This window comes from Procambarus clarkii, chromosome 78 (genome assembly GCF_040958095.1).
Source record: "Procambarus clarkii isolate CNS0578487 chromosome 78, FALCON_Pclarkii_2.0, whole genome shotgun sequence".
NCBI lineage: Eukaryota > Metazoa > Arthropoda > Malacostraca > Decapoda > Cambaridae > Procambarus > Procambarus clarkii.
In genome coordinates, this window is record NC_091227.1 from 14,755,549 (window position 1) to 14,827,637 (window position 72,089).

Genomic DNA, 72,089 nt, shown 5'->3' on the forward strand with positions numbered 1-72,089 from the left:
TTCTAACACAAGTGCTTGTGTATTTGCAAGAGAAATAAATGTCACAACTTTGGCAGACAGACTTCGCTGTGCACTTGGGCGGGCCATCACCACTGTGTGAAACAACTGCGTTAATGAATGAGACTCCTCACAGAATCTACGACTTCAAGACTCGCTGGATGATTGCACACCTCCCGATGAACTCTTCTCAGGGGACAAAGGCACTGGGATATATTGACTTGAGAATGGTCCAGGACGGACCGAAACGTCGTCGTCCCTTCACTTTCTAGTGTTTTTTTTTTATTATTATTATTTTCTACCACAAACGTGGCCACACATTTACAATGCTAACCAGCATATATATATTTTCTTCTGTCATCCATGGACAGGGTTAGAGATGTGTTAATCTAGTGTAAATCTAGTTAATCTAGCACTTAATCTAGTGTGTTATTTGGTCAACATATTTCAGCCACGTTATTGTGACTCCTCACCTGCACTAGGCGAGGAGTCACAATAGTATTCTACACTATGCATATATATAATATGCATAGTGTAGATTATTTGTGAGCAACAGTGCTCTAACAAAAAAAAATTCTCAGTGGTAGTCAAGCTAGATCATAAGGGACTGAATACAGTCCACTTTCCCCTAACCCTTCACTACCTAAGTCAAACAAGAATGAGAGCTGTTATTGTCTGAGAGCTTCACAGACCCCTGACATGTTAGAGAAGAGAGCAAAGCCACAGAAGGTACCACCTGTTCTCTTAAAAAGAACGTCGTATTTCGATCGTATGCGTTACATAAGGCAAAAAAATTGTCGTACTAGAAAATGGAAGCGGCTGGCGAAAGTGACGTACTGTCCCGTTTTCTATTTTGAGTCCTCTGTTAGGTTAGGAGAGACCACTTTAAACTGACCTTTTTCTTGACATTGGGGAACCTTAGGAGGATAGGCTGAGGTCCCATCGCTCTCAGATCCAGCACCTCCCAGCAAACACCGTCACACACTCACGTAGCACTTCCACAGCACTTGACACATGATGAGCTCAAGTTTGACACCACCGTAATGTTACTCATCTAACTGTAATCACATAATTGTACTCAGGTGTGCCAGATTCGACACAAAGTTTGAACCCCTGATTAGTTAAATAATAACAAAACATGTACAACAAGACCAGTAGCTGAGGCATATAGAGCTAAATCTCACCTCTATGTAGTCACTAATTGGCAAGAACTCATTTGTAAAAACTGACAGGTAAGTAAACACACACACACACACACACACACACACACACACGTTGAGAGCTGGGACCAATGAAACAAAGCTCAACCCCCGCAAGCACAACGAGGTGAGTACACCCCCCCCCCCACACACACACACCCACACACCGTTATATAATCATCCAAAGAAATTCCAAAGTTTTACCCAAGTTATAATCTCAGACCAGATTTGGACCCACAAAATGAGAAGAAAAGTTCAAAGAATTTTTTTCCCCTCATCCGGCAAAGTTTGAACCGATTTCTACGAGAACTTTTACCCAGCAACCAGGTAAATGTTTTTCTCCCCAGAGTGAAGCTAATACCATCTTGAAATATTTGATTTTACTATTAGATTCGTTGATTTTACTTTTTTTTCTGAATGCTATGTGGCACGATGTCCCCGTTGGCGCAGCTTATGGTAATTTGGTTAGCTATTTAGCCTACGTGCTGCAGTCTGACATAATAATATCGATAATCGTTGTTTTCAAATGATTTTGAGTAATGCGTCGTCTTAACATAATCTGATATCGATTCACTAATAAATGAAATTGCTTATCGTATAGCAATAAATACTCGGCGTTCTAAATCACATATATTCCTGTGTAATGTGATAATCGCACAACATAATAATATTAATATGATAATTGTGTACTAATTTTCATTAGTACAAAATATGTACTTCTTAAATGCTGCCTAAATACTTCCTAAATGCTCATTTTCAACTGTGAAAATAAATGCTCGGGAGTCCTGTGTTGTTTCCGTGTCCTCCTGACGCCTCCGTGTCCTCCTGACGCCTCCGTGTCCTCCTGACGCCTCCGTCAGGAACGTAAATGTTGCAATAAGAGGCAAATGGATCTGGCTCCGGGTTGTATGTCGTGGCCCGGAGCCTTGGGTAAGTTTGCTGGCCTCGACGGTCGCCTGCACTCAACCCTCCCCCTCCCCTCCCCCCCGTCTCACTCACGTGCGCGCGCGCACACACACACACACACACACACACACACACACACACACACACACACACACACACACACACACACACACACACACACACACACACACTAATATATATATATATATATATATATATATATATATATATATGTATATATATATATATATATATATATATATATATATATATATATATATATATATATATATATATATATATATATATATATATATATGTCGTACCTGTCGTACCATCTGCCATACTTAGATGAAATAAATTTTTTATGGATAACTCCTAAACCAATATTTCTATACATCACTTGGAAGGGATATGATAATGGATGCCCCAACCACTTGAATCCCTAAGGATCGATCGCCGGCCTTGCAAAAGGATGGACGCCTCAGAGACAAAAGGGAAATAAGGAAAACAGCATTATGTACAGGCGATGAGTCACAATAACGTGGCTGAAGTATGTTGACCAGACCACACACTAGAAATTGAAGGGACGACGACGTTTCGGTCCGTCCTGGACCATTCTCAGTCGACTTGAGAATGGTCCAGGACGGACCGAAACGTCGTCGTCCCTTCAATTTCTAGTGTGTGGTCTGGTCAGCATTATGTATATTCAATGCGGGTTCAATAAGAAGTGAAGTGTTACCTTGAAGAGAGGAGCAAGTAATCTTGCCCTACAATCTCATTGGTTGTTGCTGATAGTGTCTTACAGAACAAGATTCATTAGTATGTGAAACTACTGTCCTTTATAATTGTTCATTTACTCTTATATTCTTTGTACACACATTCTTTTGAATAAACATTAACTGAAAATTACCTGGTCTCTTCGACAGGGGCAACCACCTCATTTCACACTATACCAGGAATGGTATATGTGAAGCTGGTTTTGTTCATTGGTATTCGCTTTTCAGCCTCTGAGGATGGTAAGTGCGTCAGGCCCAATAGAAGTGCTACAACAGGTGCCAGAATGAGCCACAATATCAATCTGACAATTACTGGAACTATCGAGGATAGTTCTTCGATTTATCATTCCCATCATTCCCTTGATGGGAATTTTGAACAAGGAAAAAGACGTCGAGCAGGATCGACTACACCTCTCGCCCTAAGCCTCCACATCCAATTTCTAAAGCCTTCAAATCCCAATTGAAATACAGACATAGCGCTGATCCCAATCTAGAACACGTCCCACCAAAAATGGGAGACCGAATCCAATCCCATACCGGTTCCAGATCTCCAGATCTTCCAAACAATATAATCCTAAGCTTAATGCAAAATGTCCTGCACAAACATTACAATAATGTCAAACAGTCGAAGACGGTTTGACAGTCTCTTTGTTGTCTCGGCCAATATTGAAGCAGAGGATTGTAGCTCTCTCAGGGCCAGCACACTATAGCTGACTCGGAGAACTCATGGACCCGACTCTTATTTTTCTAAGCTGGAATCATGTTTGCATTAGACTTTAAAGGAAAATTGCGCAATAAAATATATAGCCGTATTTTTACGAGGTTATCAATCAAATTGAAGAGATAATATAGAACTGTATACTAATATTAAATGCCTGCATCATACAAATATAGTTATGCGATATATTAAGTAAACTCTGCGACTAAGTGATAACAAACATGCGACAAATGGTGACTGAAGCAACTGTCAAACACACAATGCTGCGTTCGATAAGATAGCAATCAAAACGGTACCTGATAGCAAGAGGACTATTGTGGTTTGCATCCTGGGAATGTTCAGTCGCTGACCTCGAAAAGGTCAACGACGCAGTAGGAAATTTTCAACTTTCTGCCTACTTCTGCTCATCGAGCCGACCATTTCGAGAGTTGGTAATAGACATATCATCTTCAACTGTCAAAAAATCGCATCCGGAGGTAGGAAGTACAGGCTATATTTCTTAAAGCATTTAACTTAGGCGCACCCTTACCAGCCTATGTCCGTCCCATACCTCAAACCATTTCCCCTACAAATTTGGGTGAGACTATCTCCAAGCGTCTGGCCTCTAACTTTGGACAGACAAACACATTCTTCCTTATAGTATAGACGTATTTGTCAGAAGTATATGATATACCGTTATAAGCAGCGTTCAAGAGAATAATCTAATAGACCAAATTCACTACAAGCTAACTCGAAAAGAGGTGGATGAAAGCCCAAATTCTGTTGCTGCTTTATTACATCTATAATAAATGTATCACTTTATATTTATCTATCCACTCCACAAAACTTGGAACAGCATACCCTCTCACCCTTCCACTCAGAACGTGGAAGGTTCCTCCATCAATATTCCTCACAAGTCTGTGACAGCACCTCTTTCTGGTCTTTCCTTTCTACAACAACTTTCTGGCTCTACAACACCTACAGCAGGTAACTCTAATATCGTTAACCTATGCTCCAGAGTCTAAGCAGGCGTGTTTTGTACTCGTGAGAAGGTGTGTGTGTGGATTTTAAGCTGCCAGCACTGTAATTCTTCATTATCTATGTTATCCTGTGGGGTTTAAAATGGGCCTATCTTGTCGCTAAGTGACTTAGCTTCAATCATATTGATTCTGTTGTCAAGAGCTAGTTTTACGCATTCGTTTTTGTTCGTTTATCTATTACCGAGTAATAGTCCATGTACCAGCACTTCCGTGGTCGTCTTGATGTTAGACTCAATTTCACTCGTATCACCATTGACCTAATGTTTCACTGGCTTGATTCCGTCAGCTAAGTCAAAATGCACTCTTGTACTCGGCACTTACTTTGTCAGACACATTTGTATATTCATTGTTCATTTAATTGGTAAGTCTTCGATCAGTTTTGCTAGCTAATAATTCTTCAGTACTTTGAGTTCAAAAAACATTTTTCTTTCTTTCTCTGTAATTTAACAAACCGTTTTTAACTTTGCTAATATTACTGAACCTACACAGAGTCAACTAAGCAACATAAAGTTGTCCCTTTATCTTGCAGCTTTGAGTTCAGCTTTCAGGTCTCAGCTATTATCTAAATTGGCCTGGAGTGCTTCAACCAATAGTTCCTTCAAAACGAATCATCTTTTTTCTTATACTTCCAAAAACTTCGTCTCTGCTCAGAGGGCGGTTTATCGACTGACGATACAGGCAAGGCAATTATTAGGAGAAAGCACCGAGCCATTACGACTATAGAACACTTGGAAGAGGTCAGGGTAAGGTCTTGGGATGGGACAGAGGGGGGAAAGGACATGTACACTTTACACTTTACAAAGAACACTTTAGTTCAGAAGAGGATAGCTTGATGCTCAGAACCAAAGATTTGTGAGTTGACAGCTAAGTATTTGCCGCTATTCATAGCATTGAATGACGTCATTTAAACCTCTTTAGGGTTTCATGAACCGGATTTGGAATGTCACTGCTCGCCGTCATAAAGCAACCCGTTCTCCCACTTGCTTTCTGTCAATATTGGCTTAATTAATAAGTGCTTATGTGACATACTAATTGATTGTAAATATTTTAGTTTGCCTTGAAAAGCTTCATAGAAAACACCGACCTCACCTAACCTTCTTAGTATGTTAAGATAAGCATCTTATTGCTTCTTATTTACAATTATTACCTAACCTATCAACGGTATAGGTTAAGTAATAATTGTAATTAAGAAGCAATAAGATGCTTATCTTAACTTACTAAGAAGGTTAGGTGAGGTCGATGTTTTCTATCAAGCTTTTCAAGGTAAACTAAAATATTTACAATCAATTAGTGTGTCACATATGCACTTATTAAATAAGCCAATATTGACAGTAAGCAAGTACGAGAACGGGTTGCATAAAGTGCAACATCTTCAAGCTTATCTTAAGCTTCAGCCTGTTGCACGCTGGTTTGAAACCCAGATTTCGAGTCCAACATTAGTGAGCTCCAAACATACCTCCTCGCTGAAGTAGTTTGTATCCGCCACCGCGTCTTCAGTTTATGTGGTGGTCTGCAGATGGGCTTGAATGGGTCCCAAGCCAATATGCAGCTGAAAACTCCACACCCCAGAAGGATTCGAACCCAGACAGCCAGGAGCACTATGCACCTTTGCGTACCTGGTACCTTAACTACTAAACTACAGGACTCTACAAAAATCTTGGTAGTCGTGAGACTATTTATCCAAGATTCGACAGCACTCGGTGGTCAACTTGGGCATAGATATTTCATCTAATCACCTTTGCTCACATAGCCCCACCAAGTGAGGTGATTTGGTGAAATCACCTCACGTCTCACGAAATCACCGAAAACGTGTTTAGCATTCTCTTTTTCACGTGGTTTTCCTCATATATATACAAGCCAATATATATATATATAATGCAGAATAACCACATGTGAAAAACTGAATGCTTAACGCGTTTTCGGCTAATTCGCCTTCATCAGAGCAAAGTAGAATGAGCTTCATTCTACTTTCGAAAACGCGTTAAACATTCCCTATTTTTCCCATGTGGTTATTCTGCATACTTGGATCAGTGTTTTTGTGATCATTGTTGAATGTTGAGAAGATCTTTGTTTTTCTGTATTAGATCTCAGATCTTTCTCTTTCTATATTACATGGAGTTGTCTTCCCTTTTCGGCATGTACCGTGCTTGAGAATTTATCTTTCACCTATTCGCGGCTATTTTATGGGTTAAAGTCAAGTAGTTATATGTACGGCCAGCGCTGGTGAGCGGGGGTATATCTCTGTCTTGCCTCCCAAAGCCATCTTCGTTTCTAATTAGCTATTTCCTCTGCCGGATTGTGTGTAAGTGTGTTACCTTCTGCATATCCAACTCCTTGGGTTGGACGGTAGAGCGATGGTCTCGCTTCATGCAGGTCGGCGTTCAGTCCCCCGACCGTCCAAGAGATTGGGCACCATTCCTTTCCAGCGTCCCATCCCAAATCATTATCCCGATCTGCTGTGCTATACAGTGGCAATGGTTTGGCAGTTTCTCCTGATACTTGTTGACCAGACCACACACTAGAAATTGAAGGGACGACGACGTTTCGGTCCGTCCTGGACCATTCTCAAGTCGATTGTCTTGAGAATGGTCCAGGACGGACCGAAACGTCGTCGTCCCTTCAATTTCTAGTGTGTGGTCTGGTCAACATACTTCAGCCACGTTATTGGGACTCATCGCCTGCTCCTGATACTTCTCGTCAATTCTGTATGGGAATATAAATGAGAGCTGTTAGCCATATTATGAGTGGGAAACTGCCCGACAAGATGAACGTATCAGACCTTGTAACGGCAAATGATGGACTCAAGGAAAAAGTAGCATAGATGCCGGACGCTAAATTAGAATCAAACCTCATATCGTGAATTGACCTAACACTAATAGAGGCCTCACAGTCACGTCACTGACTCCATACCTCGTTAGTTGAGAGAGAAGTTGCTTGACTATCTGCAGGAGGAAGGGAGGGAGATTGCAATTCAATTACCAGTTCATATGGTAAAAAATTCCGATACAAGGAGGGCAACACCCAAATATACAACAGAGGCTGGTGTAGTCGAGCAGTGTCCACACTGACAAGGATCAAGCGAGCGTTTGTGGCTTAGATACAAAGCGGTGACAAGGATCAAGCGAGCGTTTGTGGCTTAGATACGAAGCGGTGACAAGGATCAAGCGAGCGTTTGTGGCTTAGATACGAAGCGGTGACAAGGATCAAGCGAGCGTTTGTGGCTTAGATACAAAGCGGTGACAAGGATCAAGCGAGCGTTTGTGGCTTAGATACAAAGCGGTGACAAGGATCAAGCGAGCGTTTGTGGCTTAGATACAAAGCGGTGGCAAGGATCAAGCGAGCGTTTGTGGCTTAGATACAAAGCGGGGTCGGGAGCAACAGGCGATCGGAAGCTGGGAGTCAGAGCCCAAGAGTTAAAGCTCACCTGGTGACCTCCATGTAATCGTTTTTGGACATGCAAGTGTAATGTAATTTGTAATTCAGTTTTATTTATGAAATAAAAACGCATGATGGTCGTCAAGGAAAGTAAGCTCCAGACTTTGTTTTATTTGAAAATTAATTTTCCATTGCTTTACAAAGTCATTTAGGACTTCTACTGCCTATTTGGTTTTATTAACCAGTAACCTCTTTTTATTGTCCAGGTTGACATGATATGAGTGACACCATTTGCATAAGTCATGTATTGCTGCCTCACCTCCTTCCATAAGTCAACCCCCTCCCTCCCAACCCCCCAGTCAACACACCCACCCTCCCCTCCCCCCTCAACACTTCACACACCTGCTGCAACACCTGCGAGCTGACCACAATAACACCCCCTCCAACGACAACCAAAACCGCCATAAATAAGCCGCAGTGGACAGCCTGTCCTCTGAGCTCTGGAACGACGCTTGAGGTAACCAACCAAGTCTATTATTTAGGTCAGATGAGATGGTGAACTTCAGAGCTTTTAACAGTGTTTGTGTCTTGTCCTCGAGGCGGTAACTGATGTAAATGAGCTTTTGAGGTTATGTTTGTGACATACTAATTGATTGTAAATATTTTAGTTTGCCTTGAAAAGCGTCATAGAAAACACCGACCTCACCTAACCTTCTTAGTATGCGAAGGGGAGGGAGCATGGGGAAAACTATGGGGTTATAGAATGGGGGAGGGGCTGCCATTGCAAGGGGGAGTAGTTATAGAGGTGGTTGCCATGATGTGTTGGGTTATCTGAAGTCGCCATGGGAGTGGATATGGGTTATGGATGAAGGGGGCTTCCATGGGGTTAGTATGGGGAGCGGGCTACCATGCGGTAGGGAGAGGATTGCCATGGGGTGAGAAGGGGCTATGGAGGGGGATTCCATGGGGTGAGAAGGGGCTATGGAGGGGGATTCCATGGGGATGGGGAGGAGTTGTTGCCATGGGGTACGAAATGGTTATTGAGGAGGTTGTTGGGAAGAGGGTTACCATGGAGGGGAGGGGACAACTTTACCATATAGTGAGGGGTGGTGGATGGGGGAGAAAGGGTAGGGACGTAAGCGATTGGGGAGGTGTGTGTAGGGTGGAATGGACAGTGATGGATGTTGTGTTGGTGACGAGGGCCGCGGCGTCACGCTTCTCACCGAGTGGCTGAGTCTTGGATGATGGCACTCTGGCACAGATACACAGGAGCCCTGCCAGTGGATCTACACCTGGGGAAATTTAAGTGACATCAAGACAAATCCACAATGGCCGTGATGAAGATTCGAACCTATGCACGGGATATTCTCAGACGCGCCTTAGTCAACTGTACCACAACATGGTCAAAACAAGTGCAACCTGGAATGCTACTGCCCTCACTATAGCAGGGATATATTACGTTATTGTGATTTCTGTGTGTAGTGACATCAAGGCAAGTTTAGCTACAGCTGGGTGTCCAGCAGTAAGGGAGCCTCAAATGTGTAGACCTGAGAGTCACAAAACGCCTAGATGGAGTCACCCTGCAGCCATGGAACGATGTTAAATAGATTGTGTGGGACTACACGTATGCATCTATATTGGGAGACCTTCCTTAGGGAGACCTAATAAACTAGAAAGTATAGGGACTTAGGACCTTGTTACAGGTTCGTGACAATAAGTTCTGACGCCCTGAGCGCCTGGGGTAAATGTGCAGTTGCTAAAGGAGTTGTGAGAGAAACTTTAGGCAAACCAGAGACCTAAGGGCAGCCAGTTCCCTGTTCCAGCGCCTCGGTGTCACGATCTAGAGAGGAAACACCTGCTGCATCTTGGACAACCCCTCACCACTTCTGCAAAGCTGGAGGAGACTTTTGTAAGGTGATTGCCATATACGTGTGTGTGTGTGTATGTGTGTGTGTGTTCTATAAGCTATAATACAATATAATAAAATATATCATTATATATAATGTATACACACACACACACACACACACACACACACACACACACACACACACACACACACACACACACACACACACACACACACACACTCACCAGTTGATTGACAGTTGAGAGGCGGGACCAAAGAGCCAAAGCTCAACCCCCGCAAGCACAAATAGGTGAGTACACTCTCAATCACCAGCGAACTCCATAGTTTAACTGTTATTTTTTCTATTATAAACACAGTTATCATGTCAACGTTGGCGAAACCGTTCCACTCACAACTTAATGATTCACGAGTTACAAAACTCATTTAGCGAAGCAAATTACAGCATTAATGAGCTAATTACCGAATTTTTCAGTATGTAATTCAACAGACATTATATTGCATTAGCCAACTTAACCCAGTTAACTTGTAATCATCATATTATGTCCCTACGAAATTTATGTTTAGGGATGAGTGATGAGTGTGTTTAAAAAAATATATATATTCTAAAATGAATATTTCGTAAAAAAGTAAAAAAAAAAAAAAAAAGTCTTTGTATATTAAGATAAAAAAAAAGTCTTTACATTTTAGGATAAAAAAATCTTTGAATATTTAAGATAAAATCTTAATATTCAAAGATAATTTTTATCTTAAGATATAAAAGTATCAGAGAGAAAAAATATGATTATTGATCACTAATGTAATGTTAATTATTATTATTAACTGATTTAGGTAATCGCTTATACGTTGGATGAGGTAATCCTTCTTGCCCCTTTTGAGGTAATTTCTAAGGCGAAATATTTACCCGAATTTACCTTAAAGCCACCATCTTTAATGTTTCGACGGGGATAGGAAGCTCATAGGCGACAAGGTAATCCCTGTGCAACCAAGGTAATCCCTCACACAACGTATGAGGTAATCCTCAGGCATCGTATTAGGTAATCCCCAGGCATCGTATTAGGTAATACCTCAGGCGTCGTATGAGGTAATCCCTGATGCGACGTATGAAGTAATCCTTCGTACGACATACCAGTCAATTCCTCAAGGGTCCCATGAATGAATCCCTCTTGGCGTTACAGGGATTCCTGACTTCCGTCACAGTGGGAGTGAATCCCTCTGAGACGTATAGAAGTATTTTCCCCTAAAAGCGACCGAGGTCACTATTATCTCTGACGTCGAGTTAATATAACAACACTATTGCTAACTACTCACCATTCTTGTTATGCTGTTATTAACAGTAATTAATAGCCAGGGATATATGCAGCGTTAGGTGTACTCAGCACATAGGTATATACACAAAGAGAATATACTTTAGTATTATGCTATGTTTAAGGTTAAAATATAACCGCTGGTTGGTCTGTAAGACATTGGGGTGGTCTTGGGCCTACTAAGGTTGAAAGTACTTAAGGCTATCAACAAATCAGTAAAAAACATTCATACGGCAATAATATCAAGAACTATGTGTGTCTTTGCAACTGGCATGTCCTCCTCAGACACGTGACCTAAACATACATTCCGCTGAATATCGTCATTGACTATAGGGTGTGTGTGTGTGTTTATGCGGACTCCATCGGACTGTAGGTGCTCCGAGAACACCAAGTTAGTGATTATGATCGGAAGCACTTCCGTCAACACTTGGGCTGGACGGTAGAGCAACGGTCTCGCTTCATGCAGGTTGGCGTTCAATCCCCGACCGTCCAAGTGTTTGGGTAACATTCCTTCCACCCCCCTTCCCCCCCCCCCCCGTTCCATCACAACCCCTTATCCTGACCCCTGTCCAGTGCTGTATAGTCGTAATGGTTTGGCGCTTTATCTTGATAGGTTCCTTCCCTTCCCTCCGTGCACGACAAGAGGTTTATGAAGACGGTAATGTTCGTGGCGTCGCTTAGAGAACCCCACAGTCCGTGTGTGACCTCCTGGCCGTGTGCCTGACAAAATTTGTCTATACATTTCTGTGCTAATCGCAGCAACGAATCGAAACAATAATGTTTGAAAAGCGGAACGTGACACAGACTCTGTAATCAGAGGGTGGAATGTGGTGTTTATGAGGTCACGATCAGTGTGAAAAGGGGAATGAGTGTCTCCACTATTTTATCCTCAGTGTATTTTAATTGGTGGTTGGGACATTCCACGTTTCGTAAATATCCAAGTTAAAATGAGAAGGGTCTTACCTACAAGGTGCGTGACATGTTAGCGGCAGCATTGTCACGTCAAATGCACTTGCCATTGGCTAGCAGCAGAGTGACGTCACGTGACAGGCCCTTATTGGCTAATAACTGTGTGTGTATGTGGCCACTGGGCTTCTCATTGGCTAGGAACAACGAGACCTTAGTTGTCTCCCATTGGCTAGCATCATTGGATCATCAGCTGTTCTTCAAATTGGCTAGCAGCAGTGTGACGTCAGCAGCCCTTATCATTGGCTAGCAGCGTTGTGACGTCAGCAGCCCTTATCATTGGCTAGCAGCAGTGTGACGTCAGCAGCCCTTATCATTGGCTAGCAGCAGTGTGACGTCAGCAGCCCTTATCATTGGCTAGCAGCGTTGTGACGTCAGCAGCCCTTATCATTGGCTAGCAGCAGTGTGACGTCAGCAGCCCTTATCATTGGCTAGCAGCAGTGTGACGTCAGTAACTATTCTCATTAGCTAGCGGCAGTTAAACGTCAGCTGTTCCACTCATTGGCTGCTGTCGTGCATAATAACGGTAGAATTAGCAATTAAATCACCTCAACACACTTTAACTACCACTAATATATTCATTTCCGGCATCAGACCATCATTAACTACTACCACAACCAGCAATAAAACAACATAGTTACTACAACTACTGCTACTATTGCACCTACAACCACTTCCTGTTTTGTTAAGTCTTCCTCCTTAAAAAAAAAACAGGAAGACTGTTTAAAAACTCTTCTTCCTGTTTCCTAAGTGTCTTCCTGTTGGGAAAGCCCCACTCCTTACTAAGTGTTCTAAAAGTCACTTGGTGAGTATACTCAGTGAATATAACTCTACCATGCATGCCTACGTGAGTAAGTTTGACTTGTTATCGTCATGTAGCATATCGCTTTAACATATTTCAGGGAGGGAGAGAGAGAGAGAGAGGGAGGCCCATAGATCTCTCAGCCAACAAAATCCCTTCCCAGCCGATATCCTGTCATCTACTGCGGGCAGTCATCATAGCATCCGCCAGAACACTTTCTTATATTCCTACGGTTGTAGGATTAATACACGAAAAAAGTCAATGCAGACAAGGATTACTCGCAAATGAATTTACCCTCGGAAGATACAGGCATAAAACCAAGAAAGCACTCATTCTACACTCAGGCTAGCCATAAAATTGTCTCCGTGTAAACACGAGACATTTGCAAACACAAAACGCAATGTGTTTACGTGTTATTGTTATTCCTTAACACAGGGACACAATTTGATCAGGTCCTTGGTATGACATGTGCTCTCCAGCTCGACGTAATTTAAATGCCTGTATATGCAACATAAACAGACTATTAGTTGTGTGGTCTGGTCAAACTATTTCTACACACTAGAAGGTGAAGGAACGACGACGTTTCGGTCCGTCCTGGACCATTCTCAAATCGATTGTGTCGATTCTACTTCGGCCACGTTATTGTGACTCATCGCCTGCCTGTGTTGAAATACATTTGTTGCTCTAAAGAGTTCTCTCACACTTTTCATTAAGAGTAAATTCTCAAGTGTGACACAGTTGCATTTGTAATCTTCCAACAGCAGTTCCATTTGTTCTTTGCCTTCAAACACCGACAAATGAGTTCTTATTAAAGAGACGATTCGCACATCTGTATTGACAAATGACGCTGAAGTAAATATCTTTATCAGAGCCAAACTTCTTATGCCTTTCCTTTTGACTAGCTCAGTATCCCTTTATATTATATCGTTGCCATTTATATGATGTTACTATATCATTGATTTACATAGTCCCGTGAGGATGTTAGCTAAGCTTATATAAATAAAAGGTTATTTGAGTCTACATTTTGTTTACATATTAACAAAATACTAATTTCATAACTGTTCTAAAACATCAAAACGCTTGTATAATATGCCTGAAATCGAGCTGTTCTCGACGGTAGGTCGAACACCAGTATGACTTTCGGTAATGCTAAGACAGCATAGAATGATAACAGAGCTCCGCAACACACAATTACAACCACTACCACCTTTTAATACCACCTCTACATACTGTTACCATTCGGTACTCTAATACCTGTCTTCTTGCCACTACCTTCATGTGTTAAATGATTTCCCCTTCATATCAACTGAAGAAAGCAGCCTTCAACAACTTTCTAAGCAGCGTCAGAACAAAGGACTTCCGAACAGATATTTATTTAGCCTGCCCTAAATATCCTCGTTAGTCGAAGCATCTTTATTTAAATTACATTGTTCAGCATCTCAGTCGTCGTCACAATTGTGATGACTCTTCCGCTGTGTCATCAAAAGTTCTCTCACCAACAGAATGATGACTCCACTACACGAGCTTACATATATTTACACCTCACTCGCCAGACACACAACCAAACTACGACGTTGCTACAACATTGGAACACGTTTTAACACCTAACAAGTTGTAACAACCAATATAGTAAGTTGCAACAACGTTCTAATAAGTCACAAAAGCGTTATACCAAGATGTAACAACTTTATTACAAGTTGTAATAAGTTGAGCATAGGGAGAGTTACGTAGTATATATGCAGGATAGTATTATCCATCTTCAAATTACCGCCAAATACTTTAATTCATTTGTTTTTATCTAAGAAGCAATCCAATGTACATGGTCACTATGACCATGTAAGTCTCCACTATTAATACGACCACGACCATGTACGTCTCCACTATTAATACGACCACCACCACAGCCACTCATCACTACCCTCCCCACCAGCAACGCGAGAATTATTTCAACGACTCGCAACGCGTCCCGACTCAATCCTTGAAAAGGTGATAGGACGCCCTTGGATGTCTTTTGAGCACGTGTCTGAAGGAGGCACCATAGAGGACTGATAGGTCGTCAGGGACGCAGACGCCCTTCCTGGCATCTACAGGATCGACGTCGAAGACAACTTCCTTAACGTTGCTGGTCGCGTCGACGGCTATCAAGTTTATATATACATCTCAAAAAAGGCGAGAAAACATTTAAGGTTTGATCTGCGTGCAGGTAGATTCAGCTTCCCTATTTATACAGAAACTTGAGCACTAACTCAAATTTAAGAACACGCTTAATCACTGGGTTAGATGGAGGGGGCACCTGGTCGACACGGGCACCAGGTCGACACGGGCACCGGGTCGTCATGGGCACCGGGTCGATAGGGAAGGTGGTGATGGGCATGGAAGGTTGTTAAGGATGTGGAAAGTAATGAAGGCTAGGGAAGGTGATTTTATTATTATTAACAAGCTTAGGTATTCACAGCAATGTGCTGCTATCCTATTCTGTTTGAAAGATTACACAGTGTAGATAAAAACCTAGCTATAAGTTCATCTAATATCGCCATCTCGCAGGATGGTTAGTCATATATGGAATCAGGAGAGAACATGGAATCAGGAGAGAACATCAGAGTGGGTGGGGTTTGGGGGCCGATCGGAGTGGGTGGGGTTTGGGGGTCGATCGGAGTGGGTGGGGTTTGGGGGTCGATCGGAGTGGGTAGGGTTTGGGGGTCGATCGGAGTGGGTGGGGTTTGGGGGTCGATCGGAGTGGCTGGGTTTGGGGGGGGGTCGATCGAGTGGGTGGTGTTTGAGGGTCGATGGAGTGGGTGGTGTTTGGGGGCCGATCGGAGTAGGTGGGGTTTGAGGGTCGATCGGAGTAGGTGGTGTTTGGGGGTCGATAGAAATGGGTGAGGTTTGGGTAAAGGAATAGTATCAAGGGGTAATGCGTTGAGAGACCATGATGAGGAAGGAACATAAAGAGACACTTACGATGGCGCATCAGGCGAGGGGGGGATCACACTCGGGTCTCTGGATGGCGAAAATATTCCCTTGATGAGTCTCCTCGTTAAATAAAAAAAAAACTTTCTTTTATATTTCTTTGTTTTTTGTCTTTTGCAATTAACGAGGTCTCGTTATAATTGAGAAGCAAACTTCCATATTATACAGAATTTAACTTTAATAATAATCATTAGCGAAAATAATAAGACAAGTCACTTTATTTTAATCAGGATGAATATTAAAAATTAAAAGAGTAATATCCGGTGAAGCGGAAATAAGGGATTGACAGGATATAACCCGAGTATAATTTGAAACGAATATAATGATAATACATATTTTATCCAGGGGTGTTTATCCATTTGAGCTGGACGATAGAGTGACGGTCTTGCTCGATGCAGATCGGCGTTCAATCCCCGACCGTCCAAATGGCTGGGCCCCGTACCTTTCCCCCCGTCCCGTCCCAAATCCTTATCCTGACCCTTTCCCAGTGCTATATAGTCGTAATGGCTTGGCACTCCCCCCCCCCTCCCCCCTGATAGTTCCCTCGGGCCATTGGAACCCCGAACCGCACACCACCAGCACGATAGCCTGTGGTTCTAACCACTGATTGAATTCGAAAGGCCATTCCCATCCACAATGGAACACTTTTTTGTATCTTGTTCAATATTCCCTTCATGCTTAATGAAGTGTAAGGTTTCTTGTTTAAAACTTGGCTCAGGCATATCTCTCCTCTGCCTTATAGTCTCGACCGATGCCTGTACAGTGGTCCAAGTACCGTGGGAGAGTGGTAAGGTTCTGCACCAACGTGGAAATTGGGACAGCGTTTCAGTCGGGGATAGGTGGAATCAGACAGCATATTCACACTCCAGAGATGAGCATTTATACTCGCCTGGCCAGTCACTGTTTATTCTACCCATAGTAAAAGTAGTAGAAAAGTAAATCTACTTTATAAAGGTGAGTAGAAAAGTGAATTTCTCTCTCTCTCTCTCTCTCTCTCTCTCTCTCTCTCTCTCTCTCTCTCTCTCTCTCTCTCTCTCTCTCTCTCTCTCTCTCTCTCTCTCTCTCTCTCTCTCTCTCTCTCCCCCCTCCCTCACTCCCTCCCTCCCCCCCTTCCCCCCCCCCCTGTACAACGAGGGAGATCGAGTTAGTGGAGATGGGAGGGTGTGAAGGGAGCAAAGAGACAGTGATCTTCAAACCTCATCACAAATTGCAAATCAAAACAGAACGTTCCTCAATTTTCAGTCGTAAACAACAAAAATTTAAAAGGTCCCCTGGAGACATGGAGTACGGTCCGCTTTCTTTATTTTCTCTCTTTTATTTTTATTTTATTTTGTGATTTTATTTTTATATTATATTTAAAGGAAATGTGAATCAAAACTTAACTAGGTTTCATTTGTTTTTATGTTGGCTATTGGTGACTAATAGTATTTTTATTTTTTTTAGATAATTGAGAACACGAGGTACTAGGTACAATTCTGTACCTAGTAGCCAGAATGCACTATTTGGCCTACTATGCAGGGCTCGGTTTGCCTAACAAGCCAAGTTTTCATGAATTAATATATTTTTTATTATTTTTTATTATGAAATGATAAATCTATTCATTTCATTATGTATGAGTTAATTTTTTGTTAATTTGAGTTAAAACTAACATAGATATATGACCAAACCTAACCAACCTAACCTAGCCTAACCTATCTTAACCTAGCCTATCTTAACCTAACCTAAACAAACATAACTAAGTCAACAATTTATGTTCTTAATGTAATATAATGATAATTAAGAAATAAGCAATTGGAATTTTTTTGTTGAAAATAAAGAAAATCACTCGGCCTATTAGGCAAGTCGGGCCTTGCATAGTAGGCCGAGAAGTGCGTTCTGGCTACTAGGTACGACATTATATATATATATATATATATATATATATATATATATATATATATATATATATATATATATATATATAATAGGGAGTTTATACAATTTGTTCATTAAGAATACATTTTTGGGTAAAGATCGATCCGCCTGGTTGCCTGAGCCTTTGTATACTCTATTGACTTGCTTCTTCCCGTTGGCTGTTCCTGTTGGTTCTTCCCGTTGGCTGTTCCTGTTGGTTCTTCCCGTTGGCTGTTCCTGTTGGTTCTTCTCGTTGGCTGTTCCTGTTGGTTCTTCTCGATGGCTGTTCCTGTTGGTTCTTCTCGATGGCTGTTTCTGTTGGTTCTTCCCGTTGGCTGTTCCTGTTGGTTCTTCTCGATGGCTGTTCCTGTTGGTTCTTCTCGATGGCTGTTTCTGTTGGTTCTTCCCGTTGGCTGTTCCTGTTGTTCCCGTTTCTTCTCTAACATTTGTCTTTCTGCGTTCACCCCCATCAAGCCTCCTCATATCACCTCTTTTCAGTAACTTTTCACTGCCTTTTTTTATTCCTCTTCCACCGACCTTTTCCTCTCCCTCCCTGCATCTTTCTCATCCTCTCTTCTTTCCCACCCTTCCTATTTCTGTCCCTCTCCTACCTCTTTCTCCACTTCCTCTTGCCTTTTCCCCCCCTTTCCTCTTGCATTTTTCTCCTCTTCCACCTCCTCCTACATCATCTTCAGAGGAAGAAAAATATTGATAGAAGTTTACCAGTGAAGATGGTCGTTGTAGCTCAGGCACGCAACCTCCATTTTTATGGTAGCGTCAATGTCATCGTGGGTTATTGAGAATACTTTCGCCACGTAGACCACTAAGCTCGGCCAGTTAAAACTTGTCTACACACACTTAATTCACCGCATTTTATTACGATTTTTAACTGGATTGGACTTAATATTTTGGGTTTACCTTGCTTCTCCATGTATATATAATGGAGGTTTGGACTTAATTCATGGGTAAAATATACTTGTTGTTGGTCTTTTAAGTATTTGTGGTAGCCTTAATTACCCTTTTGAGGTTGATAGGCCTTAAGCCCAACACCAACTAAGAACGGGCTTCTGTTTTTTTCGAATTAAATCAAATTTTATAAGCGAAAATTTATGACAAACGATAGTACAATAGCTCAATGGATTTTGTAAATGTATATTGCCATGCTGTGAGGCAAGCTACATGGCCGCTCTCAAATAAAGTCATGCATTAATATACAAACAAATGCTTCCAACTGCACAAATATGCGCTATTAACAACTAGCAATATCTCCCACCCTTTGCATGGCAAATATGCGCTAGTTTGTTAAAAAAATAGCACCTTTGTAGTACGAAAATGCACCGTCAATGGTCAACAAAAAGCCCTCTGCAGTGTAAACAAACTGCAATATGGATAAACAAAAGCCTCCCCAGCAGTGCAAACATGCACCAGTATGGACTAACAAAAGGTCTCCATCTCTATAAACATGGACCAGCAAAAGCTCCCAAACTGTACGAATATGGACCAACAAAAGCTCCCTACCAGCTCTACAAACATAGACCAACAAAAGCTCTCCCCAGCTCTACAAACATGGGCCAACAAAAGCTCTCCCCAGCTCTACAAACATGGACCAACAAAAGCTCTCCCCAGCTCTACAAACAAGGACCAACAAAAGCTCCCCCCAGCTCTACAAACAAGGACCAACAAAAGCTCCCCCCAGCTCTACAAACAAGGACCAACAAAAGCTCCCCTCAGCTCTACAAACATGGACCAACAAAAGCTCCACCCAGCTCTACAAACAAGGACCAACAAAAGCTCTCCCCAGCTCTACAAACATGGACCAACAAAAGCTCCCCCAGCTCTACAAACAAGGACCAACAAAAGCTCCCCCCAGCTCTACAAACAAGGACCAACAAAAGCTCCCCAACTGTACAAACATGAACTGCAACAATAATGGTCAGCAAAGGCTTACCTACAACGCTGTTAAGGATTAATTCAGCTCGCACTAAGCTTCTTCACGATTCAGATATTCTTGTACACAAGACGCCAGCAGCAACAGCATTCTCTAGCAGATACCAGCAAAGCTATTCTGAATTGAGGGATATACACACTGAGAGGTGTACTCCAACTCTTGGTAGAGCGACGGCCTCCGTCCTTGCAGGTCGGCGCTCGATACCCGGGTGTCCACCATGTTTGGGCACAGTCCCTTCTCACTCCTTTCTCTCCTATCCCAGCTCCTAACCTAATATTCTTACCACGTGCTAAAAGTTCACACGCCCTATGTGCTTTCACTGAATTACCTTCCCTTTAGTCCTGAATTATTTACCTGAATTTACCTGAGGCCACTACCTCTGCAGAGGCTTCGACTGGGACAGAAAGCCGGCGGCATGTCAACGGTCCCCCCATATATATATAATATAGCTATGTTGATGAAAATCACAGCTTACTCCACCTATATTGATGAAAAAACAGCTTAAGTCGCTGCAATATAAAAAAGGAACGTGGTTAATGTTTACATTGATGAGGTTTCCAATCTTTTTGTCTCGATCTGCAGCTGTGACTTCAGACCCAATGATTATAATGAATCACAATGATTATTGGGCAAATACCTGCGATTGCTGCACGTTGATTGGACCAGCTGGGTATATACCTAGTTTACAAAAACAAATCATTCCTTCGTGTGCTAGAGCAACGATATCGACCATAGAATCCAAATTCCAATATGTTTTAGTAGAGAAAATGTTGTAATATTGAAGGTTTGAGGGACTAATGAGAATCGGTTTGGATTGTTTTTTAATTCGAGCGCTTCTGGAAGTCTCAACCACTTCAAATGTGACGCTCTTCAAATTGTGAGAACGGGCTAGGTGGAGTGATAGCTGATTGGAGGTCACCGAGAATTTCAATTAAGATATCTTCTGCAAACGGGGGCCTTTGACACCACGAAAATCACTGGACAAAAGGGATTTTCACTGCAATCACTTGATTTTGACTGCAGTGATTTTCACTGAAAATCATTGCAGCAACAAAATATAATAAGAGTAAGTATCTCTGAAGAAAGTGGGACACGTAATCTATCTCTCTCTCTCTCTCTCTCTCTCTCTCTCTCTCTCTCTCTCTCTCTCTCTCTCTCTCTCTCTCTCTCTCTCTCTCTCTCTCTCTCTCTCTCTCTCTCTCGTCTCTCGATCCCTCGTCACTTAATGAGGAATATTAACAAAGGTGTGGAAATTCGCCACAGGAGAGCCCCGTGAGGATCCTATGAAGAGTGCTTTCACCAAAATGGGGGTTTCAAGGGCTTCTCGAGGCATGGAGATTAGCTCACTTTGGGCCACAGGATTAAGGCGATGGTGCAAGCTCCAAGGAAACTTCAAAGGGGAAATAGATTCGAGCCTTGGAGTTCACTATATCAACTTTGTTAATAATAATTTGGCTATACAGACTTTTGCTGTTTGGATTTCTATATTTTGCTATTTGCTCTTAGCTTTTATTCACGAAAATATTTATTTTATCTTGATCAATCGTAAAATTAGTTTGTTTCAGTGAGTCAAAGGCTTCACGACAATTCAATAATTGTGTGTATTGTGGTGTATCCATGACAATACACACTCGATTGAGCTGCATACAATATGCGAGTTAGGATAAGTATGCCCCTTATCTCGATTACATGGGCTACATCGTTATTCACTAAACAATGTACGACCTCGAAAACTCCAACATCTTCACTCATAATATGCGGCAACGACGATCCAGCAATCTCAGCGTTACGTAACCCGGATATAACATATAAATTACCCGGATATAAAATTTTCAGCGTTTCGTAACCCGGAAAATAGGTTACCCCTGATATAAAATATCAGCGATACGTAACTCAGATATAAAATCTCAGCGTTACGTAACCCGGATATATAAAAAAGATTTGTCTACTGTACAATCCTTTGCAGCTAAGAGTCCTCCTGCGGGTTGGTTGCTCTGACTACAATTGCTACCATAGTATAAGTATGTGACATAGTTCTGTAGCATATATAAACTGTTGAACAAAACAACTAATCGAGTTATGATGCACCGCTGGCATTCCATTTTAGCAAACAAAAAATAAATAAAAAATCAAAACTAGGACATCAAAATGTGACGAGGCGACAGGTGGACCCAACATCTTGATATGACAAGGCGACAGGTGGACCCAACATCTTGATATGACAAGGCGACAGGTGGACCCAACATCTTGATATGACAAGGCGACAGGTGGACCCAACATCTTGATATGACAAGGCGACAGGTGGACCCAACATCTTAATGTGCCCAGAGTAACTGGTGGACCAAACATCTTTATATGACCTTAAGGGTTGGTCAAGAAACATCCTACCACTCAAATCACATCATTCCTGAGGACGATTACCCGGAAGGTTAGACGAAGATGGGTCCAGGAAGGGAAGGAAGACAGGCGTGCAGGATCGCTATACACCATTCACCGCCAGTTTCCTCGAAGAAAACCCAAGAGTTTTTTCCACTACATTCTTGACAGGCTTCGGAGGATGAAAATTCCTGGGGAAATTGTGATCGTGTAACCTCCTGAGAATATGGATTTGTGTGAAGCTGTTGGTAAAGATTCACTTATCACTGAATCTGATTCGAATAAAATGTAAAATTATTGGCCTCTGATTATAAAATACTTGGCAGGAACATAGCGAGAATTATTACTGCGCTGTGAACAGTATATCGCTTGAACTAAACTCTTGTTTCCGTGTGGAATAATGATTTTTTTTATCTTTGTTTAAGAAAATACAATATAAATCATTGTTTTAAAACACACACAAATCACACTAACGTGATGCATCAAATAAACAAATCTACAAGGGCCGTGACGAGGATTTGAACCTCGAATCCTCGTCACTTCGATGCTCCCGGACGCAGGTTCGAATCCTCGTCACGGCCCTTGTGGATTTGATCACGGTTGATGTTCTTTCGGTTGTAACTTCCGGTTGCAATTCTTTTACCATGTCGTAGCTCAGTCGATTAAGGTAGCGTCTGGGATCCTCTCGGACGTAGGTTCGAACCCTCGTCACGGCCTTTGTGGATTTGTTCATTTAATATGTTTTAAACTGTTGCGGAAACACAGAGTTGCGGAGATGCATATTGCATTGATGGTAAAATTGTAATGAAGTGGTTGGAGCAGGAGCGAGTCCCTGCGAATTGTATTTACCCAGGGTAGCCGTTATAGTGACTGCTGTGTGTACACCCCCCTAAACACCGAGTTTGTCTCATGACATACTCTCTCTCCACCAACAATAATATAATATTTGCTCGTTAAACACACTGGTCTCTGTATATAGGAGTATTCGTGTCAAGAGGCTAGGAGATAATGTTAGCTTAACCTTCTTAGTCTGACCCCTCAGTGTACCCCAATGTGGGCAGTTCAGTGACCTGGGGCCAGATTCATGAAGCAGTTACGAACCTGTACAGCTTTTTTTAATCTTTGGCGGCATTGTTTACAATTATTAGACAGTTAATGAGCTCCGAAGCACCAGGAGGCTGTTTATAACAATAACAACAGTTGATTGGGATGTTTTCATACATATAAACTGTTTAATAAATGTAAACAAACCCGCCAAAGATTGAGGAAAGAGGTACACGTTCGTAAGTGCTTGCGTAACTGCTTCGTGAATCTGGCCCATGGGTACTAAGTCTATTAAGTCTCAAGTCTGTTTCAGTCTGGCCTCCATAACGGGACACGGAGCTCTAGAGCGTGCTGGGGGACGGAGGAGGAGGAGGAGGCGTGTGTAACCAAGTGACAGCACGCTTGAGATGCGTGACCTACTGACAGATTTGTGCCATCGTCACCTGTGTGATGCCTCGCTTGTGCTGTCGCAGCATCCCGTCTTCTCAACTGTTTGGTTGGGTTTCCTTTACGTTATCTTGACCAACGCTAGAGATGCAGGGCAAATATTTGTCTAAATTGGATGTTTCCTCAGTCACTTTTTACTCCTCTGTAATAAGATTCAACAATTAAAGATTCAGTTATAAAATGACACCGTATCAGAGACAATTGACACCGTATCAGAGACAGTTGACACCGTATCAGAGACAGTTGACACCTATCAGTGACAGATGACACCGTATCAGTGACAGATGACACCGTATCAGTGAGAGATAACACTATATCAGTGACAGATAACACTATATCAGTGACAGATAACACTATATCAGTGACAGTTGACACCGTATCAGTGACAGATAACACTATATCAGTGACAGATAACACTATATCAGTGATAGATAACACTATATCAGTGACAGATAACACTATATCAGTGACAGATAACACTATATCAGTGACAGATGACACTATATATCAGTGACAGATAACACTATATATCAGTGACAGTTGACACCGTATCAGTGACAGATAACACTATATCAGTGACAGATAACACTATATCAGTGACAGATAACACTATATCAGTGACAGATAACACTATATCAGTGACAGATAACACTATATCAGTGACAGATGACACTATATATCAGTGACAGATAACACTATATATCAGTGGCAGATAACACTGTATCAGTGATAGATAACACTATATCAGTGACAGATAACACTATATCAGTGACAGATAACACTATATCAGTGACAGATAACACTATATCAGTGACAAATAACACTATATCAGTGACAGATAACACTATATCAGTGATAGATAACACTATATCAATGACAGCTGCAGCCCAATTCCTGCTTCATAAGGTTTGTAAGCTTAAAAAAAGTCGAAAATGCAACCTATAAAGGAAAGTAACTACTCACAAATATTCGCGTTTTCCATGCATTGTGCTCCATAGGTTCGGTGGGTTGGTTGGGTTCATACGTGTCTGGTTAGGCTATAGAGTTGCGTTTTTTCAAGGAGTGATAAATCCAGACCACAGGAGTACCCATTCTCTTGATGTCTGTATGTAGGTTAATATATATTGGAGCCATGTACTCATCTTGATGAGTTGACCTATCTATTTCAGGTGAACTCATCCCACCTGTAGGAGAGGGGGGGGGATTCATCATATGTGGTTCTTTCAAGAATGTTTCCGCAATGGAAGATCGTTGAAATAAACCTGAAATAGTATATAGGTCCTGGTATGGGACAAATGGGGGGGTCCCTGTGAGATCCAATTTGCAACGTCTCGCCTATTTCACTGCTTTCTGATTTTGGGGATTTTGTTCACTGCATTTCCTTCCTTGTCACTTGAGCCCCACAAGTGAGATATTCGCGGTGTTTGTGTTGTTGTGAATGTGTTTACATTTGAGTGTGTATGAGCTCACGTGCGTGTATGTGTCAGCAATAAACCACAGCAACAATCCCTACCAAGTTCAGGAAGAGCTTCCACCACCACATTGCAACTCTAGTGGTCCGATGACGCCGCTCTACAGAATGACCCACAAGTTTGCGTCCTTGAGCCCAAGTTGTTCCTAACATTCAGATATTCATCTGAATATCAGGGTATCCAGAATGGCTTAAATTAGCAAGTAAACTTAACCATGTGGAAATAGTTATATGCCTAGTCTCTTCCATGCTTAAATATGGACTCTTACAAAACAAAACCGACTACTACACGAGAAAATATACTTTTCCAATGGAAAATAGACTCCTACATAGGAAAAAAGACTCCTACGTGAGAAAACAGGCTACTACAATTAAATATTTTCAGATGACATTATATATGAGTAGAATAAGTACAGAAGACAAACGTAAAATGAACAATCCTGACTAGAAGGTGAAGGGACGACAACGTTTCGGTCCGTCCTGGATCATTCTCAAGTCGATTGTGACTTCGACTTGAGAATGTCCACAATCGACTTGAGAATGGTCCAAGGCGGACCGAAACGTCGTCGTTCTAGTGTGTGGTCTGGTCAACATTCTTCAGCCACGTTATTGTGACTCATCGCCAACATGTGGAAATTCTTCCCAAACCAATGTAAGCTAAAATGGATGTGTACAAGATTAGTACAAGACCTGAGGAGCAGTCTCACCCTAGCATGAAAACTACTCATAGATACATAGAGAGAAAAGAACTTTAGCAAAAGCATCACATAGAATTTCTTGGCGGATGATCACGTAAACTGTGCAGCATTTAACTATCTACCGTAAGGTATTATGATAAAATACACCACATAGTAAACAAAAATAAAATAAAACAGATTTTGGTGCCAGGCTGAACCCTCGCCCCCCCCCCTCATCCCCACCCCCGTGGCAAACACACACAGTGCAAGTTCAGGGGTCTGCAAACACTAAATCCACGCACACGCACCCCCCTCCCCCCACATAAACACACGTGCAACCCATCTCCCCCACAAACACACACACACATGCACCTTTCCCCTTCCCCCCCCACCCCCCACCCCCCCACACACACACAGCGACACAAACACCCTCTTCCTCCCTCCTTCCCCCCCCCACAAACACACACGACACAAACACCCCCTTCCCTCCCCCTTCACACGACACAAACACCCCCCACCCTCCCTTTCACACACACACACACACACACACACACACACACACACACACACACACACACACACACACACACACACACACACCAGGAACAGTTGTGAAACGCATGACAAGTGAACACACCGCAGGTGCCAGCCACACCTCAGGAATATTACCACAATGCACCTATTCATCATTTCCAACAATGTTGAATATGTTCATTTCTCCTGATTTGAGTATATATACCAATAGTGGGCATTTGAGATCTTTGAGCAAATACCTTGTCGGAAAAAAAACAATAATTTAATGTTTGAATTTACGTCCATAAACAAAATAGGTTAGAATTTTGTTAGAAATACATTTTACTAACATTTACTTTCTCACATAGAAGTTCTTTGAGAGCATTTACCTTATACTGATATAAACATTTACCTTTCAATGAATCTGGCGTATTTAAGTTCCTCTTGGAATCCTCAAAGGCAAAGTGAATACCAACTAACACAGCAAAGTATATAGGACATAGGATTATATACATGTATCAATATTGTCTCATTATCAAATTTCGTAAAGACAGTTTTAGTGTCATATTTGGTTTTAATTTAATTTTATTAAATTATGAAAATGATTTGGCCAAATTTATACGAGTGTTTACACTTTTTTTATCTCTAATAAAATACAATATTACACTAACTTTTTAATGCTGTTATCTTAGATACTTTCATTGTTTATGATGAAGCTGAGTGAATGCTGATTTTGTGGATTTTATCATACGTCTGGACCTGAAATCATCATCCTCCTCACTTAATCCATCTTTCTCCTCTCACCATTTCTCTCATTTGCTGTTCCCTTGCTCAATATCTTATCTCCTTTCCCTTCCACTCCATATCTTTCCCCTTATCGTGTACTCCTACCCAAGAGCCCCTTCACTCTTCCCGTTCCTTCACTCCATCTTCACTCTTCCCCATATTTACATAATTCCTAAAAGGCTTTAAGCCTCACGCGAAAATCCCTCTGGTCCTCTGTGCCAAAAACAAAAAAGACAAATTACCTCTTCTAAATTCTCAAAAACATGCCAGTCTTGAGTGCCCTTCTAGAACGGCTCCCTAGTGCCACCACAATTTTTTTTTGCCACCACCATCACAATACTTTTTGTCACCATTACCACCACATATCTTTCACGTCGCCAGTGGGCACCACCACCACTACCAGCTCGACCACCCATATCACCAAGCACGTGCCTGGTTGCACAACCACCCACCGCACTCTTCATTATCACTACAACCACTTTATTCAACCTGCCCCCACAACCACAATCTTCACCATCACCAGTACTCACCACAATACCCACCATCGCCACCAGCTCTCACCGCCACCACTACCAGCTTGAAGTGATTCTTTCCACAGACATTACACTCAAACCCTCCGATTGCGGACATTTATTACAAGTACTGACACTGCAGATGTTGATGGTATTGTCAGCTGGTATTGTCAGCTGGTATTGTCAGCTGGTATTGTCAGCTGGTATTGTCTGGGGACTCTTGACGCTATTTATTGTTACTTACACTGTCTGGGAAGACTTACAGTCAGCAAGAACAGCAACTCAGATCATATCTGATCTGGGACATTCCAATCAACTCGACCATATATTTGAAAACTAAAGCTGCTTCAGGAAATCTCCTTCTATTTAATAAATCAACATAGTTTTTATTTGGTTGCAAATAACCTACAACAGTTTTTCTTGTTTTCTTTATTAAATAATATACAGTATAAAGGGTTCCAGGCTCATTGACATCACCAGAGACCCAAGGGCAGCCACGTCTCAGTGTGGCGATCCAGAGAGGAAAAGCCTGCTGCGTCCTCGGTTCCTGTCCGGAAGAGGAGGAGCTTCAAGAGATCCATAACCTCTAAAACCATTGTTTAACTAATGTAAATCTTATAAACTTTAAATATCTAATAAAACACAAAAGACAAAATAGGTGGTAGGAGAAAAGCACAGAAACTGTATTGGAGAGGGACCTAAACATTACCTCTAATGCGTTGTGTGTGATTTCCTCCGAGACTTCACTTATTCCCAAGCATCCTTTTAGTGCTTGGTGGCCAGAGGCTGAAACGTACGGTAATGTCTCGATCACCCGCCTCTATTTCATTTCGCTCTTGCAATTTATTATCTTCTCTTTCTCACGGCTTCGGTGGATTCCAAACCCACTCTCTCTATGACCCCCCCCTCTCTCTCTCTCTCTCTCTCTCTCTCTCTCTCTCTCTCTCTCTCTCTCTCTCTCTCTCTCTCTCTCTCTCTCTCTCTCTCTCTCTCTCTCTCATAAGCTCAAAACAGACTATGTACTCTTTTTAAAGGAGGTCATAGCATAACATACATACATTCTTTTAACCTAACCAGTCAGTGGACTGACAACACTGGCCAGTGTCAGCGCTGCTGATAGCAACACAACATACACCTTCTCAGAGAGAGAGAGAGAGAGAGAGAGAGAGAGAGAGAGAGAGAGAGAGAGAGAGAGAGAGAGAGAGAGAGAGAATGGGGAGAGGGGCAGGAGGTAAAGCATTACAAATTCCGTGTCACTGGGACCATCGGTGACAGAGCCGCGTATAAATTTCATAAACAAGATGATTTATGCAACAGCGCTGTGCAATAGTTACCCCAAATAAACTCCGATAAAACAGTGACTTGAATCAACAAATAAAGTAACCGAATTTTGGCATTGTGGTCGATAGTGTTAAAAATGCTGAGTCCCTACCTGGCTGGCTGGCTGGCTGGCTGCCTGCCTGCCTGCCTGCCTGCCTGCCTGGCTGGCTGGCTGGCTGGCTGCCTGGCTGCCTGCCTGCCTGCTTGCTTGCCTGGCTGGCTGGCTGCCTGCCTGCCTGCCTGGCTGGCTGGCTGCCTGCCTGCCAACCTGCCTGCCTGCCAACCTGCCTGCCTGCCTGGCTGGCTGGCTGGCTGCCTGCCTGCCTGCCTGCCTGCCTGCCAACCTGCCTGCCAACCTGCCTGCCTGCCTGCCTGCCTGCCAACCTACCTGCATGCCTGCCAACCTGCCTGCCAACCTGCCTGCCTGCCAACCTGCCTGCCAACCTGCCTGCCTGCCTGCCTGCCTGCCAACCTTCCTGCCTGCCTGCCAACCTTCCTGCCTGCCTGCCAACCTTCCTGCCTGCCTGCCAACCTGCCTGCCTGCCTGCCAACCTGCCTGCCTGCCTGCCTGCCTGCCTGCCTGCCAACCTACCTGCCTGCCTGCCTGCCAACCTGCCTGCCAACCTGCCTGCCTGCCTGCCTGCCTACCTGCCAGCCTGCCTGCCTGCCTGCCTGCCAACCTTCCTGCCTGCCTGCCAACCTTCCTGCCTGCCAACCTTCCTGCCTGCCTGCCAACCTTCCTGCCTGCCTGCCAACCTGCCTGCCTGCCTGCCAACCTTCCTGCCTGCCTGCCAACCTTCCTGCCTGCCTGCCAACCTGCCTGCCTGCCAACCTGCCTGCCTGCCTGCCAACCTGCCTGCCTGCCTGCCAACCTGCCTGCCTGCCTGCCAACCTGCCTGCCTGCCTGCCAACCTTCCTGCCTGCCTGCCAACCTTCCTGCCTGCCTGCCAACCTTCCTGCCTGCCTGCCAACCTTCCTGCCTGCCTGCCAACCTGCCTGCCTGCCTGCCAACCTGCCTGCCTGCCTGCCAACCTGCCTGCCTGCCTGCCAACCTGCCTGCCTGCCTGCCAACCTGCCTGCCTGCCTGCCAACCTGCCTGCCTGCCTGCCTGCCAACCTGCCAGCCTGCCTGCCTTCCTAACAACCTTTCTGCTGAAATACTTACCAGCCAGCCTGTCTACCTTCCTACCTGACTTACCTTCCTCCCTACCTACCTGCCTACATTTTATTGGGGGGTTATATTTTGCCAACAAAAATTGGTCACGGTATTTCCAATTAGTATTATGTATAATCAAGTTTATACATTCTACATCAATAACGCTGTGGGAAATATTTGATTTATTTGGGAAATTCTAAGTTCTTTGTTTTAGGTCAAGTTTATTTAACAAACAAATTTATTCAAGCAATATTTTGTTTATTAACATAATTCATTCAGTGTCAATATTTATATAAGTGAATGTTTTATGAGTCGTAATTTTCGTAATTTTACGAAAAAAAAAATCGTAATTTTCGTAATTTATTATCGTAACTGTTTGTCAATTTAGGAAATTGGGATATATCTACACTTTTGTTTTAAGTCATATCTCGTTATAAAATAAATATTTGTCAAAGAAAAATGATGCTTATTCGCATTCTGCCATTAATGATTGCGTGAAAAATATATATTTGTCTGTTTTTCGTAATTGAAAGAACATTTTGGTTAAATCTGCCTGTCTGTTATAGGTCACTTTTTATTATTTAATACCCAGTGGTATTTAGTGAAAATATAATAATTACATTGCCCCTGACAACTGTGCAAAAAAAGTGTAGATCTGGCTTGCAAATTGCAAAATAATAATAATAATTCATTTTGTCGAGGACAGGAAGCCTGTGTATATAAACACTTTAGCATTATATCGAGGTCACCCCCAAGGTCGAACCGTGAATGCAACGACCTTAAAATGACCTTCACCAGAATGCAACACCACAACACGTTGTTGTTGTTTTAGATTCAGCTACTCGGAATAAAAAGTTCCAAGCAGCACGGGCTATGGTGAGCCCGTAGTACCCCACAGCAGTTTGTTAACTCCCGGGGTACCTATTTACTGCTAGGCTACCAGAGGCATCAGGCGAAATGATACGTACTCAGCTGGTTCTTTTCTATCCGAGGATCAAACCTGGGATCCTTGATTGTGAGTCGAAAACGTCGACTACTGTACCACAGGACCTCATGTCAATCTTATTGGATTGTGGCGGAAAGGCTCAGGAACTAGTCACAGGCCCGGTGCATGCCAGGTGTGAGGTAAGGGAGTGTCATAGGCCAGGCGGGGTCGGCTCCAGTGCCACACTTTAAGAAATATCGGCATCTAACCCAGCCTGCCCTTCCCCAGGGATGTTCATGAAGTCACGTTTGAAATACTGGTTGTGTTCTCCGTAGAATTATTTAAGTTCAAGGTTATATTATTTTTCTGAGAGAAAGGGGGGGGAGGGGCAAGGTAGAGAGGGAAGAATGGCGGGAGAGGACGGGTTTTTGAAGAGCGGGAAGGAGAAGGGGAGAAAGGGGAGAGGGGAGAGGATAAAATGGGAGAAAGGAGTAAAGAGGGGGAATTGGGGGAGAAAGGTGGAGAGGGTGAAGGAAAGTAGAGTGGGGGATAGGAAACGAAAGGGGTGAGAGGGGAAGAGGAAACAAGAAGGGCAAGAGGAGGATTGTATGGGGATGAAAGTGGAGAGGGGAGGAGATAGGGCAGAAAGGAATGGGAAAAAAGGGGGATAAGGAAAGAGATATGAGAGGGGGGAGGCGAAGAGGAGGGGGGGGGAGGGGCTCTTGTTGCTCTATAAGCTTAACAATTTATGTTCTTGGCGAATGAACTATAGGCCCATGTACTCACCTAGTTGTGCTTGCGGGGGTTGAGCTTTGGCTCTTTGGTTCCGCCTCTCCACCATCAATCAACTGGTGTATAGATTCCTGAGCCTGCTGGGCTCTATCATATCTACATTTGAAACTGTGTATGGAGTCAGCCTCCATCACATCACTGCCTAATGCATTCTGTTAACTACTCTGACACTGAAAAAGTTCTTTTGTGTGTGTGTATTCACCTAGTTGTGCTTGCGGGGGTTGAGCTCTGCTCTTTCGGCCCGCCTCTCAACTGTTAATCAACTGTTACTAACTACTATTTTTTTTTCTCCACGCCACACACACACCCTCAGAAAGCAGCCCGTGACAGCTGACTAACTCCCAGGTACCTATTTACTGCTAGGTAACAGGAGCATCAGGGTGAAAGAAACTCTGCCCATTGTTTCTCGCCGGCGCCGTGTGTGTGTGTGTGTGTACTCACCTAGTTATAGTGAAGGATGTGAAGAATGTCTCATGTAAACTATGAACACGAGTTAAGGATGTGAAGGATGTCTCATGTAAACTATGAACACGAGTGAAGGATGTGAAGGATGTCTCATGTAAACTATGAACACGAGTGAAGGATGTCTCATGTAAACTATGAACACGAGGGAAGGATGTCTCATGTAAACTATGAACACGAGTTAAGGATGTGAAGGATGTCTCATGTAGACTATGAACACGAGTGAAGGATGTGAAAGATGTCTCATGTAAACTATGAACACGAGTGAAGGATGTCTCATGTAAACTATGAACACGAGGGAAGGATGTCTCATGTAAACTATGAACACGAGGGAAGGATGTGAAGGATGTCTCATGTAAACTATGAACACGAGTGAAGGATGTGAAAGATGTCTCATGTAAACTATGAACACGAGTGAAGGATGTCTCATGTAAACTATGAACACGAGTGAAGGATGTCTCATGTAAACTATGAACACGAGTGAAGGATGTGAAAGATGTCTCATGTAAACTATGAACACGAGTGAAGGATGTCTCATGTAAACTATGAACACGAGTGAAGGATGTGAAAGATGTCTCATGTAAACTATGAACACGAGTGAAGGATGTCTCATGTAAACTATGAACACGAGTGAAGGATGTCTCATGTAAACTATGAACACGAGGGAAGGATGTGAAAGATGTCTCATGTAAACTATGAACACGAGTGAAGGATGTGAAGGATGTCTCATGTAAACTATGAACACGAGTGAAGGATGTCTCATGTAAACTATGAACACGAGTGAAGGATGTCTCATGTAAACTATTGGAAATTTACGAAAGGCCTGATGGCTGCAGTTTATAATTTTACAAATTAACACAACGGTAAACGTAATTAAAAGCCTACTAATAACGCTTTGTAACATCGTTCGAGAACATTTGAAAGAACTGTTGAAACTTCTCGATAACTCGTCTAAGAGCTTAAAATTGCATTGCAACAGCGTTGGCTTAAAGTTAAGAAAACGTTAGTGAATTGTTTTTCCTCTCATGTTTTTAGTCCTTGAATCCGCCAAAGTGTTGATAAACACCAACGTTATTGGAACAAATTGAAGCAGAGTAAAAACTTCATAAACAAAAATATGGAGGTGTTGTCGGAGCCGAGAGGCAGGTGAGAGGCGTTAGCGAGGGCGGCTGAGAACGAAAGGGACATAAAGGGGCTAGGAAGAGGAGGGGAGAGAGCAGTAGAGAGAGTGAATGGGAATATAAAGATTATATATGGAGAGGAGGGTGGAAGCTAGGCGCGGAGTGGAAGCGTTGACCGTACATCGCGGCCAGCACACAGCCCCCACCCAAAAGGGTTTTCTCATGTGTAAAGCCCCCAAAGGCAGTCCCTATTTCTGATCCGAAATGTAACGAAGAAAAATATAAACCTAAACATTTGTCGAAGGCGATAAGGAGAGGTTTTTTCATTATTTATTGCCCGGTTGTAAAAATATTCATAAAATACGTTATTTTTTCCTTTTATTTTATATTTTTTTAGGATTTGACACACAATAAATGTTTCAGGACAACAAATATTCAGAAACTCGGGTAGAGGGGATTGACTCCCCCGCCCTCCCATGCCTCCTCTGCCCTCTAAGCCTCCTACACCTCCAAGCCTTCTCCGCCCTATATCCTCCACCTCCAAGCCTCCTCCTCCCTCCAAGCCTCATCCGCCCTCCCAGTCTAAATGTGTGTCGGCAGAAATCCTGAAGCATCTCGGGAAGACCAACAAGTTCTGCAATGGCGGACAAAATTTAAGTAAATTGGTCCTGTACACAACAACTGATGAAGCAGCGGAAGGAAGGCCAGTTGGCCCATATGAGCCAGTTCCTATTTTAATCCACTATAACTTATTTCGATATACCCTGTACATGTCTAACATATACTTGAAACATCAAGTAATTCCACTCTCTTTTGCTACCGGTAATCTGTTCCATGAATCAATTATTCTAAATAATTCTAAATTAGAATTTACTCATGTATTTTCTACATCTTAAATTATCCAATTTATAGCCATAACTTACTGCCAAATAGTTACGACAAGTACTATCATTTCAAGAGGATGGGTTGCCGAGCCTGCCACCCCTCTAGACAATATTTTTTCCCTGCCAAGGGCATGACATAGACTCATGATAAGCCTGAGAAAACTGGGTACACGTGGCTGGTAGGGTTAGGTTAGATGAGGAGAGGTTAGGTTAGGTTTGGTTTGGTTAGGTGAATCCAGTGTTTAATCAGTTCCTAATGAAGTCACAATTTACGGGCTATTCATGCCCGTGCCACTTTTTGGATGGCTTCATCTTTATCATTCAATTAAATAACAATGATCTATCTATGAGAACATCTTTGGACCAGGGCGTACGTGTAGGGTGACCTATGACTCGGGCTCCATTCCACCGCTCTGCTCAGAGGCTTTGAACTTAGTCTATTACAGACACCTGCATGCATCCTGAGGGCAGGTGGCTGAAAGGTTAGTCAATAATGGCTTTAGGATTAGTATCTTGATGTCATGTTTACGTTACACTAGAACTGCGTGATCTTGTGCGGCGAGGGTTGGTAGTGGGAGTAAGCCTCGTAGGGGCTTTCCTTGCGGGATGGCGGAGGGTGCACGGTTGGGTCGGGGCCGTAGGCGTGGGGCGAGGCGTGCATCATTTCGGGGAGGTGTCCGATGGAATCGTATAGGGAGAGGGAGGAGGACCGCACCAGGTCCTGGCTGGGCTGCGGGCGGGCGATCTGTCTTATCGGAGTCGCACAGACTGATTCTTTCGCCGCTGCCCGCACCATCAGGTAGGTCTTTGGCACGAAGATTGTAAGCAAGACACAGGTAGGAGTGGCGGCCAGACCAAGGCATATGCACGCTTCACCCCATTCGGGTGGAAGGATCATGTAGAGTGTCGCCCACGCTACCCACACGCCGGCCATCAGGACAGTGGCGATGAAGAACAACAATCCTTCGTGATAGTTTCGTCGAGAGCGAATGATGAAGGGAGATATGACCAGCTGCAGAGCCAACAGGAACATGATGTAGGACTGGGAAATGATGAACTGTAAGCGATTTCCCGAGCAGGTGTAGAGCACTCCTCCTGAAGGAAGTGTGTGGATGGAGGACGGGGTGCCTATGACCCACTGCTGCACCCCCAGCCCCGTCTGCACGCTCACCATGAAGAAGAACAGCGCCGTCTGGATAAGGCCGCTCACGTGACCAACCAGCCTACAAAAAAGAATGTTGAAACATGATACAAGACGAAAATATCTGTACTAAATGAATGTTATTCAATATTCTCGTTGAATTATTTATATTAGCTCTGGGATTTCAAAGTATTCAAACATTAAAAGTACATAAAATCGGAATAATAACTCAATAACACTCGTATGGCGTCATTCAGATCAGAATTCAGCCACCAGCCGTCACCGTGAGGGCCACAACCTCGCCTCGTCTGACCAGATCAACTGGCTTAAGATGCCACACTTCATAACAAGCTCCCAGAAAGGATGTACCAGCTTCACAGGTCTCTTAAAGATGATGTATCTGAACATTAGGCTCAACTACCTCTCTAGAAGACAGCTCTATATAATGAAAGCCATTTACATCCTCAGTAGGGAAGACCTCTCCCCCCAACTCCTTTGAAATTATAAGAATTCCCAAGATACTTGAAGTCATTGAACCCATGGCACATTATCGTTACTAAACTCCATCGTCACTATACTCTATAACTCGGCAATTTTTCGACAAGAGTAAACTCTTTTCAGCTACGCAACTCATGAGTCAGAAAACTACTGCTACGAGTTGACCTGAAAGAAGGCCCCAGCGGGCTACCCACCCTTCCGAGTCAGCCGTGGCTAGCATGAGAGACCTGGAGAGCATGATGGCGAAGACTAGAGCGTAGGCCAGGCCGGTGGAGAAGGCGCGCAAGCGGCAGGTTAGTGTGCTCGCCTCGAAGCTGTAAGGCAAGATGGCCGCGTACAGGAAGATGCAGGACGCCAGCATCAGTAGAGAGAATCCTTGGGAGCCTTCCGGTGCTTGCCCACGACACGACCGAATCTGTAGTTTATAATATTCATATAAAAGAAATTGCAATAGTTTCTGTTTTGTACAAATTTTGATGTACGTGTATATTAAGCATTCTCGAAAAACCACTAAAAAGCTATGCAGAACACCATATTGTTGACGCTTTGATGTTTGGCTTAAAATTGCGGAGGGTTATTAATGCTATCACAATAGTTGACCAAACCACACACTAGAAAGTGAAGAGACGACGACGTTTCGGTCCGTCCTGGACCATTATCAAGTCGATGGTATCACAATCTACTTGATAATGGTCCAAGACGGACCGAAACCTCGTCGTCTTTTCACTTTCTAGTCAGTGGTTTGGTCACCATTTTTCAGCCACGTTATTGTGACTCCTAATCTGCCTATGACAATAGTTTAATTACTGTCTAAAAAGCAGAGATACTTTGCCCTTGAACATAGTTCAGGACTAAAGTAAACTATCAATGTATATTAAGACATAGGGTACACCATGACAGCCATATGTCAAAGCCTCATGCCACACAGTGTGTCAAGGCACCGAGCCATAACAGAGCAGCAAGGCACCCAGTAGTAAGCCATGAGGCAAGACACGATGCCACACAACATACAACCCCATACAACTCCCCCTACCACCTCACCAGCGGCATCGAACCTTACCCCAATGAAAATGGAGATGGCGACAGCCAGGAGGAAGCCAATGATGGCCATGGTAGCGCAAATCGTGACCCAGGCCTCGGTCCGCCACCTGAGGTCGGCCAGGAAGGCGAAGCGGACGTTCAGGCAGCGACAGTAGAAGCAGAGGTACCGGGGAGGCCGGTCAGGGCCCTCCAGCAGGCTGTTCTCCAGTTCCAGCGAACCTGCGGAGAAATGCCCGACCTGGAACAAGGTAGGAAGAACCTAGTTTTAGCGAGTGTAAGAATAAGAGGCAAGGAGTCGAGGCTAATTTCGTGGTCTGAGGAGAAATACTGATTACCAAGTATAGGGGTATTTGTACACGAATCTTTGTGTGCAAATTGCGTGAAATTGAAGTGATTGAGGGAATTATTCGGAGTAGAAAGTTGCACTATGGGAAAACAAATAATGGTCGTTTAAAAGGGACGGGGGACGAGAACAGGTTCGTAATATATAAGATCTGATAATGATGTTTGATATGATGTTGTGTTTATTATTTTCCTTTTATAATAGCTGTTGGTGTTAACGGTATTATTTCATCACTACAACAGATAACAATAATAAATCATCATTATTATGCCACTCCTAACTTTCATGAGGTGTAAGACACCATCCAGATGAAAATAGAGATATGAAGATTATACGTATATATAATCTTAATCATAAGATTATAGAGATACGAAGATTATAGCCATTTAATAAGTCAGTCATATATTTCCTGTATATTCCACACTACATATTAAGGGAAGCAGCATTGCTGTATTCAAGCAAATGATCCACAACACTTTACCTTTGCATAAGACTGGATGAATTGTACTTTTCTGCTAATCGATTCCTAAAAATGTCAGTTATTTTCATTGTGTGAGACAGACTTCACCTGGCCTTGTTGTTAATGTGAGAGACAGACTCCACCTGGCCTTGGTGTTCCTAATATTTTTCGTACACCACACACACTGATATCGTTCCCTCACCATGTCCAGGTCTCCCTCTCCTCATACTTCCCTCATGTTCACTAATTCACACTCACCAACATTAATATAAGCTACATTTCCAGCATTTTCATGCTGCAATGAGCTTTAATTACTTTCTCTACTCTCAACTTCACTTTCACCTAATTCCTTTTTTTTATACCAATAAAAAGCAGCAACTGCATAAATTTACCAACATTATTTAGGACGTCTCCAATGATTATGATTTAACACATAATGTTTCATTCTGTCCCAACTACAATTATATAAATCTTGCCAAACATACAGTTTATGCAGTCTTTTTAACATACATCAACAAACTGTTCAACTTATATTCACACAAATCCACAATTTTTGGCAAGAAAAACTTCATTTACATACATTTGAGTATATACATTACTTTACGTAATTAATTTACTTTACAAGAACGGGTAACGTATGTTTTAATACAAACATTTGATCTACATAACTTCTTAAAATATTGAATCCACCTTGGGCAAATACTTGCTACTAATACTACCACCATTGCTGATAGCTCATGCTACCACTTCAGCTAGCTGCTGCTACTACCACAACACCTATCTGCTACTACCACAACAACTATCTGCTAACTACCACTACCCAGCTGCCATCAACACCACAAGAACCACCTTGGTAAAGGCGAGTGTTGTGTAGTCATCGTGACCTGTTGGTGCCAGGCGAAGCACTTGATAATGAGGTCTCTGAGCCTTGATGGAAAGCTTCTCTATTACGTCAGGACCGTCGCCGCCGTCGTCAGTATTGGGAATGTTGGTGAACGTCGCACTGGCGTTGCTGCACCAGCCGGACCCTCCACACGCCCGCAGAACCGCCCGTCGTACGCCCACGCCCATTGCATACATCGCTTTCACCATCTTAGAGGGAATAAGGAAAATACCGTTTGTTAGTGTAAAAGATTTGTCCGTGAAAAGAGCCCGTGATTAGGGCAGACGCTTCGCAATCGATTGGTCCTGGGTTCGATTCCTGGATAGGGAGAGACAGTTGACCTCGTTCGCTTGCATCCGACCTCGATAAGCTTACCAAGATTTGTGTTTTCCAAAATGGTAACACATAAGCTGGCGAAAATGACTGGAAAATCCTGGTTCTAACATGACTCTCAGCAGGAAAATACTTTTTGAGTTAAAAAAAAATGTGCAATAATGTAACTTTTGCACTTATTATTGTTGCAAATTCTATTGTTATGGTTTCAATCCAACTACTATTGTAGCTAATTCCACCACTATTGTTGCTAATCCCACCAATATTGTTGCTAATCCCACCACTATTGTTGCTAATCCCACCACTATTGTTGCTAATCCCACCACTATTGTTGCTAATCCCACCACTATTGTTGCTAATCCTATTACTTCTGTTAATACCACTACTACTGTTAATCTTACCACTATTGTCTCCCCCATTCGGGCTACTCATGCCCGTGCCCATCTCTTGGGTGGCTTAATCTTCATTAGTATCTTCCCTCTATTCCTACGGACACTCTTGAGTGGATTTCAGCTAAACTTTGCAAAGCTCTCTCATTTGCTCCTTAGGTAGATCATAAACTTTAACTATGAATGTTTTGATTCATTGCAGAAGTTGCCATCTAAGCTTTTCTCGAAAATTGCTCCACTCACTTTGCGCTTCTTCGATCGTAATAACTTTGCGCTGAAGTTCATTGTGTAGCCTGGCGCTGAGGACGAGAAGCGGTGTTCTCAACGTGGTATGGCCATTGGCGTTCATTGTGAACTGATCCCCCCTTTATCCTCTTCACAACCTCTCCTCACCTGGTACACTGCAGGCTCCTCTACGTAGTCCTCGGGGGTGAAGTGCTGGTAGAGTTTGGACCCCGAGGACGCCACCGTCAGGAAGTGTTCGCCGAACTCCGGCACCGTCTGGCTGGTCCTCTTTAGCACCAGCAACCCAGACGCGACAGAGTTCAGGTCTGGAAGATGTGTGTAAGGGTTCAGGCCTGGATGATGTGTGTAAGAGTTCAGGCCTGGATGATGTGTGTAAGAGTTCAGGCCTGGATGATGTGTGTAAGGGTTCAGGCCTGGAAGATGTGTGTAAGGGTTCAGGCCTGGATGATGTGTGTAAGGGTTCAGGCCTGGAAGATGTGTGTAAGAGTTCAGGCCTGGATGATGTGTGCAAGAGTTCAGGCCTGGATGATGTGTGTATGAGTTCAGGCCTGGAAGACGTGTATAAGGTGATAGAAGAAGTTGTTGTGGAAAGATTGAAGAAGGGTTCTGAGGCATAATGATCATCGCAGTCAGGTTATAACCATAAGAAGCGTTTGGGCAACGTTTCCTTTCACCTGAAACCACTGTTTTCCTAGCAACAGAAGAACAGAGTTAGACAACTGTTTTGAGTTGCATCCCGAAAAAATGTTAGCAGGTGGCATAGGAAGACCATATTAAGCTGAACAGGCTTCTTGTTCCAGAAAATGGAAAAATCAAGAGGTAAACCATAAATATACCAGATATACAAATATTATGAGAGGAAAACATGAGGGATATGTTTGGTGTATGAGAGAAGGGAAGTCAGGCATAAGAAGAAACAAGAACGAATATTACAAATGTCAACAAATCCAGACACAAAACAAAAAATATACTAACGAATATGGCTAATCGGTAGAACGGCCATGAAACAGCCGTATAGTGACGTACCCTGGAAGACACTCTCCTGGATGGTTCCAGTGGGCGCCAGCACCCAGTGGAAGTTAGTGCGATTGCGTCGGGCGGCGTCGAGGGCGGCGTGCAGGCGATCCTGAGGCCCAATGAGCACCACCCCGCCCGTTCCAGCCACGCCCAACGCTTCCAGCACCGCCCCGTACACCTTCTCGTCACTGGTAATACAACCCCACGCTAGAGAATAAATCCACGCTACAGCACAAACACATATGAATCAATACAAGCAGCGGAAGACAAGTTTTGTAGCAAGGCAAAAGTTTTTATTTTACTCCACGATCGAGGCACTGTGATAAGATACAACACAACTAATGAATCTATTATGTTTGAACTAATGGTTGAGATTGTGAAAGCACTTCAATTATAATCACCAAATATAAACATTATAATTATAACATATATACACAGGGTATCTCCCATAAATTTGAACATTCCCTCTATCACAGGTCAGCAATGGTTGTTTTGCAATAAATAGTAACAATAATTGGCAGTGTACTTTGTAAGTAATGGAAGGCAGTAGAGTATATACTGCTACAATGTAAATGAGAGGGTGCATTGAAGGGGCGAGGCTACCTGTTGGTGTGGGGGAGAAAGGGACGAGGCTACCTGTTGGTGTGGGGGAGAAAGGGGCGAGGCTACCTGTTGGTGTGGGGGACAAAGGGGCGAGGCTACCTGTTGGTGTGGGGGAGGAAGGGGTGAGGCTACCTGTTGGTGTGGGGGAGAAAGGGGCGAGGCTACCTGCTGGTGTGGGGAAGAAAGGGGCGAGGCTACCTGTTGGTGTGGGGGAGGAAGGGGTGAGGCTACCTGTTGGTGTGGGGGAGGAAGGGGTGAGGCTACCTGTTGGTATGGGGGAGGATGGCTTCAGCGCCCACGCAGATGTCGAGTCCAGCCGCCAGGTGGCCAAACTTCTGCAGCTCCTGTTAAGGGTGATGCTGTTATAAATATTAATGATATACTTACCCAAGTAAACCCTTTACAGATGTGTAAGACTGAATATAATGTAAGACGCAGTTCGATGTGCTCATATCTCTTGACAGGAGCCACCTTAAGGCACCAACAACAAACTGCATCTCAATTATAAAATAATAATAATAATATATAAACAAACATATTACCAAGAAACAAACATTTATGATTACAGTTTGTTTGTTTTTAATTTCAGCCCATTCTCTGGTTTTGGTAGTTCTTATTGTAACAAGGTTATTTTGAGGTGCTTCCGGGGCTTAGCGTCCCCGCGGCCCGGTCGTCGACCAGGCCTCCTCCCATAGTATATATACCGTAGTATATAGAGGACCATAGTTTTTGAGAGATATACAAGAGTTGTTACATTCTTGTACAGCCACTAGTACGCGTAGCGTTTCGGGCAAGTCCTTAATCCTAAGGTCCCTGGAATACGATCCCCGCCGCGAAGAATCGTTTTTTCATCCAAGTACACATTTTACTGTTGCGTTAAACAGAGGCTACAGTTAAGGAATTGCGCCCAGTAAATCCTCCCCGGCCAGGATACGAACCCATGACATAGCGCTCGCGGAACGCCAGGCGAGTGTCTTACCACTACACCACGGAGACTGCTAATATAGCTATATAGTATATATATATACCGACGTACAACGAAATTAGAACGTAGAAATCTGAAGTATTGAGTTGGACAAACCGGAAATCAATTTTTTTTTATTTGCGTTACTTTGACAAAGTAACCTAACATACCGGAGCCCAGGAGTGGGCAAGGCGGCGGCCGGAGGGACCCCCATCTTCTTGAGGTTATCTTGAGATGATTTCGGGGCTTTTTAGTGTCCCCGCGGCCCGGTCCTCGACCAGGCCTCCACCCCCAGGAAGCAGCCCGTGACAGCTGACTAACACCCACATACCTATTTTACTGCTAGGTAACAGGGGCATAGGGTGAAAGAAACTCTGCCCATTGTTTCTCGCCGGCGCCCGGGATTGAACCCGGGACCACAGAATCACAAGTCCAGTGTGCTGTCCGCTCGGCCGACCGGCTCCCATACGCATACATGACAACCCTCCCGCTTCGGGGTCCTGTTAGGAGCTTCCACTATGAATAACTTTTCCATGTATGATGCTGTTAAGTCACCAATCCTGCCGCTTAGGCAGCTTGTTCTTTTGCCTTCAGCTTTAGTTCTTTTTTTTAATGATATACTGTGCACCTCTCCCTTTGTGTGCTGTGTTCCCATATAAGAAAAACGAAATATAAAAGAATTTTTAATTTTGGTATGTTGTTATTGTGTGTTATTATTATCGTCTTAACTCTTGTGGGTTGTGATGAGATCTGCCATTTATGTGTATTTTAGTGTGTGTTTGATAGGGAAATATGTATGTTTAGGGATGCCTTCTCACCATGGCTGGGGGGGGGGGGGAGATTGGTGCCCTGAAGTCACATAAGCACACTATACACCCCCCCCCCCCAAGAGGCAAGGGGAGTTAGGGGACAAGAATGCACGATATCTGAGGCCTAATGCACGATATCTGAGGCCTAATGCACGATATCTGAGGCCTAATGCACGATATCTGAGGCCTAATGCACGATATCGGAGGCCTAATGCACGATATCTGAGGCCTAATGCACGATATCTGAGGCCTAATGCACGATATCTGAGGCCTAATGCACGATATCTGAGGCCTAATGCACGATATCTGAGGCCTAATGCACGATATCTGAGGCCTAATGCACGATATCTGAGGCCTAATGCACGATATCTGAGGCCTAATATAGTACATGTGTGTGCTATACTAGGCTTCGGAATATTTAGTTTTTATAGCTTCATTTATTTTAAAGAATTCCTTACTAGTATCTAAAAGTTAGAAAAGTTAAAGAATTCCTTACTAGTATCTAAAAGTTAAGTACGTACGAACTCGTGAGAACTGACGATCGTCACAATACCTATTATCTAAACAGAAGGATGGCTTGTTTTATTTGGTTTGATTTAAATTCTGACTTAGATTATTAAATTTTGAATTATCACTAAACACCCGCAGACAGGCAATTGTCACTAAACACCCGCAGACAGGCAATTGTCACTAAACACCCGCAGACAGGCAATTGTCACTAAACACACGCAGACAGGCAATTGTCACTAAACACCCGCAGACAGGCAATTGTCACTAAACACCCGCAGACAGGCAATTGTCACTAAACACACGCAGACAAGCAATTATCACTAAACACCCGCAGACAGGCAATTGTCACTAAACACACGCAGACAGGCAATTGTCCCTAAACACACGCAGACAGGCAATTGTCCGCATGCAGGCGATGAGTCACAATAACGTGGCTGAAGTATGATGACCAGACCACACACTAGAAATTGAAGAGACGACGACGTTTCGGTCCGTCCTGGACCATTCTCAAGTCGATTGTGATGAGGACAGCTCTCCTCAGCTCTCTCTTGCCTATTTAATTCTTGTCCCTACCTGTCCTCATCACAATCGACTTGAGAATGGTCCAGGACGGACCGAAACGTCGTCGTCTCTTCAATTTCTAGTGTGTGGTCTGGTCATCAGGCAATTGTCCCTAAACACACGCAGACAGGCAATTGTCACTAAACACACGCAGACAGGCAATTGTCCCTAAACACCCGCAGACAGCAATTGTCCCTAAACACACGCAGACAGGCAATTGTCACTAAACACCCGCAGACAGCAATTGTCCCTAAACACACGCAGACAGGCAATTGTCCCTAAACACCCGCAGACAGGCAATTGTCCCAAAACACCCGCAGACAGGCAATTGTCCCTAAACACACGCAGACAGGCAATTGTCACTAAACACCCGCAGACAGGCAACTCGTACCTACTTTTATTCATTTGAAAATCCTACTAACCTGGATGGTGGGAGCGGCAACGGCTACGGAGGTCCAGTTGAGTCTCTGGAGGAGAAGTACGAGGGCCTCCAGCTGTGGCATAATGTCCTCGGCGTCCACGCTGACGGAGGGCGCGCCCACGTCCTGTAGCAGGAAGAATTCAGGAGGCGACATGCATGTGCCGGTCAGTGAGGCACAACGGCAACTGAGAGACAATATTAATACCTCTGTTCACATGAGCACAGGAGGCATTTGGTGAAAGGAAACGTGCTCAACTATTTCTATACAGCTCGGGAATCGACCCCTGGGATGCCAGACTGAGTCGAGAACAAAGCCAAACAAGTCCCATGATGTCTATAATGCATGGTGGGTGGTGTAGCGGATCAAATAGTATCCGAGCCTTATACATGGCATGCTTTACGGGTCTAATTTTGATCAAAATATGTCCTTGAGTTTTCTCTGTGTTTTACCCAATGATAACGTTGAGTGGTAAAGAGCCTACCTACCAACCTACCTTGTGTCTACATTCCTACCTGATGGAACTGTTTGCTGAGCGTTTAAGAGCATTTTTGTTGGGCATTTTCGAAATCTGATTGGCCGTTTGCGATTTAATGTTAGGCATTTGGGAACTTTTTGTTGGGCAATTTAGAATTTTTATCGGACGTTTTATACCTTTTGTTGGGCGTTTCGGATTTTTTTCCCCGAGCAGACGGATGGTTTTTGTAGGGTAATGCGGAGAGTGAGGTGAAGGACGCCGGCCTTATAGTCGAGAGGATATGCTTTAGGTCGGCTGGAAGAGCGCTCACCTGAAGGAACGACGAGAGCTGGTCGTGGTGGGGGTGAGTGTGGACGACGCCCACATGAGGCGCCGCGCGACACACAGGCGGCTCTAAGTATCTTCCCTCCAGCACCGCGGTGGCGGCCGCCCTCATCACCGCCTCCGGACCCCCACAAGTATCGTAGATGCTCACTCCTGCAGGAAAGGTTCTGGCTCGGTACTGGTGAATAACGATATGGTGCACACGAACATAACTTCCTTCAACACCATTGGTGTGTGCAAATTGCAGTGGTGGTAAAATAGTTTAATTTAGTATATGCCGAGACTTAAGTTTTAATTTATAGAGCAAAACGGAGATTTTACAGACCGGCAGGAAATTTTATATCCACATGTATATATTAATGGTGCCTGATATTTGTGTGTTTTGTTGCATAGTATGTTTGTTGGAAAGATTATGACATCGATAAGAGTTAGAAGGGAGGTAGTCACACTGATACAGTAGCAAATTGAAATAATTAAAAACATTATGTCTACATATATAATTTTCAATTTTATTTCAAAATATAAATATATTATAAATATAACACACACACACACACACACACATATATATATATATATATATATATATATATATATATATATATATATATATATATATATAAATATATATATATATATATATATATATATATATATATATATATAAATATATATATATATATATATATATATATATATATATATATATATATATATTTATATATATATATATATATATATATATATATATTTATATATATATATATATATATATATATATATATATATATATATTTATATATATATATATATATATATATATATATATATATATATAAATATATATATATATATATATATATATATATATATATATATATATATATATATATATATATATATATATATATATATATATGTCGTTCCTAGTAGCCAGAACGCACTTCTCAGCCTACAATGCAAGGCCCGATTTGCCTAATAAGCCAAGTTTTCATGAATTAATGTTTTTTCGACTACCTAACCTACCTAACCTAACCTAACCTAACTTTTTCGGCTACCTAACCAAACCTAACCTATAGAGATAGGTTAGGTTAGGTTAGGTAGGGTTGATTAGGTTCGGTCATATATCGACGTTAATTTTAACTCCAATAAAAAAAGTTGACCTCATACATAATGAAATGGGTAGCTTTATCATTTCATAAGAAAAAAAATAGAGAAAATATATTAATTCAGGAAAACTTGGCTTATTAGGCAAATCGGGCCTTGCATAGTAGGCTGAGAAGTGCGTTCTGGCTACTAGGTACAACATATATATATATATATAATATAATATATATATATATATATATATATATATATATATATATATATATATATATATATATATATAATACATACATATATATATATATATATATATATATATATATATATATATATATATATATATATATATATATATATATGTCGTACCTAGTAGCCAGAACGCACTTTTCAGCCTACTATGCAAGGCCCGATTTGCCTAATAAGCCAAGTTTTCCTGAAATAATATATTTTCTGTAATTTTTTTCTTATGAAATGATAAAGCTATCCATTTCATTATGTATGAGGTCAATTTTTGTTATTGGAGTTAAAATTAACGTAGATATATGACCGAACCTAACCAACCCTACCTAACCTAACCTAACCTATCTTTATAGGTTAGGTTAGGTTAGGTAGCCGAAAAAGTTAGGTTAGGTTAGGTAGGTTAGGTAGTCGAAAAACAATTAATTCATGAAAACTTGGCTTATTAGACAAATCGGGCCTTGCATAGTAGGCTGACAAATGCGTTCTGGCTACTAGGTACGACATATATATATATATATATATATATATATATATATATATATATATATATATATATATATATACATATATATATATATATATATATATATATATATATATATATATATATATATATATATGTCGTACCTAGTAGCCAGAACTCACTTTTTGGCCTACTATTCAAGGCCCGATTTGCCTTATAAGCCAAGTTTTCCTGAATTAATATATTTTTTCTAATTTTTTTCTTATGAAATGATAAAGCTACCCATTTCATTATGTATGAGGTCAATTTTTTTTTATTGGAGTTAAAATTAACGTAGATATATGACCGAACCTAACCAACCCTACCTAACCTAACCTAACCTATATTTATAGGTAAGGTTAGGTTAGGTAGCCAAAAAAAGCTAGGTTAGGTTAGGTTAGGTAGGTTAGGTAGACGAAAAAACATTAATTCATGAAAACTTGGCTTATTAGGCAAATCGGGCCTTGAATAGTAGGCTGAGAAGTGCGTTCTGGTTATTAGGTACGACATATATATATATATATATATATATATATATATATATATATATATATATATATATATATATATATATATATATATATATATATATATATGTCGTACCTAGTAGCCAGAACTCACTTTTTGGCCTACTATGCAAGGCCCGATTTGCCTAGTAAGCCAATTTTTCCTGAATTAATATATTTTTTCTAATTTTTTTCTTATGAAATGATAAAGCTACCCATTTCATTATGTATGAGGTCAATTTTTTTTATTGGAGTTAAAATTAACGTAGATATATGACCGAACCTAACCAACCCTACCTAACCTAACCTAACCTATCTTTATAGGTTAGGTTTGGTTAGGAAGCCGAAAAAGTTAGGTTAGGTTAGGTTAGGTAGGTTAGGTAGTCGAAAAACAATTAATTCATGAAAAATTGGCTTATTAGGCAAAACGGGCCTTGAATAGTAGGCTGAGAAGTCCGTTCTGGCTACTAGGTACGACATATACACACACAAAAGATTGGGGGTGGTAGGAGAAGATAATATTAGTGTTCATTGAGAAACCACAAGGTCTTCTCTGAATACTTTTTATTTTCTTCTCCGAGGCTATGGGTCCCCACATTGGTACCAGAGGTGGTACCCTCACAAACTTGTATATGTTATATATATAAATAAAGAGCCCAATTATCAACGTCGAACCAATGCCACTCTTGGGTATTGTGCCCACTGGCTAAGACTCTGCAGTACTTTCCTTAACCGGAACAACGAAGGTGTGACCGGCATACTAACCCAGGGAGACGCCGGGGATGAAGGCGAGGCGCCCCATCTTGAGGGCGGTCCAGCGGGCGGCTTCCATGAGCTGGACACCCGCCAGGTCCACCTGGCCACACCGCACGCCCCCGTGAACGTCTATGAGACCTGGGTGCACGTAGAATGAGAAACTGTGATTATATAACATTTAGACCAGAATAAATCATTGCCCGAAACGCTTTGCGTAATAGTGGCTTTAGGCATTGTATGTACTAGCTCTATCTATAAATCCATCAACTTTTGTATCTTACCTTGTATGTATGTACTTTACCCGAATAAAAATTTGTATTTGTATTACAATAAGGCTGTGACGAGTAGCCTTAATTACAGCATCGAATTAAGTTGAAATTGAAATAAGTTTATTGAGGTAAAATAAACACAAAGGGATGAGGTAGCTCAAGCTATTTTCACCCCGTTCAGTACAACGTGTTCATACATATATAGACATACATCACAAACAATGAACATATTGCCGAACATTTTGAGAGATAAACATATACAATTCCTCCTTTACACAAGTAGTATGGTATCAGACGTACACACAAATACTTTTATGACTTAGGTATACTGTATAGACATACAGCATAGAGGTTCATTATTGACTAGTGCTTAATATTAAACAGCATCGAGATACGTTATAGCCTATTGTTAATATTACACATTGTATCAACAATCGACTTGATAATGGAGAGATCGAAACGTCGTCGCCTCATCTGCTGTTGTTTAGTCTTCTTAAAGAATGTATTTATGCAACTACTGATTTAACAACTGTATTATGTTCTGTATATTTTTAAATCAACTTAATATTTGAGAATCTAATGAGTCTGGTGATGCTGCAGGTGTCAGATTATTACATATATTTGGCGGGTCTCATTTTCGTAATGCGCATAAACATACGTTTCCTTTGCATGTCATATTTTCTAAACGTGGATTGTACCTGGGATGATGATCTGAGAGTTCTTCTACTTCCCAAACCCGGCCCGGGGTCAGGCTTGATAGGAAATATTCTCAAATATTTCAAATAATAAAATAGTCTTTGCCCTACAGTTCTCTCTTTCACGGTTTTCTGTGGTCTCATGCCAGGCACCCGAGGGTAAACTCGTCCATCACTCACAGTTCAGCTTCCACCACCTTCCATCATCGGTTTTTTAACTCTTATTCGACTTATCTCCGTTTATTAGTGTCTTGTATATCAGTTTCCTTAAACGAGCGAGCGCCTCTCATTATAGGTATATTTTATATAACATTCAATCTACTGTATAATGGGATAGGAAGAGTCCCAATTCCCATAGGAAGAGGATTGATTTTATTTACCCTAATTTGTTCCGAGCTGTGATGAGCCAATTCACTTATTTATCCTTGTGCAGTTATATTTTATTAATGATTGGGGTAATAATCTGTGTATAGCAGCTTTTGCAAAGAGTTACTGACTGGGGTTGCTAGTCATTTTGGTTTTCTATTTCATTGTTTAGTATGTCAATGGGACAATGTACCCGGCAGCAGGATACATCTTTCATCCTACTGAAAATCATATATGATCCTTATTTCAATTCCTCAGCAATGGGGAGACGTTTAGATTGTATATTGAGAGGCTGTGTATATTACATGTATTGTTCCTGTTATTAATATTTGTTGATGAATAGTCATATATATAATTCAACATATGTATGTGGTTTGGTCAACATGTATACATAATTGTTCATATTTGGGCAGACTTCTGTCATGTGGTTGTATTGTGTGTTTGCTGGGAAGGGAATGAAGACAGTATTATAATTGTATATTATATAAAGTCAAAATTGCATGTAACTTTTCAGGCATAACAGTACACAACACAAGCTTCGCAACACTTGGGCTCACTTTCTGTCTCTCACTGAGGAAAGAAGGTATATGATCACGGGCACCATTCCTTCCCTCCGTCCCCGTCCCAAATCCTTTTATCCTAACCTCTTCCCAGTGCTATATAGTCGTAATTGCTTGGCCCTTTCCGTGATAATTCCTTCCTTATTTATCCTAATTATTATTAGGATATCCTAATACCATTATTGATATTGTTATTCATACGTACCAGTGATGTAAATATCGCTGGAGGCGGCGGGAAACGTGCGCTGTCTAAGGCAGGAAGGCCCCAAGGAGCCACCAGGAGCATCTTCACCGTCACCTTCGTCGCCACCTTCACCGCTGCCGTACCAGAAGCCGGCCACCCCCGCGGGCAACGCCACCACCACCAGCAGCGCCGCCATCATCGTCGTCGTCGTCAGGACAAAGCTGCCCGTCGTTAATTTACTTCCCTGAGGGCGTTTAGTTTAGTTATAGCTTCTCTAACACATGCACTTTCAACGGGATCGTAGCATCCTTTAAGTAACGTATTTTTACCTTCCATACAAGACTAGCATTTCTTTTACAATAAGAAATGCACGCAATAGATACTCTAGGAGTTGTGAAGTCAAGGCATGACAGCTGAAAGTGCATTGAGATTGTATTAAATTATTGAACAAGGAAAACTCCGATTTTCTGAAGGAAAACTGGGAGTTTTAAATATATATATATATATATATATATATATATATATATATATATATATATATATATATAAATAAAATGTGTGTGTGTGTACTCAACTAGTTGTGCATGCGGGGGGTTGAACTTTGGCTCTTTGGTCCCGCCTCTCAATTGTCAATCAACTGGTCTACAGATTCCTGAGACTACTGGACTCTATCAAATCTACATTTGAAACTGTGTATGGAGTCTGCCTCCACCACATCACTGCTTAATGCAACCCCCACAAGTGTGTGTGTGTGTGTGTACTCACCTAGTTGTGCTTGGAGGGGTTAAGCTCTGGCTCTTTGGTCCCGCCTCTCAACTGTCACTCTACTGATGTACAGGTTCCTGAGCCTATTGGGCTCCATTATATCCACACTTGAAACTGGGTATGAAATCTGCCTCAACCACATTACTTCCTAATGCATTCCTTTTGTCAATCACTCTGACACTAAAAAAATTCTTTCTAACATCTCTGTGGCTCATTTGGGCACACAATTTCCACCTGTGTCCCCTAGTGCATGTGCCCCTTATGTTAAATCAGCCTGTCTTTATCTACCATATCAATTTCTTTGAGAATCTTGTATGTGGTGATCAAGTCCCGCATAACTCTTCTGTCTTCCAGCTACGTGACGTTTAATTCCCGTAGTCTCTACTCGTAGCTCATACCTCTCAGTTCGGGTACTAGCCTGGTGGCAAACCTTTGAACCTTTTACAGTTTAGTCATATGCTTGACTAGATATGGACTCCATGCTGGAGCTGCATACTCCAGGATTGGTCTGACATATGTGGTATACAAAGTTCTGAATTATTCCTTGCACATTCATTGTGTGTGTGTGTGTGTGTGTGTGTGTGTGTGTGTGTGTGTGTAAATCACGAAGAAATTAACATGTGATGAACAATGTGATAATGTCAGAAAACGAAGAAAGGATTAAGACAAGAATTTTCTTGAGTACAATACTTTCGTATTTAATAATACGAAATCACTTCTGAAGATGTATTATTCGTGGCCCTTCCTTCGTGGTCTGACATTATAGTACTTTACAGCTATATCATGTGCACTTCAAGAAAGACATTATAAGGTACTAATCATTGCAATAATGATACAACATTTATATAGTGCTAGTGTGCTATTTATCGTGTGCCAGGCCCAGGTACAATGGGCAATGCCCATTGTACTGAGCAATGGATACTGAGATAGGATATTAGTACAATGGGCAATGCCCATTGTATTAATATCCTATCTGTATTAATGCTAATATCCTATCTGTCCATCTACTTATTCATCCATCTATATTTTTATCTAGCCCCCCCCCCTCTCCCCATTCTCTCAGAAAAAATATATATTAAGAACCACTTAAATAACTGTATGGATGTAAGAAATTATATTGCGACAAAAATTTCATGTTAAATACACCCAATATTTCACACATGACCATGAAAATGGCCTAAGGATGTTTACAATAAATATTAAAGCATTTAATTTAGGCCTACCCCGTCCAGCATATAATCATCTTGGATATTGATATTAGGTAACAACTCAATGGACTTACTTGCATGATGAAGAAAACAATTTTTCTTCGCTTAAAGCACTCGCAAATATCCTCAGAATCGCCCTTCACTTCGATAATCGATAAAGCATTTAACCTAATAAATTTATTTGTTAACGAAACCGGGTGTTCACACAACAAAATTTCCACATAGCCACAATAACACAGTCCAAGGCCTTCATAGAACGTAAAGTTATACAGTTGTTCTTTACTGTCTTCTCACAAAAAATAAAATGAAATCCATATTAACACATTTGTAGAGTGAAGAGTCAGCAAAATATATAGTGGCAAAACGGGTCATTTGCCGTCTATTTTTTGTGTGTGTGCCGTGCTAAAATCCATATTAACTCATATTCCGTGTTAGAGCAACCATGCGTGTCGCCTCATTATCTCTTTCATTGTGAGAGTTCGTGTTTCTTAAAAAAAAAATCCCTCTTGAGAGGCAAATCGAGAGAAGTGCCGAGTGGCAGCAGCGTGGCAGTGGCAGTACTGAGTGGCAGCAGTGGCAGGTCACGCCTGAGTTTCGTCAGTGGATAACACGGGTAGAGGAGACACAAGAGGCTCCATCACCACAGCGGGTGTTGACAGTCGTAAGGTATCCCCCCTCACACATCTATACTTACCTTGTCTGTCTTACTGGGCTTCCCCACCTTTCGTAATGATCGTACACTCGCCCTCTGTAATGCACAAGCCACAGCCTGATATGCTGTGGGGAAATGTAGTTTATTAGCGCAGGCCTTCGTTATTGATTCTTTAATGGGAGAAAACAGTATGCAAGTAAAATAGCTGGAAACGTGGGTACCCGACGCTAAGCTGGTTCTCTGGTAATCCAATTGGTCTCGGGTTCGTTAGTAGTGTATTTTAGTACGGTACATATATAATGTTTCATAGGTAACGAGACTGACTCGATCCCGATATGGAATATGCCTTTAGCGAGTTGTAAACAAAATTCAGAGTATATACTACAAGTATTATATAATCATATTATATCCAAACCACACATCACGAAATGAAGAAACGACAACGTACAATTATCAAGTCGAGGACTTGATAATTGTACGTCGTTATCAAGTCGAGGACTTGATAACGGCGGACCAAAACGTCGTCGTTTTTTACTTTTCTGGTGTGTGGTTTGGTTATTATTTATTTATTTATTTATTTATATACAAGAAGGAGTATTGGGTTTATGAGAATACAGAGACTTGAAGGTTTACAGTCTTGTAAAGACACTAGCACGCATAGATTAAGGATCTGCCCGAAACGCTAACATATAATTTTAAGAAGGTAATTTCTAGCAAAATTAAAAAAAAATTATTTACAGCTACATTGTAAGAAAGTATAAAACTATATTGTAAGAAGGTATAAAAATGCTTTGTAAGTATAAAAAAAAATTGTATAAAATTTGAAAAAAAAAATCATATCTTTAGCCATGTTATTGTGACTCATTGTCTGCTTATCAAACCCTGTCAGCTTTATGACAGGATTATATAAGTTACAGAAATTATAAGTTATATCTTTATATAAATTACCACGGTGTGTACCTACGAAAACTCCACTGAATCATGTTTCAAATGCATTTTACCTAACCAAATATTATTATTTAAGATATTTCTCATATCTCATAATATTTTGTTACCACATAATTCTGCTTCCTACAATAAAATGAATCTTAAATTTTAGCCAATCTTCATTAATTCTTCAAATGCCTATTTGAAGAATATAGGAAGAATATAAAGAAGAACTATTCCCTTTTGACTTCAGCTTCGCTTATGAACTTTCATTACAGTGTTGTAATGAAAGTTATCACCATTTTTTCTGCTTTTTAAGCATATATTAAGAAAAATAAATAATTACAGCTAATTAACATGCACTTTTGATAATTTGATTATGACATAACACGTACCCGCTTTTCTTGGGCAATTATATATATACAGGGGCTGATAGGAGACGCGAACGCTCAGACGTATTCAGAGTTAAATGGCAAGTTTTTCTCTGAATGCTGTGTTCCCTTCTTTGAGGATGTGGGTCCCTATAATTGCACCAGAGGTGGTACCCCCATATGTGTGTGTGTGTGTGTGTGTATATATATATATATATATATATATATATATATATATATATATATATATATATATATATATATATATATATATATATATATATGTCGTACCTAGTAGCCAGAACGCACTTCTCAGCCTACTATTCAAGGCCCGATTTGCCTAATAAGCCAAGTTTTCCTGAATTAATATATTTTTTCTAATTTTTTTCTTATGAAATGATAAAGTTACCCATTTCATTATGTATGAGGTAAATTTTTTTTTATTGGAGTTAAAATTAACGTAGATATATGACCGAACCTAACCAACCCTACCTAACCTAACCTAACCTATCTTTATAGGTTAGGTTAGGTTTGGTAGCAGAAAAAGTTAGGTTAGGTTAGGTTAGGTAGGTTAGGTAGTCGAAAAAACATTAATTCATGAAAACTTGGCTTATTAGGCAAATCGGGCATTGCATAGTAGGCATAGAAGTGCGTTCTGGCTACTAGGTACGACATATATATATATTATATATTATGTATATAATATGCAATTGACGATCACAAAGCACTGATCATTTTATGCGGAAAATCCACAGAGAAATATGAAATGAGGTGAACGTTTCGGCTTGTTAAAGCCTTTGTCAACACCAGACTGGTGTTGACAAAGGCTTTAACAAGCCGAAACGTTCACCTCATTTCATATTTCTCTGTGGATTTTCCGCATAAAATGATCAGTGTTTTGTGATCGTCAATTGCATATATATATATATATATATATATATATATATATATATATATATATATATACACTGTATATATATATATATATTTTTTTTTTTCATCTGTAGTCTGGCTGTCAGTCTTGGTCTCTCTCTCTCTCTCTCTCTCTCTCTCTCTCTCTCTCTCTCTCTCTCTCTCTCTCTCTCTCTCTCTCTCTCTCTCTCTCTCTCTCTCTCTCTCTCTTTGTTTCTCTTACACTTAATCTCCCTCTCAATCCCATCAACCCTATTCGCATACCTAAGGTTTCACATCCGCATGGAAAAAGGATTTAACAAATATTTCAGAAGGGCTTCCTGACATTAAGGAAGTGTAAGGAATCCTTCAGAATTTTGTTTACCACATACATCTAAGACCAGTCTTGGAGTATGCAGTCCCAGCATGGAGCCCATACCTTGTCAAGCACAAGATGAAGCTGACAAAAGTTCAAAGGTATGTAACTAGGCAAGTTCCAGAACTAAGAAGCATGAGATACGAGGAAAGGCTGTGTGAACTGCACGTCACGCCGCTGGAAGACAGAAGAGCTCAGGAAGAAATGATTACCACATACAAAATTCTTAGGAGAATTGACAGGGTAGACAAGGATGGATTAATTAACACGGGTGGTACATGTACAAGGGGACACAGGCGGAAGTTGAGAACCCAAATAAGCCACAGAGAAGTTAGAAAGAACTTTTCAGTGTCAGAGTAGCTAGTAAATGGAATTCCCTAGGAAATGATGTGGTGGAGGCTGACTCCATGCACAATTTCAAATATAGATATGATAGAGCTCAAGAAGCTCAGGATTCTGTTCACCAGTAGATTGACTGTTGAGATGCGGGACCAAAGAACCGAAGCTCAATCCCCGAAAGCACAACTTAGCAGAGTACATTCCTAACTTCCCTTCCATCCATCTAAAGTCATCAGAGTACTCCAAACGCTTCTGTCTTGCTTTCTTTAGTGTGTCCTCAAAATTCTGACCCAAATTTTCTAAGTATCATTTTCTACGAACAGAGTTTTCGGTAGCTTCGAATTCTTCACCGTTCAAACTACAATTATACTAATAACGGCGTTTCAAGTATATTATTAATACAAATTTATAACTAATATGTTTGCACGTATATATATAGTGAGCCATTAACCTTACGAACCTTGAGTGGTAAACCATATGGACCTTACCACCCCTGAACGAGTGGTGAGCCCTGCTAAATATTTACTTCTACTTTCGTTATGAAATTTGATTATTTCAGAGTAAAAATAGGTTTGATCATGTTCTGCAGTCAGCACCAACATTATAGTAAGTAAATATACCATATATATATATATATATATATATATATATATATATATATATATATATATATATCTTTAGAACACTTTCCCACCAGGAGACTCGAACCCTAGCCAGCATAGAAGCCTTCCAGCAACTGGCATAACAGGTACGCCTTAACCCACTCCACCACCTGCTCAGACCCCTAAAGAGATGGTAATTTCGGAGTATTTATACACTCCAAAGACCACCACCTCCCAAGAGCACTAGAGCAAGTGAGGGGTCATTTTTACGTTTTTTCATCAAGTCCCTGTTAATATGGGAGAACGCTGTGTCTATGCTTAAGGCACAACTCTCCTAAACACGAGAGTGAAGTATACAACTTTAGAACACTTTTCCACCAGGAGACTCGCACCCTAGCCACCACAGAAGCCTTCCAGCAACTGGCCTAACAGGTATGCCTTAACTCACTCCACCACCTGCTCAGACCCCTAAAGAGATGGTAATTTCGGAGTATTTATACACTCCAAAAACCACCACCTCCCAAGAGCACTAGAGCAAGTGAGGGGTCATTTTTACGTTTTTTCATCAAGTCCCTGTTAATATGGGAGAACACTGTGTCTATGCTTAAGGCACAACTCTCCTAAACACGAGAGTGAAGTATACAACTTTAGAACACTTTCCCACCAGGAGACTCGAACCCTAGCCAGCATAGAAGCCTTCCAGCAACTGGCATAACAGGTACGCCTTAACCCACTCCACCACCTGCTCAGACCCCTAAAGAGATGGTAATTTCGGAGTATTTATACACTCCAAAGACCACCACCTCCCAAGAGCACTAGAGCAAGTGAGGGGTCATTTTTACGTTTTTTCATCAAGTCCCTGTTAATATGGGAGAACACTGTGTCTATGCTTAAGGCACAACTCTCCTAAACACGAGAGTGAAGTATACAACTTTAGAACACTTTCCCACCAGGAGACTCGAACCCTAGCCAGCACAGCAGCCTTCCAGCAACTGGCATAACAGGTACGCCTTAACCCACTCCACCACCTGCTCAGACCCCTAAAGAGATGGTAATTTCGGAGTATTTATACACTCCAAAGACCACCACCTCCCAAGAGCACTAGAGCAAGTGTGGGGTCATTTTTACGTTTTTTCATCAAGTCCCTGTTAATATGGGAGAACACTGTATCTATGCTTAAGGCACAACTCTCCTAAACACGAGAGTGAAGTCTTGGGAGGTGGTGGTCTTTGGAGTGTATAAATACTCTGAAATTACCATCTCTTGAGGGGTCTGAGCAGGTGGTAGAGTGGGTTAAGGCGTACCTGTTATGCCAGTTGCTGGAAGGCTTCTGTGCTGGCTAGGGTTCGAGTCTCCTGGTGGGAAAGTGTTCTAAAGTTGTATACTTCACTCTCGTGTTTAGGAGAGTTGTGCCATATATATATATATATATATATATATATATATATATATATATATATATATATATATATATATATATATATATATAATTACTTACGCAAGGCTAGTTGGCTTTGGGTGGCTTTGGGTATCTTTTGGAGACTTTAGGTGGCTTTGGGTATCTTTGGGTGGCTTTGAGTAGCTCAGGGTAGCTTTAGGTGGCTTTTGGGTAGCTTTAGGTAATTCTACTACACATGATAGATGAGCAATGTACAATACCAGCCATGACAGATCGTGACCAGGTTGGCTTTAGCCTCCCTCTAGTACATCAGCCAACGAAAGCCATACCAGGAGCTGTTTGAAAATGTTTACCTAAATTATAACATTATTACAAAGATTAACATCGTTGAAAATATTTGATTTCGTTCATATATGGATCTAATTTTTTTTCCAACATAACGCCTGAACACAGAATCTCTAATACAACGAGAAATATGATGTTCATTTGGGATCAAAGGGGCCCGAGAGAGACAGGAAGTTATAGACTACTAAAGAAATGAGACGGAGAGAAAGGAAGAGAGGGAAGGAGGAAAGACAGGAGGGTCTCATGTCTCAGATTTCCGATATTTCCGGAAATTGAAAACTGCACGGGGGGGGGGGGGGGTTGGCAAAATGTGACCCATCACTATTTTCAGTAATTGGCATATTTTCCGTACAAAAAGTCGTAAATTCTAACTGCAAATATGTGCAAAGAGCCAGAATTTGGCTCCAAAATATGGCTTTGGAGTCGGATTTGGGATATTTGGAATATTTTGAAGAATGCAGGGGTGTTTGGGCAAAATTTGACCCATCGCCGTTTTCGGTAATTGGCCTATTTTAGGTATAAAAAGTTGTAATTTCAAACTGTAAATATGTGAATAGAACCAGAACTAGGCTCCAAAATATAGCTCTGGAGTCGGATTTGGGTTATTTGGGATATTTTGAAAACTGCAAGGGGGTTTGGGCAAAATGTGATCCATCGCTATTTTCAGTAATTGGCATATTTTGGGTATAAAAAGTCAGAATTTCAAACAGCAAATATGTGCAAAGAACCAGAATTTTGCTCCAAAATATAGCTCAGGAGTCGGATTTGGGATATTTAGGATATTTTGAAAACTGCAGGGGGGTTTGGGCAAAATGTGACCAATCGCCATTTTCAGTAATTGGCATATTTTCGGTATAAAAAGTCGCAATTTCAAACTGCAAATATGTGCAGAGAGCGAGATTTTGGCTCCAAAATATGGCTCAGGAGTAATATTTGGGATATTTTGAGAACTGCAGAGACGTTTTGGCAAAATGTGACCCTTCGCGGTTTTCAGTAATTGGCATATTTTCCGTATTAAAAGTCGCAATTTCAAATTGCGAATATGTGCAGAGAGCCAGATTTTGGCTCCAGAATATTGCTCAGGAGTCGAATTTGGGATGTTTGGGATATTTTGAAAACTGCAGGGGGGTTTGGGCAAAATGTGATCCACCGCCGCTTTCAGTAATTGGCATATTTTCGGTATAAAAAGTCGAAATTTCAAACTGCGTATGCGTGCAGAGAACCAGAATTTGGCTCCAGAATATGGGTCAGGAGTCGAATTTGGGATGTTTGAGATATTTTGAAAACTGCAGGGGGGTTTGGGCTAAATGTGACCCACCGCCGTTTTCAGTAATTGGCATATTTTCGGTATAAAAAGTCGGAATTTCAAACTGCGAAAACTGCAAACAGTTTTCAGAATATCCCAAACATCCCAAATTCGAATCCTGAGCCAGATTCTGAAGCCATATTCCGAAGCCAAATTCTGGCTTTCTGCACGTATTTGCAGTTTGAAATTACGACTTTTTATACCGAAAATATGCCAATTACTGAGAGCGGCGGTGGGTCACATTTTGCCCAAACCCCCCTGCAGTTTTCAAAATATCCCAAACATCCCAAATTCGATACCTGAGCCATATTTTGGAGCCAAATTCTGGCTCTCTGCACCTATTCGCAGTTTGAAATTTCGAATTTTATTCCGAAAATAGGCCAATTACTGAAAGCGGCGGTGGGTCACATTATGAACAAACCCCCCATGCAGTTTTCAAAATATCCCAAACATCCCAAATTCGATATCCGAGCCATATTTTGGAGCCAAATTCTGGCTCTCTGCACCAATTCGGAGTTTGAAATTCCGACTTTTATTCCGAAAATAGGCCAATTACTGAGAGCGGCGGTGGGTCACATTTTGCCCAAACCCCCCTGCAGTTTTCAAAATATCCCAAACATCCCAAATCCGATATCCGAGCCATATTTTGGAGCCAAATTCTGGCTCTCTGCACATATTCGCAGTTTGCAATTCCGACTTTTTATACCGAAAATAGGCCAATTGCTGAAAGCGGCGGTGGATCACATTTTGCCCAAACCCCCCTGCAGTTCTCAAAATATCCCAAACATCCCAAATTCGATACCTGAGCCATATTTTGGAGCCCAATTCTGGCTCTCTGTACCTATTCGCAGTTTGAAATTCCGAATTTTTATACGGAAAATAGGCCAGGTAATCTAGGTAATAGGTTTCCATCAGTGTCCATTCGTGCTAGTACCTCTAGAGTTAAATGACTTCTGTACCTCTTAAGTTCCCAGAAATTTGTATGTTGTGATCATGTCTATTTTCACTGTCAGGCGAGATTTAAATCTATTGGTCTTTCCTCGTAGCCAATACCTCTTATGTCTGGTACTAGTCTGGTGGCATACCTTAGAATCGCCTCTAAACTTCGTATCTAGGGAATTACACGACTGACTCCATGCTGGAGCTGTGTACTCTAGGGTTAGTCTAATGTGTGTAGTATACTAGGTTCTAAATGAATCTTTAGACATGCGCAAAAGCAGATTGTTGGGCAACCTCGTATGTCGCTGACGTTATCTTAAACCCTTATGGCTTAAGAGGGACAGATGGGGGTTTTAAGGGGACAGTTGGTTTTTATGGAAAATAAAGACATCTCACTCGGAGATGGGATGTCTTGCATCCCATTTTTCTTTTGGCATAGTTCCTGAAGGCTTTAATCTTCCAAATGGTACCTGGTGTACCGTCTTCAGTACTCTGCCCGTCCTCAAACCACACATTGCCATGAGAAACTAGAAGCCACCCCCCCACCCCCTCTTCAAACCTGGATATTAGATATTTATGGTCTGAAAGCATGATATGAGTTCAGTAATTGTCTAAATTTAAACTTGCAAATGAATCTGTTGTAAAAGTTATTTTCAATTTACAGGTGTTACAGTATCAACATCGTTGGAGTGTGGAATGGCGATTTCGGCGGCATGTATAGACCTGCACTCCGACTCGAAGGCATTAGATGAGACGCAGACAACGCCATCTGTTGGCGGAGGTGCGGCATCTGTAAGAGACTCCCGTTTCATTCCTGTTGGGTGAGGTGGATGGGTAGGTTGGGTAGTTGGGTGGTTGGGTTGGGTAGTCATTTCACATGACTACCTCTGAGAGTAGTAACGATATCAATGCCATCTAGAGTACGCATCAAATTACATTTCACTGTTCCCCAGTGAAGATTGTCAACCTAGGTTCACCCAGTATACTTTGGCTAATGACTTTTACGTTCACAGAGGTGACGTGATGAGTATTGAGCTGTGGAAATTAGTTCACCTCGGGCAGTCCCGAACTCCTGACTTCCTCCTATGAGAGGACAAGTGGCCGCCGTCGGTAGTGAGCAGTGTTGTGTGGACCAACGTACACAGGATTTGGCAAAGAGGCGTTAAGAGATGATGGTAGTGTACGTCTGCTGAGAAGTGCTGGTAAGTGTTGCTGGAGACTTCTGCCAGGGTTGTTAGATACCCCTGAAAGTGATTATTTGTAACCTCTGTCAGCGTGTTGCCGAATCCCTCTGCCAGTTTATTTTTTTTTTGTAGAGCAGATGAGGCATTGGGACATCGTGACGATACGGTGTGGAGACTGGCCCAGGTTGAAGGTGAACTCGCCGGTGATTCCCATTAAGCGTGGACGACGTGTACTTGAAGATAGTGAACTCGCCGGGATTTGAAGAACACTGCAGATACATTGTGTCGTGGGTGAAAGCGATACTTTACGTAAGTGTAGTTATACTTCTATTGATAATATCAAGGTGTATTTGCATCTTGGTTTAACCCCTTTATTCCTTGCACTATTACTTACTACCACCAATTCTTGAACTTAGTCGAGAGCTTGGGATCATAGGAGACGGCTATAAGGCACATACAGAACCCGGTTACTGGCTCCAGCAGGCCGTAACAAAGTTTATTCTATTATAAATAGCTGCTGTAAAGTGTATGACGGGAAAAGTTTTTCCTAAGAATTTTCTGTAAACGGAAATCGCGGGTACGAGGAAATAGTTTTAGAAAATCTTTTTTTCATATTAATACTACTGTATTAACGAAGCTAAATGTAATATCAAACCTTCACCTAACCATGGCTAGAGAGGAGATATTAGTATTTATGTAGTTCCCCATACATTCCGTTGACTACGGGCTCACCATAGCCCGTGCTACTTGGAACTTTCTGTTCCAGTTAGCGAGTCTTTAACAACAACAAACAACATTCCCTTGAGTGGATCTCCTCCTCGAGGACAAGTTGTATATCATTCTTCTGCTCCCTAGGGTTAGATTTTTTAAACTTCTGCTAGTTACTGTAGTAGTCAATAGTTGGACCATTCCTTCAGTCTGTCAAGGGCAGCTTTTAATATCCTCCTGTCGTAATCTAGATTTAGCATACTCGACAAACATTGAGGCACATGTCTATTGTTACGGAAAGGTATCGGGACGTGTTAATTAACCGCACAAAGCATAAAAATATATACAATTACAATGTGTTAAACTTTTGCAGAAGAAGCCAGGACAACCGTGGGTGAGGTTTGGACAAGCACTGCTCGTCTGGTGGCGGGAAGTCTGGTAGCCAGCCAATCAGTCGCTAACAAAGATAACGAGTGCACAGTTAGATTTTGGCATAAGCAGTTAAGCAGTAGTCCACTCACCCCATCGACGATAACATCCCTTCATGACTGGCAGTACAGAATCATAATCGACTTAAGCAGTGCTTCACTCCGGAATGCAGTGTGATGGTTCTGCGTACTAGGCGTTTGACTGAGGCGCCTAATAGGAGTTACGTGAAATTTGTAGACTGTGAAATAGTGCGAAATTATAGTGTCTTTATTGATACGAAATAGAAGACCTACTGCCTGGTTACGGCAATGGATTGATTTGTACAGTGAATTAACCTGTTTATATGTTGTACACACAGTTGTAATATATATTTCTTTGGATAATAGACGAGGTAGTGGCCTTGGTTCATTTTTTCCAAATGATTTCTAGATCTTGGTCAAGGTCAGGGACCCAGCCTTGTGTCGCCCCTGACGATGGGCCAGGCTGGAGGAGAATAACTCCTAATAGAAAACATATGAAATGAGACTAGTTGTATATAAATGGCATCATTACTGGTACACACGTGTTGGGGCTGCTCCACAGCAGGAAGTTCCCATGTAGTGGGAACCATTTAGTTAGATACTGGTACAATGTTGTAGGTCGCCGAATTACTGTGGAGTGGTTGTAAATAGAGGCGGGACAAACTGTTTGGTACGTTACCTTTGACCTGATAGTTGCTCGGGACTCGGTAAATGGGTATAATAAATGGGGTTAATATTAATATATAATGTTTACGGATTAGTAAAAGAGTATAATAAATGGGTTTAATACTAAATAAATGGGTATAATAAAGTTAAGCAACTGTTGAGGTGCATTCTGGGAGGAAAGAGTTCAAATTGGTCTAGGGGAATATGGTAAGGAAAAAGTTTGTACAAGCTAACTGGACTTTTGTCAAGAGGTTTATTAAGAACTTGGCCAAATCCAACAGAACTCCTATTTTATTATTTTTAACTTGTTTTAGGGTAGCCTTAAGTTGGTAATTCACTGTGGTATTGAGACATGACTAATTATAGTTTGTTGGATGTTATGTCAGCGTACTTGCCTATATACATTGATTAGTTAAAGAGGAATAGTGAAATGCAGTTTAATGCATACGGATTAGTAATCGTGGCAAGGGGTAATTATTTAGATATTAATGAAGTCGATGATAAATAGAACGTAATAATAATATAAGGAATGCATTTGTTCAGTATAATATTGTTAATGTATCAATACATTAATGTATTAATGTGTAGCCTTTTTTCATAAATGTTAGTGGAAATGGCAAAATTGTAACTCGTAAATATTGGTTTATAATAGTCAATTATCGAGGACTTGGTCGGGCATGCTGGCTTTAGGGGGACAGAGCCGGAATGAGGTCAGGTGATACAAGAATGGGCAGGTGTATTTAAATTATATTCACATTTATATGCATTTAAGGTTGTTTTAGATTTAGCTACTCAGAACGAAATGTCCATGTAGCACGGACTATGGTGAGCCCATAAACTAAAGTAATTTTAGGCGTATTTAAAGTTTTTGGATAGTGTGGAGAAACAGGGGGGGGGGGGTCCCACCAAACACACACCGAAACTACGACGTTGGTACAACGTTCGAACAAGTTTTAACACCACCTAACCAGTTATAACAACCAATATAGCAAGTTGTAACAACGTTCTAATACGTCATAAACACGTTAAGCCAAGATGTAACAACTTTATTACAAGTTGTAACAAGCGGAAAATGGAGACAGTTTCGGTTTGTGTTTCCAGGGGTGTCCCTGCTGTAAATAAAGTGGAAGAGGAATTAATTATCCGTTTTTCCTTCGGACAGGTAGAAGACTTACACGGACGCCTTGGCGAGTTTGGGGTTGAGGCTTGACGCAGAATCATTAGATTATTGTGGGTAGAAAGTGGCGTTTCATCTACACAAGTTGACAGTATGGAAGAGGAATGAACGCGGTGAACGTGAGCTTCGTCGTACTTATGTAAGTATAGCATATGTTATGGAATTAAAAAGGAAGAAAAAACGTTGTACTAATAGTAGTTTAATGAGCTAGAATACCAAGGATAAAAGAATATTAGGTAAACATGTCAGATTTTTAGAGGCTGAAACTTTGTTACACAAAAAATAGCAAGATTTAAATATATAGATAGGAATAAGAATAATGAAACGACAGGGATTAATTGAAAAAAATAGCACATGTTAATTTTGGAACTCTTTGCAGACTGGTGTGTTGGCGAGGCGGCCAGTAGTTGGCGAAGTTTGGCCCTTGGACATCTGTTAGACACTTGGCAGAAAGTGAAACGACCAATCGGCGTCGCTAGACTTGACGTGACCCAGGCAAGGTTAACGTGGGTCATGTCTGGAGGGTTAGTGTCTCATCTCGCAGTCCATATTACTGAAAGCTGCTGTGGGTCACATTTTGCCCAAACCCCCCTGCAGTTATCAAAATATCCCAAACATCCCAAATTCGATACCTGAGCCATATTTTGGAGCCAAATTCTGGCTCTCTGCACCTATTTGCAGTTTCGCCGCTACCTGCCAAAAATCGACCGATTTTCGCCGCTAGCGGCCAAAAAAGGGGCTATTTTCGCCGCTAGCGGCCAAAAATCGTGCGAATTTCGCCGTTAGCGGCCAAAAACCGCGCGATTTTCGCCGCTAGCGGCCAAAAACCATGCGATTTTCGCAGCTAGCGGGCAAAAATCGCGATTTTCGCTACTACCGGCCAAAAATAGCGCGATTTTCGCCGCTAGCGGCCAAAAACCGTGCGATTTTCGCCGCTAGTGGCCAAAAATCGGGCGATTTTTGCCGCTAACGGCCGAAAACCGCGCTATTTTCGACGCTAGCGGCCAGAAACCATGCGATTTTTGCTGTTGGCGGGCAAAAATCGCGCGTATTTCGCCGCTTCCTGCCCAAAACCGCACGATTTTCGCCGCTAGCGGCCAAAAACCATGCGATTTTCGCAGCTGGCGGGCAAAAATCGCGTGATTTTGGCCGCTACCGGCCAAAAACCGCGTGATTTTCGCCGCTAGCGGCCAAAAACCGTGCGATTTTCACAGCTGGCGGGCAAAAATCGCGATTTTCGCCGCTAGCGGCCAAAAATCGTGCGAATTTATCCGCTAGCGGCCAAAAATCGCGCGATTTTCGCCTCTAGCGGCCAGAAACTATGCGATTTTTGCAGCTTGCGGGCAAAAATAGCGCGATTTTCGCCGCTTCCGGCCAAAAACCGCTCGATTTTCCCCGCTAGCGGCAAAAAACCATGCGATTTTCGCAGCTGGCGGGAAAAAATCGCGATTTTCACAGCTACCGGCCAAAAATAGCGCGATTTTCGCCGCTAGCGGCCAAAAACCGTGCGAATTTCGCCGCTAGCGGCCAAAAAAGGGGCTATTTTCGCCGCTAGCGGCCAAAAATCGTGCGAATTTCGCCGTTAGCGGCCAAAAATCGCGCGATTTTCGCTGCTAGCGGCCAAAAACTATGCGATTTTTGCAGCTGGCGGGGTAAAATAGCGCGATTTTCGCCGCTACAGGCCAAAAACCGCGCGATTTTCGCCGCTAGCGGCCAAAAACCATGCGATTTTCGCAGCTAGCGGGCAAAAATCGCGATTTTCGCTACTACCGGCCAAAAATAGCGCGATTTTCGCCGCTAGCGGCCAAAAACCGTGCGATTTTCGCCGCTAGTGGCCAAAAATCGGGCGATTTTTGCCGCTAACGGCCGAAAACCGCGCTATTTTCGACGCTAGCGGCCAGAAACCATGCGATTTTTGCTGTTGGCGGGCAAAAATCGCGCGTATTTCGCCGCTTCCTGCCAAAAACCGCGCGATTTTCGCCGCTAGCGGCCAAAAACCATGCGATTTTCGCAGCTGGCGGGCAAAAATCGCGTGATTTTGGCCGCTACCGGCCAAAAACCGCGTGATTTTCGCCGCTAGCGGCCAAAAACCGTGCGATTTTCACAGCTGGCGGGCAAAAATCGCGATTTTCGCCGCTAGCGGCCAAAAATCGTGCGAATTTATCCGCTAGCGGCCAAAAATCGCGCGATTTTCGCCTCTAGCGGCCAGAAACTATGCGATTTTTGCAGCTTGCGGGCAAAAATAGCGCGATTTTCGCCGCTTCCGGCCAAAAACCGCGCGATTTTCGCCGCTAGCGGCAAAAAACCATGCGATTTTCGCAGCTGGCGGGAAAAAATCGCGATTTTCACAGCTACCGGCCAAAAATAGCGCGATTTTCGCCGCTAGCGGCCAAAAACCGTGCGAATTTCGCCGCTAGCGGCCAAAAATGGCGCGATTTTCGCCGCTAGCGGCCAGAAACTATGCGATTTTTGCAGCTGGCGGCCAAAAATCGACCAATTTTCGCCGCTAGCGGCCAAAAAAGGAGCTATTTTCGCAGCTAGAGGCCAAAAATGGGGCGATTTTCGCAGCTGGCGGGCAAAAATCGCGTGATTTTCGCCGCTACCGGCCAAAAACCGCATGATTGTCACCGCTAGCGGCCAAAAACCGTGCGATTTTCACAGCTGGCGGGCAAAAATCGCGTGATTTAAGCCGCTAGCGGCCAAAAATCATGCAAATTTCGCCGCTAGCGGCCAAAAATCACGGGAATTTTGCCGCTAGCGGCCAAAAATCGCGCGATTTTCGCCGCTAGCGGCCAGAAACTATGCGATTTTTGCAGCTGGCGGGCAAAAATTGCGCGATTTTCGCCGCTACCGGCCAAAAACCGCGCGATTTTCGCCGCTAGCAGCCAAAAACTATGCGATTTTCGCAGGTGGCTGGCAAAAATCGTGATTTTTGCCACTACCGGCCAAAAATAGCGCGATTTTCGCCGCTAGCGGCCAAAAACCGTGCAAGTTTCGCCTCTAGCGGCCAAAAATCAGGCGATTTTTGCAGCTGGCGGGCAAAAATCGCGCGAATTTCGCCGCTACCTGCCAAAAATCGACCAATTTTTGCTGCTAGCGGCCAAAAAAGAGGCTATTTCCGCCGCTAGCGGCCAAAAATGGGGCGATTTTCGCCGCTAGTGGCCAAATATCGTGCAAATTTCGCCGCTAGCGGACAAAAATCGTGGGAATTTCGCCGCTACCGGCCAAAATACCGCGCGATTTTCGCCGCTACCGGCCAAAAACCGCGTGATTTTCGCCGCTAGCGGCCAAAAACCGTGCGATTTTCACAGCTGGCGGGCAAAAATCGCGATTTTCGCCGCTAGCGGCCAAAAATCGTGCGAATTTATCCGCTAGCGGCCAAAAATCGCGCGATTTTCGCCTCTAGCGGCCAGAAACTATGCGATTTTTGCAGCTTGCGGGCAAAAATAGCGCGATTTTCGCCGCTTCCGGCCAAAAACCGCGCGATTTTCGCCGCTAGCGGCAAAAAACCATGCGATTTTCGCAGCTGGCGGGAAAAAATCGCGATTTTCACAGCTACCGGCCAAAAATAGCGCGATTTTCGCCGCTAGCGGCCAAAAACCGTGCGAATTTCGCCGCTAGCGGCCAAAAATGGCGCGATTTTCGCCGCTAGCGGCCAGAAACTATGCGATTTTTGCAGCTGGCGGCCAAAAATCGACCAATTTTCGCCGCTAGCGGCCAAAAAAGGAGCTATTTTCGCAGCTAGAGGCCAAAAATGGGGCGATTTTCGCAGCTGGCGGGCAAAAATCGCGTGATTTTCGCCGCTACCGGCCAAAAACCGCATGATTGTCACCGCTAGCGGCCAAAAACCGTGCGATTTTCACAGCTGGCGGGCAAAAATCGCGTGATTTAAGCCGCTAGCGGCCAAAAATCATGCAAATTTCGCCGCTAGCGGCCAAAAATCACGGGAATTTTGCCGCTAGCGGCCAAAAATCGCGCGATTTTCGCCGCTAGCGGCCAGAAACTATGCGATTTTTGCAGCTGGCGGGCAAAAATTGCGCGATTTTCGCCGCTACCGGCCAAAAACCGCGCGATTTTCGCCGCTAGCAGCCAAAAACTATGCGATTTTCGCAGGTGGCTGGCAAAAATCGTGATTTTTGCCACTACCGGCCAAAAATAGCGCGATTTTCGCCGCTAGCGGCCAAAAACCGTGCAAGTTTCGCCTCTAGCGGCCAAAAATCAGGCGATTTTTGCAGCTGGCGGGCAAAAATCGCGCGAATTTCGCCGCTACCTGCCAAAAATCGACCAATTTTTGCTGCTAGCGGCCAAAAAAGAGGCTATTTCCGCCGCTAGCGGCCAAAAATGGGGCGATTTTCGCCGCTAGTGGCCAAATATCGTGCAAATTTCGCCGCTAGCGGACAAAAATCGTGGGAATTTCGCCGCTACCGGCCAAAATACCGCGCGATTTTCGCCGCTACCGGCCAAAAACCATGCGATTTTCGCAGCTGGCGGGCAAAAATCGCGATTTTCGCCGCTACCGGCCAAAAATAGCGCGATTTTCGCCGCTACCGACCAAAAACCATGCGATTTTCGCAGCTGGCGGGCAAAAATCGCGATTTTCGCCGCTACCGGCCAAAAATAGCGCGATTTTCGCCGCTAGCGGCCAAAAACCGTGCGATTTTCGCCGCTACCGGCCAAAAACCATGCGATTTTCGCAGCTGGCGGGCAAAAATTGCGATTTTCGCCGCTACCGGCCAAAAATAGCGCGATTTTCGCCGCAACCGGCCAAAAATAGCGCGATTTTCGCCGCTACCGGCCAAAAACCGCGCGATTTCGCCGCTACCGGCCAAAAACCATGCGATTTTCGCAGCTGGCGGGCAAAAATCGCGATTTTCGCCGCTACCGGCCAAAAATAGCGCGATTTTCGCCGCTAGCGGCCAAAAACCGTGCGATTCTCGCTGCTAGCGGCCAAAACTCGGGCGATTTTTGCCGGTAACGGCCGAAAACCGCGCTATTTTGCGCAAAAACCATGCGATTTTCGCAGCTGACGGGCAAAAATCGCGATTTTCACCGCTACCGGCCAAAAATAGCGCCATTTTCGCCGCTACCGGCCAAAAACCGCGTGATTTTCGCCGCTACCGGCCAAAAACCATGCGATTTTCGCAGCTGGCGGGCAAAAATCACGATTTTCGCCGCTACCGGCCAAAAATAGCGCGATTTTCGCCGCTACCGGCCTAAAACCATGCGATTTTCGCAGCTGACGGGCAAAAATCGCGATTTTCGCCGCTACCGGCCAATAATAGCGCCATTTTCGCCGCTACCGGCCAAAAACCGCGCGATTTTCGCCGCTACCGGCCAAAAACCATGCGATTTTCGCAGCTGGCGAGCAAAAATCGCGATTTTCGCCGGTACCGGCCAAAAATAGCGCGATTTTCGCTGCTAGCGGCCAAAAACCGTGCGATTTTCGCTGCTAGCGGCCAAAAATCGGGCGATTTTTGCCGGTAACGGCCGAAAACCGCGCTATTTTTGCCGGTAACGGCCGAAAACCGCGCTATTTTGCGCAAAAACCATGCGATTTTCGCAGCTGACGGGCAAAAATCGCGATTTTCGCCGCTACCGGCCAAAAATAGCGCCATTTTCGCCGCTACCGGCCAAAAACCGCGCGATTTTCGCCGCTATCGGCCAAAAACCATGCGATTTTCGCACCTGGCGGGCAAAAATCGCGATTTTCGCCGCTACCGGCCAAAAATAGCGCGATTTTCGCCGCTACCGGCCAAAAACCATGCGATTTTCGCAGCTGGCGGGCAAAAATCGCGATTTTCGCCGCTACCGGCCAAAAATAGCGCCATTTTCGCCGTTACCGGCCAAAAACCGCGCGATTTTCGCCGCTACTGGCCAAAAACCAAGCGATTTTCGCAGCTGGCGGGCAAAAATCGCGATTTTCGGCGCTACCGGCCAAAAATAGCGCGATTTTCGCCGCTAGCGGCCAAAAAATGTGCGATTTTCGCTGCTAGCGGCCAAAAATCGGGCGATTTTTGCTGCTAACGGCCGAAAACTGCGCTATTTTGCAAAAAACCATGCGATTTTCGCAGCTGGCCGGCAAAAATTGCGATTTTCGCCGCCACCGGCCAAAAATAGTGCGATTTTCGCCGCTAGCGGCCAAAAACCGTGCGATTTTCGCTGATAGCGGCCAAAAACCGGGCGATTTTTGCCGCTAACGGCCGAAAACCGCGCTATTTTGCGCAAAAACCATGCGATTTTCGCAGCTGGCGGGCAAAAATCGCGATTCTCGCCGCTACCGGCCAATAATAGCGCCATTTTCGCCGCTACCGGCCAAAACCCGCGCGATTTTCGCCGCTACTGGCCAAAAACCATGCGATTTTCGCAACTGGCGGGCAAAAATCGCGATTTTCGCCGCTACCGGCCAAAAATAGCGCGATTTTCGCCGCTAGCGGCCAAAAACCGTGCGATTTTCGCTGCTAGCGGCCAAAAATCGGGCGATTTTTGCCGCTAACGGCCGAAAACAGCGCTATTTTGCGCAAAAACCATGCGATTTTCGCAGCTGACGGGCAAAAATCGCGATTTTCGCCGCTACCGGCCAAAAATAGCGCGATTTTCGCCGCTAGCGGCCAAAAACCGTGCGATTTTCGCTGCTAGCGGCCAAAAATCGGGCGATTTTTGCCGCTAACGGCCGAAAACCGCGCTATTTTGCGCAAAAACCATGCGATTTTCGCAGCTGACAGGCAAAAATCGCGATTTTCGCCGCTACCGGCCAAAAATAGCGCGATTTTCGCCGCTACCGGCCAAAAACCGTGCGATTTTCGCCGCTACCGGCCAAAAACCATGCGATTTTCGCAGCTGGCGGGCAAAAATCGCGATTTTCGCCGCTACCGGCCAAAAAAAGCGCGATTTTCGCCGCTAGCGGCCAAAAACCGTGCGATTTTCGCTGCTAGCGGCCAAAAATCGGGCGATTTTTGCCGCTAACGGCCAAAAACCGCGCTATTTTGCGCAAAAACCATGCGATTTTCGCAGCTGTTGGGCAAAAATCGCGATTTTCGCCGCTACCGGCCAAAAATAGCGCGATTTTCGCCGCTAATGGCCAAAAACCGCGCGATTTCGCCGCTACCGGCCAAAAACCGCGCGATTTCGCCGCTACCGGCCAAAAACCATGCGATTTTCGCAGCTGGCGGGCAAAAATCGCGATTTTCGCCGCTACCGGCCAAAAACCGCACGATTTTCGCCGCTAGCGGCCAAAAATCGGGCGATTTTTGCCGCTAACGGCCGAAAACCGCGCTATTTTGCGCAAAAACCATGCGATTTTCGCAGCTGACAGGCAAAAATCGCGATTTTCGCCGCTACCGGCCAAAAATAGCG

General features: G+C 42.9%; 3 protein-coding genes across 3 annotated transcripts; 1 reads left to right on the forward strand and 2 right to left on the reverse strand.

Annotated features, from left to right (window-relative positions):
* Window positions 1-17,890: 17,890 nt before the first annotated feature.
* LOC138357502 (cilia- and flagella-associated protein 251-like) lies at window positions 17,891-18,265 on the reverse strand. The gene has a single exon (XM_069314360.1). The coding sequence runs from the start codon at window positions 18,263-18,265 to the stop codon at window positions 17,891-17,893; it is 375 nt and encodes a 124-aa protein (XP_069170461.1).
* A 1,459-nt stretch (window positions 18,266-19,724) lies between these two features.
* On the forward strand, window positions 19,725-24,124 carry LOC138357503 (autotransporter adhesin SadA-like). Its single transcript, XM_069314361.1, has 2 exons — window positions 19,725-19,932; window positions 23,868-24,124. Exons 1-2 carry the CDS (start codon window positions 19,725-19,727, stop codon window positions 24,122-24,124), a joined length of 465 nt encoding a protein of 154 aa, XP_069170462.1.
* A 10,041-nt stretch (window positions 24,125-34,165) lies between these two features.
* Window positions 34,166-50,664, reverse strand: boss (bride of sevenless). Its single transcript, XM_045727093.2, has 11 exons — window positions 50,454-50,664; window positions 48,368-48,496; window positions 45,234-45,400; window positions 44,449-44,571; window positions 41,447-41,526; window positions 40,589-40,767; window positions 39,710-39,867; window positions 38,561-38,803; window positions 36,928-37,146; window positions 36,062-36,282; window positions 34,166-35,451 (listed from the first exon to the last, which is right to left on the reverse strand). Exons 1-11 carry the CDS (start codon window positions 50,629-50,631, stop codon window positions 34,764-34,766), a joined length of 2,385 nt encoding a protein of 794 aa, XP_045583049.2. The 5' UTR covers window positions 50,632-50,664; the 3' UTR covers window positions 34,166-34,763.
* Between the last annotated feature and the right edge of the window lie 21,425 nt (window positions 50,665-72,089).

What these genes read in the sequence shown, in the direction of transcription:
- LOC138357502 (XM_069314360.1), bottom strand. Translation starts at nt 18,265, where the DNA reads ATGGGGGTGAACGCAGAAAGACAAATGTTAGAGAAGAAACGGGAACAA.
- LOC138357503 (XM_069314361.1), top strand. Translation starts at nt 19,725, where the DNA reads ATGGTCAGCAAAGGCTTACCTACAACGCTGTTAAGGATTAATTCAGCT. An exon ending in GACGGCCTCCGTCCTTGCAG is followed by an intron (nt 19,933 to 23,867) that starts GTCGGCGCTCGA and finishes GACACCTATCAG; the next exon opens with TGACAGATGACACCGTATCA.
- boss (XM_045727093.2), bottom strand. Translation starts at nt 50,631, where the DNA reads ATGATGGCGGCGCTGCTGGTGGTGGTGGCGTTGCCCGCGGGGGTGGCC. An exon ending in CAGCGATATTTACATCACTG is followed by an intron (nt 48,497 to 50,453) that starts GTACGTATGAAT and finishes ACGTGCACCCAG; the next exon opens with GTCTCATAGACGTTCACGGG. An exon ending in TTGCCGCTCCCACCATCCAG is followed by an intron (nt 41,527 to 44,448) that starts GTTAGTAGGATT and finishes CACCCTTAACAG; the next exon opens with GAGCTGCAGAAGTTTGGCCA.